Genomic DNA, 72,089 nt, shown 5'->3' on the forward strand with positions numbered 1-72,089 from the left:
CAAGTCTGGACATTTTAGTGAGCATGACTGCTCAAAACGCAGACCACGTCTGGCTACTCACAATTGCCATCTGATGTTTATAGTATTCACATTTCACATAAGAATGCATGCGGCAATTAATACAAAACCCGCTACGCTTTCATATTTCTAAAATAATTGAATCAAGAAAGCGATGAGATAAACAAATAACGTTGTATGCTAATAAACTAATTATTTACTTGATATGTTGTCGTCTATGAATTCGTTCTATCCTTGTAATAGGCTTTCTTACACAAAATTGTTTAATATAAGATTTGAATTGCCTCTCTGTCAGATTTAGTGCAGATTCTGGCAGTTTGTTTAAAATCTTGCAATTACCATAGAATGAATTATGACTTTGTGCAGGCGGCATTTAGCTAAAATCTCCTTATTTTTATTGCGTAAGTTTCTATTTGTACAGTCTTTAAGTTTTCTAAAACTCTCCAAATTCTTCGTGTATACATGATATTCTCATAAATGTATTGTGAAGTAACGGTGAGGATATATTTGAATCTTTAAAACACTGACGTAATGACTCTCTCGAACCCATACCATAAATACATAGAACGTATGGCTCTCTTTTTTGTAAAATAAATATAGTATTTATATCGGCTGCTTTACCCCACAGTAGTATACCATATGACATAATGCTATGGAAATAACTAAAGTATACAAGTTTAGCCGTCGCCACGTCTGTTAATTGCCTAATTCTTCTAATTGCATATGCAGCTGAACTGAGTCTATTGGCCAATTTTGAAATATGGGGCCCCATTGTAATCTTCTGAGTCCACTGTTATACCTAAAAACTGTATCATTAACAAAATTTACTATTTCATCATTAAGCAATAACTGTATTTATTGGTCTTACATTAGGAAGTGTAAATTTTATACACTTTGTTTTGCTGGAATTTAATAATAGGTTATTACATGTAAACCAATTTAATATAGCAGACATAGCACAATTTACATCGTCTAATTGATTAGTTTGACGTCCAATTCTTTCTCATTTTCTCCAATAGCTGAGGATGAAACCTACAAAATTATTCAATCTTTGAAGTCTAATGCGGTAGGCTGTGACGATGTGAACCGGAAAATGATCATCTCTATCCTTAGTTCCATTCTCCCTATTATAACTCATATCATTAATCACTCCTTCCTTACTGGTACATTTCCCCATCACTGGCGAAAATCATTCATTCTTCCTCTTCTAAAATACCTATACCTAATAAATTGAACGATTTTAGACCGATATCAATCCTGCCTTTCCTTTCCAAGGTCCTGAAGCAGCTGCATATAGGCAAGTTTCCTCCTTCATCATTAATAATAATCTACTTAGCACTTTCCAGTCTGGGTTTCGCCCTGGACATAGCACTTCTACTGCTCTTCTAAAAAATAACTGATGATATTCGGTCGGGTATGGAGGATAATATGGTCACCATTCTCGTTCTAATAGATTTTTCCAATGCGTTTAACATGGTAGACCATGACATCCTCCTATACATCTTGCTACACCAAAGGTTCTCATCCTCAGCTTTGGATTGGTTCTCATCCTACCTTCGGGACGACAACAAGCCATCAGAATTGATGGTAAATTATCTAACTGGTGTGATCTATCAACTGGCGTACCCCAAGGTGGGATTCTATCCCCATTATTGTTTTCCACTTTTATAAACTGTCTTTCTCCTATTCTTGGCTGTTCTTATCATTTTTACGCAGACGATTTGCAAATCTATGAGCATGTCTCTTACGATAATATAAATCAGGCTATATCAAAAATCAACAAAGATCTATGTAGCATTTACACATGGTCTTGTAACTTCGGTATACAAGTTAACCCTAAAAAATGTCAAGCTATAATCGTTGGTAGCCCAAAACAGTTGGCTAAAATTGATTTCCATACCATTACGCCTATCACGTTTGATAATTCTCTAATTGCTTTTAGTCAGACTGTTAAAAATCTTGGTCTTCATATAGATTCAACTCTGAGTTGGATTCCGCAAATTACGCATGTTAGTCGTAAGGTTGTGTCATCTCTGCGCTTCTTAAATCGATTCAGAAATTTTCTTCCTATTAAAACAAGGTCAGTCTAGTCCAAACTCTTATACTTCCCATCATTGATTATGCTGATGTGTGTTATCCCGATCTTAATGAAGATCTTCTCAATAAATTAGAACGTCTTGTAAATAATGCAATTCGGTTCATCTTCAGCCTACGTAAGTATGACCACATTTCCTCATACCGCTCCAAACTCAAATGGCTTCCAATTCGTCAGCGCAGACAGCAACGGTTACTCTGTTCTCTCTTTTCTATTCTCTTTGATCCCTCTTCCCCTGAATACTTGAAATGCAAATTTCAGTATCTCAGGGACGCCCATGACCGTAACCTGCGCTCTAAAAATTCCCTCGTCCTAGCTACGTCCCTCTATAAAAGTAGTTTCATGTCTGACTCTTTTATTTTGCAAGCCTCGCGTCTCTGGAACTCACTGCCTGAAGACATTCGTACACTTCCTACAAAATATAGTTTTAAAAAAAGTGTTAATGCTTACCTTTTAAATAGTCTAACATAGAACTGCAAAATGATCATCATCATCATTATCTTATTTATATTTTATTTTTTTATTTTATTTATTTATTTAATTCAGGCTACATGGCCCATATTATAAATACCTTATAGACTAACATACATAAGAAATAATAATCAAATATGTAAAATAAAATTGTCTCTATGGTCACGGCACTGACGACGGCAATCTGCCACGGTAGCGCCGATAGACCACCCCATTCGGCCAGTAGTCCTCCTTCATGAAGGTGGGCAGCATATTGGTGGGGACCAGGGCCACGAACGCTTTGAAGCTCGCGTTGTGGCTCGATTCCAACTGCGTCACCCTCAATGTCAGGTTGCTTTTAGTCCGGATGTAGTCAACAATGTCCTGTTCCTTAGTACCGTAGTGTAGGCGGGATAGGTAACATTGCCGTGGTCGGTGTTGCGGCACGTAACAAGAAGTTATATATGTCAGTGCTGTGCCACAATGTTTTCGATTGACCCTCTTTGTGCGCCTCTTCTTTTGTACCGTGACAAAACCATCATCGTCACGGTCAGCAGACTTTGTACACATAGGGGTCATTTTCAGAGTCACTTTAGGCTCATTCCGCTGAGTAGTTGGTTTTTTAGCGGCGACGGTGGCAAAATCCTGGCGCTTTAATAGCACCGCGGACTTTGCTGGTGCTGCTTCCACTTGCAGCGGTGCGGGCGCTCGCGGTGTGCGGGCAGGGGCGCGGGACGAGGAACGACGTCGGCTCTATATCACCGCATCGGTCGTAGGTGAAAACGCTGACTCGATAGTCGCGGCGGACTCATCGAGGCATGCTCCACGACGCGTGTTTACATTTCTAGCGTCATCAGATGACCTAGATAATTTTCGTGAATCACGCAAACTATCTACTTCCTTGCGCAACTCAATAATGGTTCCCCGGACACGTTTAATCGTAGCGTCACATCGGCCAGGCTCTTTTTCAAGGAGACGATGTCCTTGAGCAGGCAAGTAACGTCGACGTGGTCGAAAGTGACGGGAGGAAGCTTGTTAATATCCTTCGCCACAAAAGTCGGCACGTCATCAGGATCGGTCACCTTCAGCAGCGCTGAATGATATCTTCTAGACTTTTATGAGTGCCGTCGCGTCTGCGAGACACCATCTGTTCGCTCTTGTTGAGAGACTCATAGAGCAGGACCTTCGCCTTCGCGATGTCGTCCTGGCTGAAGTTGGACGTACATATCTGTACTGCACTAATTTCATCCATTACGTCCAGTTTTTGCTGCAGGAACGCGAGGAGCTCGTTAACCACAAGTTTATCACACATGGCCTTAGCAAACTAGCATTCAATGGCTTGCGCCGCGCCGATTAATCCGTATATATTTAATTAAAATAATACGTGCACATCTGAACGCGCGTACTGTCAGACTCGATGTGTAGTATGTTTATAATATATATATAAATATGTATGTATGTATGCTCATAATTTGTTTGTATGTAGTATATTATCACGTATATGTATGATCTTATATCTATTTAATATAATATAATTACATTTAATTTATTGAAACTAAACCGCCTTCGAGTATCTCTGCACTCCCTAAGGTTGGCTGGTAGACAATGCTATTAGCATTAAGCCCGCCTATTGTACAAAATCAATAAAGTTCATCAATAAATAAAAATAAATAAATTAACAGATCAACTTTAATATATATTAGATACAACACTACAATATATTTAAAATAACAGTTACACATTAAATTGTGCTTTTCAAGATAGAGAAGAGAAGAAGATATCAACGAGTAAATATTCAAAATTACTAAATTACATCGTCGCCTAACCGCTTGTCACCGACCAGTGCAACCCGTGGTTCACTACAACTACCGCACCCGCCGCAACCGCCGCTGCCGCCACTGCTGCCGCTGCTACGGCCCGGCCGCATACCGTTGGAAAGGTACAAAGTTCGCTTGTCTAACTCAACGAAGTACAGAGAAATAAATAAAATTAATAATACCTGCGCTGGCTGCAATAACAAAATTTTAGATAAAAACTACGTTTTGTGCTGTTCTAGGTGTAAAAAGGTATATGATTTAAGCTGTATAAATATTTCTGTAGAACAGTATCACGGATTGTCAAAATCATACAAGGACGAATGGCAATGTTTTTCTTGTGTTTGCGTGCGGCCAAAAACCGACAACACGCTAACTCCAGTGCGTTCAACTCAAACCACAGTTTCCACTAACAGTAAAAACTGCAATAACGTAAACACCGCGGGGTGGCAAGTCGCAAGTGACAAAACAAAAAGTCAGAAACACAATTGAAGAGACTGAAACAAATAAGGAGTCATTACTTATAACAGAACTGCGTCAGCTCAGACAGGAAATGACGGAGGTCAAACGGCAAAATATCGAAATAAAAAACCAAGTATCTTCTATATTGGCTGAACTGTCAGATAATAAAACTACAGAAATAGAAAATAAACTACAGAACGCGGAACTAGAAATTCACAGCCTTAAACTAACGGTTAGTAATTTAGAACAACATCTCGCGTTACGAAAGCAAGACAATGTAAAGAATGAAGTGGAAATAGTCGGCACAGAGGAGACGGAAAACAAAAATATTCATCATTTAGTATTGACCACTGCACAGAAAATAGGGCTAAAACTGGAAGATATTGACATCGATGATGTAATTCGTGTGGGTACCAAAAAAGCAAAGAACGCAACAGATGTATCAAAATTTTCTCGTCCAATCGTTGTGAAGCTGTTACGGAAATCTAAAAGGGACGAAGTAATAAGAGCTGGAAAATCTCGTAAAAATTTGACGTCAGAAAATATTACAAATGGAAATCCTACTAAAATATACTTTAATGAAAGACTAACCAAACACAACCGACAGTTATTTCGTGAGGCAAGACTACGAACGCGATAAAATGGTTTTCGTTATTGTTAGTCTCGTAATGGCGGTATTTTTGTCAGGAAAAATGACGGAAAACCTGCTGTTCGAATTTTATCTGTTTCAGATATTGATGAGAAAATTGGTAGCCCGACAGAATAGAATAGAATAGAAATAGTCTTTATTCAAATAAACTCATTACAAGCACTTTTGAATAGTCAAATTTTAATTCTACCACTTATTTGGAATGCAGATTCAACACAAGAACAGAACAAGAAGAATTTATATAGATATTTAAGAATTTATATAAGAAAAATAAGGTTAGAAAATAAAATGGTTGTTGAAAGCTGTGGCTATGTCTGTAGGTTTTGTCAATACTTTATTACTAGTCTTTAAAACATTTATATTTGTAGTAACACAGTTTCTACACGTGCAACCGTCCACTTTCTAGAATCCTTATCGCACGGCACGTGTAACGCAGCTGCGCGACCTTCCAGCCGTCGTTACCTGCAGCTGCGCTTAAAAGCGACACGTGTAAAATGGTATATAGGGCCCGAATATTGTTACAATAAAAACACACTTCTATTCTGTCCGTCGAGTCTATCATTGAAGCTCCCAAATTCTAACCCCAAAGGAGCGTGTACACACACGTCCTTAAATATTACTATCACATGTCATGTTGTGGATTTCATTTGTTATAATAGTCCAAGATGGTTTGCATTTATTTTTACTCCTGTTAATGAATTTAATGTTTGCGTTTCTTTTGAGATTATATATACGTTTTTTTAATACATTGGAGTATGCTTTATACTTAGTTTTATTTTCTAATGTCTTATCTTTGTAATATTTATATCTCAGTGATCTTTTTGCCCTACTGCTAAGCCTTATGCCTTTACTAATCCTCAGATCAGTTGATCTTTAGCTTATTAAATGTATTAATTTTAATTTTTAATTTTGGGAAACACAATTTATAAAATTCCTTATCGATTCATGAAACCTATGAAACGCTACATTTAAGTTGGACTCTACGTAAATATCAGACCAGGAAAGGTTTTTCAGACACTCAAGAAATTTTTAGAATATTTTCTTCTCTATAGTCCCTTTTATAAATGTAATAAGATGCAGGTTTCAGAGGCTTGACCCGGACCGGAAAGCTTAACAATTGGGCAGTTTCGTGGTCAGATAAGTGAAGTGGTAACACTTTTGCAGTTGCACTTTCTATATTACTTAGTATATGATCTATACAGGAATCTTTCTAGTGGGCTAATTAATATGAAGTTTCAGATTGTAATTTTGAGCTAGATCTTTTAGGTAATTTGATGCTGTTCCATGTTTTAATGTATTTATATTAAAGTCTCCTACCACAACAATTTTTAGCTTCCCGTTATATTTTTTTGATATTTGATGTAGTAAGCAATCAAGTTTATTTAAAAATGTACAGGGGTTAGATAAAGGTGTCCGCAGCATTCGAAGATTTTTTGTACTGAATGCTTTTTTATAAATGGCAATTCTTTAACCAGAATACAAGTCCCACCTCTTTGCCTATCTCTACAGAAATTAGTAACCATATTGTAGTTATGAAGTTTTAGATAACTATCGTTTCCCTTTTTTAAAAATGTTTGTGTTAAACATATTATATCCGGTTCATTGCACGTATCTTGTAGGTCGTGTAACGTTATTTCTAATAATTCTCTTTTAGAAAAAAACTAGCAATATTTCGATGAAGTATATTTATATATATCTCTGTTTCATGTTTAGTCTCGAAAAAATGTTGTCGGATTTACTACTGGGAAGTAGTAAGGAATTGTTCCCTTTTTGTGTTTCAGTTTTTTGAATGAATATCAGAACATGAATCATCGTTTTCTTCAGTTTTACGGGCAAAATAATAGGGGATTGTTCCTTTCTTCCACGGTTGTATTTTTGACTTGGCACTTGCCCGATTCAATGTTATAAGTTTCTTTAATTCTTTGTGATTACAATAAATTCGGTCATAATCAATACAGTCAATAGTATAATTAATGGATTTACAGATGACAGTTAAATCTTTGGAACAGCATTTTGTAAAATAACAGTTAATATACTTGTCACATATTTTTTGGATACTATTATTTAGCATATTTATATTCATTGACTTGTTTTTTAAAACATTTAGTACTAAGACAGAACAGTTTAATTTGTTTAGTATCATTTCAAGTTCCTCCAAAGTATGTCTAGGATTTGTATCATTTTCTCCAATACATATTACTATCTTGTTGTCTTTATGTACCTTTACATCGCGGCAACTATTTAATACTTCGAAAGTACTACTTTGTATAGCCTGATACTTCATATTTTTGATATACTGTATTTTGTCGAGAATGTATTAAAGCTGAAGCTAATCCAGAGCATTGTTGTGTACTGTAAGTGTATATATATTTAGAGTTGGTATTTTGTTTGTTTCGAAGTGATGTATTTTCGAGTGAAAACGTTGTCTTATTATTATTAATTCTATTGTCAGGCTTATGCAACTTCAACTCAAGTATTCTAATTTGTTTATTTAGATCCTTAATACACTCATTAGATCGCGATAGTTCTTGTTCGAGTCTTGTTATCTTATTTTCGAGATTCATACATTCTTTAAAATTGGCTTTGGGTGTGCTGAAATTATTATCTGGAGGGGTCTTCGTTGGTGCGTTTGTGCATCGTAAAATGTTGTACTTATTTTTTTTATTTGAGTTAGTAATGCTTTTATTTAATGGTGAATGACATAGGTTTTTTAAAATATCTATTTCTTTTGTTAATTTTGATACTAGTTAGTTAGTTAGTCATTTGAATTCGCTATTTTCTATTATTATGTTTTCTAATTCATTTTGCGTGCTCTGAAGATTAGATGTAAGTTGACTAATTTCTTCCTTGAATTCTAGTGTTGTTAATTTGCTACCAACAGTACATTCTAAACTTTTTGATAACTTTTCGGGGATAAAAATAAGTCGTTTAAGTTATCAGTATCGGTAAGTATATGTGAATCCAAATTTTGAGACATGAGTGTATCTATACTATGTATGGATGTGATAGACATTTGAGATACAGTTTCTTCGGGTTTTATGTCTTTAGTATTTACTGTATTATTTGTTTTTTTTTCTTAATGTTACGTTAGATTGATCGATTGAGAATGCATTTTTACAAATTTTCTGTTTTTGTATACATAATAGACACTTCCAATTTTTTCGCTTCTCATATCCATTATAAAGAATCGCTTTTCTGAGACACCTGCGCAGTTATATTCGTATCTATTTTTACAAGAAGAACATACTATAGTCTCTTTTATATCAATTTTACATTTGCATGTTGCTACTGCCATCTTACGGCCGCTTTTGGAAACTTTTCGGATCGGATTTCGTATCCATTGTCTCAACACCAATGTGTACTGTGCACGTATGAATTTAAATATTGTAGTCTTTTTATTCACACACTTTAGTCTACACTGTTTCTAAATATTATTCCGTAACAGGATAAACACAAAAAATGCTGTACTAGTAGGATTTAATCTTGCAATCAATTTTTGACCAGTATACTAAAAATTGTAAGTATAGCTACTAGGCCAATTTTGTATTCATAAAAACCTTTGAAATTAGCGATGTATAGTTTCACTGGATTCTTAATGTTCGTTATGCGTTTTGAATTATTTTGTTTGCACCCTCACCAAACATTAAAGATGCACATACCAAATTTTATTGTTATTTAATCAATTTATTGATTGTCCTTTACTTGCAATTAACACGAATACAGGTTTTTTCTACACTGATAATTATTTATATTGAAATTCTGTCTTGTAATTGTTATATATCCCATATCATAGTTAATTCACTTTATCACTTTTTATTATTATTTAACACTTTTTCTTCTGTATAACATATATATCCTAATAGTCACAATGATATTTATATATTTAATCAATTTTCGACAGGATTTACACACTTTTTAAATTTTTTGGAACCAATAGTACGGAGAGCTAATGTTTACGTGACGGTGGCGTCCTCACTCCTCCAAAAAAGGTGACGCTGAAGAACCTACAAATTATCGTCCAATATGTATTTTGCCTGTACTTTCTAAAATTATGGAAACAATATTAAAGAAACATATGGTGCAGTATTTTGAGGAAAATAATCTCTTCACTCTTCAGACAAACAATATGGTCGACAGATATAGCAATTACTAACACCATGGAATTTATACTGGAATCTTTTGATAAATCTATGAAATGCGGTAGCATTTTTTGTGACCTCACTAAAGCCTTTGACTATTTGAGACATGACATATTATTTGATAAATTAGATTACTATGGACTTAGACATAATGCTATTAAAATAATGAAATCATATTTAAGTAACAGAAAACAGATAGTATCGTTAAATGACAATACAGTATCAGAAATGCAGAACATTAGTATTGGTATTCCTCAAGGTTCCATCCTTGGACCTATTCTTTTTCTTTTTCGTTTACATATATATGTAAACGATCTGCCAGCTAATTTACCAGAAGAGACATTTGTAACTTTATTTGCAGATGATACGTATGTAGGAATAAGAAATACAAATAAAACGGAACTAGATAGAATGATGACTAACACCGTAGAAACGCTGCATGATTGGTTTCAATCAAATGGTATTGTATTAAATGCCGCTAAAAGTATTTTAATGTAATACTCCACCAGACGTAAGAAGCAAAATTCTGTCTATTCTGACAACACATATAGTCAAAGTACCACATTTTTAGGATACACTATAGATAGTACAGTAAGTCATGCATCACATATCGAAAGATTATGTAATAAATTAGCATCAGCCAATTATGCTTTGAGTAAACCGAAGCAAGTGTTATCAAAAAAAGTACTGAAAACTGTGCACTTCGCATATTTTCAGTCTTCATTGTCGTATGATATTACAGTATGGTATTACAAGTCTCACAACAAAAGTCCTGAGACAACAAAAAAGAGATATCAGATTTATATGCGGAATCCATAGACGCACCTCTGTGATACCGTATTTCATTGAACAACGTACAATGACAGTTACATAATTTTTCATATAGTATTCGTTGTTAGACATAAACGAAAAGAGCAAAACACTGCGTAAAAAGGCGGATAACCATAATTACATGACACGAAATGGACATAAATTAGAATTACCAAGATTACGACTTGCAAAAACAATAAAACAAGGTATTTACTTAAAAATAAAAATGTACAATAAACTATCAAATAAAACAATGCAATTAACATCAACAGAATTTAAGAACAAAATAAAATCATATTTCGAGCAACATCCTTTTTACAATGTGACGGAATATCTGAATTCCAATGTACAATTATGACATTTTCCATTAAGTGACTTTTATTACTATGTTATATATTATTTAATTTATTATTTTGAATATTTAAAATTGTAATTGTGACATAATTATCTTAAAAATGTAATTACTATTGACATGCTGTTGTGTAACGAGATTTGTTACATTTGTGAATAAAGCAATATGAAATATGAAATAAATACTCACTGTTGCTAAATATGTTATCCAAACAAGTAGCAGACGTGGCTGTGATACGAGTGGGTTCGTGGAAGACATTGAAATAAACTCATTAATTTAGTTTTGTGGTGTTATGTGATAAAATGTCAACATTGAAATCACCACACACTATAATTTTTTTGTTAATATTAAATACTCTTTTTAAAATATCCTCCATTACCTCTTCAAATAAATTATAATCACTATTTGGAGGTCTATGTACACACATAACTATATAATTTTCTAGTTCCACACAGGAAATTTCAACACAACACTCAACGGAAAGATTGCCAATATCACTACGTTCTTTTACTCACCATCAACATCTTTTACTTACATCAACATCATATTGCTCACTTTGAGCCAATGTTCAGTTAAACATAGAACATCTGTACTGCATTATGACGACATGTCATATTAGAAATTAAATTATTAATATAATATATGAACTTATTTTATTCAATAGTCAGAGAACGACAGTAAGGAAATGCACATAAAATTATTTTACCTCATGCCCAGCTCAGCAATATTAAGCAAAGAGTTTACAAGTTTAATGACATGACTTTTTTTTACATATAAACAGTTGCCTAGAGCAATGACTAATGTGGTTAACTTATCATACATACCATTAACCACCTTATTTAAAATATTAGGCAATGAAGCACCAGGAAGACAGTTATTTATGACATGTTGAGATAGACTTTCTGATAATGAACGGCCCAGACCCTTACCACATTCATCTGAATAAATAATTCAATTAAATAATTCAATAATTCAATTCAATTTACATTAAATTATGATAATAAATTAATAACAACAACAAAAGATGTAGTTAATATTTTTGAAGATTTTTTTGCTAATATTCCGATTGATATTACATCTCTGGACTCATCTCAATCTCGAGCAAAAAAATTACTAGAGACTAATATCGGTTGTTGTTCTTTAAGATTTAAATTTTCACATGTTAGCCCCTTTCATATCATAAAAATATTCAAAGAGCTAAATTTAAAAAATACGGAAAACCTTTGGGGCATGTCTGTAAAAGTAGTTAGTTCTTTCATAGATATTGTTGCTCCATATCTAGCCACTATTTTTAATAAATGTATTGATAAAGACGTTTTTCTACATTTAATGAAATTTAGCAAATTAATCCCACTATTTAAATCAGGAGATAAATTTGAGCCAGGGAACTATAGACCTATATCTATTTCGCCACTTCTAAGTAAGGTGTTTGAAAAGATAATGTTAAATCAAATGTTACAACACTTCAGGGTTAACGGACCGCCGGCAAGTCTACCACTGACGCAGGTGTAGCGCTAATGACACATATTTTCGAATCTTGGGAGAAGTCACAGGATGCACTCGGAGTTTTTTGTGACCTATCAAAGGCATTTGATTGTGTGGATCATAAAACGCTTTTGTACAAGCTCGAACATTATGGTATAAGAGATAATGATCTAAAATTAATGAGAACTTATTTAGAGGATAGGGTCCAAACTGTAGATATTGACGGTGTAAAATCTAAGGGAGCTAATATTAAGATGGGCGTTCCAATCTTAGGCCCCTTTCTCTTTTTAATCTACATAAATGACCTTCCCTTTATGGTAGAGAAAATTGCAGATATAGTGCTGTTTGCGGATGATACTTCGTTAGTGTTTAAAATTGGACGTCAAAGTAATCAATTAGACGATGTAAATTGTGCTATGTCTGCAATATTAAATTGATTTACATATAATAACCTATTATTACATTCCAGCAAAACAAAGTGTATAAAATTTACACTTCCTAATGTAAGACTAATAAATACACAGTTATTGCTTAATGACGAAATAGTAAATTTTGTTAATGATACAGTTTTTTTAGGTATAACAGTGGATTCGAAATTACAATGGGGGCCCCATATTTCAAAATTGGCCAGTAGACTCAGTTCTGCTGCATATGCAATGAGAAGAATTAGGTAATTAATAGACGTGGCGACGGCTAAACTTGCATATTTTAGTTATTTCCATAGCATAATGTCATATGGCATACTGCTGTGGGGTAAAGCAGTCGATATAAATACTATATTTATATTACAAAAGAGAGCCATACGTTGTATTTATGGTAAAAGACTCAAATAAAAACTTTAAAGACTCAAATATTGAGGATATTTGACCGTTACTTCACAATACATTTATGAAAATATTATGTATACACGGAAGAACTTAGAGAGTTTTAAAAAACTCAAAGACTGTACAAGTAGAAACTTACGCAATATAAATAAGCTTATTTTACCTAAATGCCGTCTGCACAAAATCAGTAATTCATTCTATTGTAATTGCATAAGATTTTATAATAAACTGCCAGAATCTGCATTAAATCTGACAGAGAGGCAATTCAAATCTTATATTAAACAATTTTTATGTAAGAAAGCCTATTACAGGATAGACGAATTCATAGATGACAACATATCAAGTAAATAATTAGTTTATTAGCATACAACGTTATAATTTTATTTTCTCATTGCTTTCTTGATTTAATTGATTGATTTTAGAAATATGAAAGCGTAGCGGTTTTTGTATTAATTGCCGCATGCATTCTTATGTAAAATGTGAATACTATAACTATCAGATGGCAATTGTGAGTAGCTTTGACGTGGTCTAGTGTTTTGAGTAGTCATGCTCACTAAAATGTCCAGACTTGTGGCGGCGTGGTGGGCCGGGTCATTGGGCTCCCTAAAATATGGTCGAGCGCAGTGATGGCTGGCTCATCCGTCATACTCGTGAATGGGTGCTGCTTGTAGGGACTGGTCTGCTCTAATCACTATGACTGATTTCCTCTTATTAATTGTTTAACCAGTTGGTTATGTATTCAATATCTTTTCTTTTTGAGTATTTAATTGAATTAGTGCTAATTGATAGATAGATAGATAGATAGAATATACTTTATTTGCAACGTACAGTAAAGAAGAAGCACAAACAATATAACAAAAGACACATGTATCGTTACAATAAGGCGGCCTTATTGCTAAAAGCAATCTTTTCAAGGCAACCTTAGGGAAACGGATTGAAACATCGAACAGGTAGGTAAAATGACATGAACAGGAGAAAACTAAAAGGTAACAAATATATAATGATAATAAAGAAAAATAATAATAAATATTATATGAATTAAAATTTCTTTTTTTTTTTTTTTTTTTTTCGTGGGTAGCTGTGAAACGCATAAGACCAAATATTAACACCTCTTCAATGAAAATTAATTTAATTATATAATTTTGACATTTTTACTATAATTATTGTATGAAATTATAACTTCAGTGTTTATTTACCTGTAGAACTATTTTCTCCTTTCTTTATTCACCAAACAATAATATATTTTACTAACTATGGAGTCACTACACAACACCATGGCGCAGATGATGGAACATTTTAACAAAAAAATGATGGAGTTCCAGACCGACTTGCAGAAGGCAAAGTCAGAGCCCGCAAGTATTTCTTCACTGGAGTCAAACTTCAAAACATTCCAGTCCTTTACTATCTCTGCACTCACTACTCTACAGCAACAAGTTGAGTTAGTGACTCAAAAACAGGATCACTTAGAGATGCACTCCCGCCAGAAGATTCTATTACTGCATGGTATTCCGGAGTCTCAAAGAGAATCTGTGCCTCAGGTGGTATCTAAGGTGATTGCGGACAGGCTCGAGATCGATGGCTTTTCTACTGACCAAATCCGCCGATGTCGCCGTCTAGGACAGTCATTAAAAGATAAACCACGGCCAATAATCGTCAAATTCCATGACTTGGATGTAAGAAATGAGGTGTGGCATTCAAAGACGAAACTGAAGAGTAGTGGAATAACAATGTCGGAGTTTCTAACTGCGTCTCGACATAGCGCATTTATGTCGGCTAGACAGCATTTTGGCGTAAAAAAATGCTGGACACATAATGGCTTTATTGTCATTATTACTGACGATGGTTCGAGGCATCGGGTCAGCTGTATTGCTGAGGTTAATAAGCTGATCGATTCGTCGCCGTCGGTTACACAAGCCTCACCAGTCGCCACCAGCTCTAAACAACCGGCCGCCGGTAATTCTCGCTCAAAGCGTGCTAAAAAGTGATTGTAAACAGTGTTTGTGTATATTCCCATTTAGACGTAACCATGCCGCTTAGGCGCGTAATCACCACAGCACTTCTAAATATAGCTTTTAATGTAGATTTTTAATATTTTTACCCACTTTTATTTTGTTTTATATTAACTTTTGTTTTCTGTTATGTCAATTAATTTTAGTTTTATATCTGTCATAAAAAGTCATTCTTTTTATTGTTATTGTTTTAAATGTCACTCATTTAATGAATGACACCTAACTTAGCTGTCAAATGTCAGTACAGTAGAGTTGCGATGTTTACGTTCCGTTATCGTCTCTTTTTTTTTTTTTTTTTTTGTCAATGTTTTGATATATTGTTGTACTCCATTAATTTCTCTTCTTTTTTATTTTTATGTAAAATTTATTACAATTTACTAGCAGGTAGATAATTTTGTTGTTGTTTTAGGACTTTGGATAGGATATTAATTATAGTTAAGTTTTAAATCATTAGCATATTTACATACTATTTTATATAATTATTGTATATTTATATATATTATTTACATGTCGAGACGAAACTCTCTTTGTTCCAATGCAACTTCCTCCAATTCTAGTTATGATTCTACATTCAGTGAGATTATTCCTTTGAACGAAATTCTAGATATAAATTTTGATAACACAAATAAAAATTTTAATGTATTGCATATTAACGCACAAAGCATTCCAGCGCATTATCCGGATTTGCTTACATCTTTTGATGTAAAAAATGTGCATGCCGTACTCATATCGGAATCCTGGTTAAAACCGTGTCTTCCATCTAGTTTATATGTACTACCTGGTTTCACTCTTATCCGTAATGATCGAACAGTGGGAGGTGGTGGAGGAGTTGCCATTTATCTACGTTCCCATATTCCCTATAAAATTGTCAGTACGTCTACTATTTCCTACCCCTCTAATGAGCCAGAATTTCTTTTCATTGAAATTTACCTATCCCATTCTAATTTACTTCTAGGTGTTTTTTACAGTCCCAATTCATCAATTGACTATTTCGCTCTTCTTGAAAATACTCTAGAAAACCTTATTCCTTCTCACAATCACACTATTCTCATGGGTGATTTTAATACCTGTCTGTTAAAAAATGATCACCGCGCCCAACGCCTCAGATCTCTTGCCACATCCTGCAATCTCAATATTCTTCCTCTCCAGCCTACTCATTTTTTCCCTAACTCCAATCCTTCTCTGTTAGACCTTTTATTTGTATCCTCTCTTGAACATGTTGTCAGGCATGGTCAGTGCCCTGCTGACGCTTTTTCTTACCATAACCTAATCTATGTCTCATACAAAATCCGCCCTCCTAAAAACAAACGGAAAGTTATAATGCGGCGTAGTTTTGATACCATTGATATGGAGAAATTGCGTGTAGATGCTGCCTCTTTGGACTGGTTGGCGATTTCGGAACTTAGCACAGTCGATGAACAATTACACCTTTTTAACTCTTTCCTTTTAAAATTGTACGATCGTCATGCTCCTGTTCGTCCTGTGCGGGTCAAACACCTTCCTGCGCCTTGGCTTACGGAAGATATAAAGGTTCTTCCGGCGAGAAAATGTAGGGCTAAGGCTAAGTTTCGAGCCAATCCTGACAAATTCCATGACATGTATGTTCGAGCTCGAAATATCTGCAATAAGGCGTGTAGGGATGCTCAACGTCGCCACTTTCACACCTCCGTAGAAAATGGAGACCCTGCTAAGGTCTGGAGATTTCTCAAATCTTTGGGAGTTGGAAAAAATCAAAATTCTAGTAATAACAATATAGACATCGAAAGTCTCAATAAACATTTCTGCTCTTCCGTTGGTTTTGACTACAACGACAAAGTAAATACTTTAAACATTCTCTCTGCTATTCCAACCCCTAATATTCCCACATTTTCTTTCAATCAATTCTCCGATTGTGATGTTAAGAAAAATATATTAGCTATTACGTCGAATGCCACAGGGAATGATAGCGTTAGTCGCAAAATGATCATCCCAGTCCTTGAATTCATCCTTCCTACTATTACTTTCATACTCAATAACTCCATATCCTCTAGTGTCTTCCCTTCCTTGTGGAAAGATGCTCACATAATCCCTATAGCAAAAAAGAGGACTCCTTCAACCTCCTCAGACTATCGCCCTATTTCTATACTCCCATTTCTGTCTAAAGTCTTAGAGCGCCTAGTGCACTGTCAATTATTTGAATTCCTTTCAGAAAATAACATTCTCAACCCTCTCCAATCTGGTTTCCGTCCGGGTCATAGCACGACTACCGCTCTCATCAAAATCACCGATGACATTCGACGTGGCATGGACAAGTCGCAGTTGACGGTGTTAACGTTACTGGACTTCAGTAATGCATTTAACACCGTTGACTTTGATGTCTTGCTCGGTTTAATACGTTCTCTTAACATATCTCCAACGGTAATTGAGTGGTTTCGTACTTACCTGTATGGGCGCCGGCAGCGAATCTGTATAGAGGATAAGTATTCGTCCTGGTGCTATACAACTGCTGGCGTGCCTCAGGGTGGCGTATTATCTCCTCTTCTTTTCGCATTGTTTATCAATTCAATCACTCTTAATCTTCGTTCATCCTACCACCTTTATGCAGATGATCTCCAAATTTACTCACTGACTGACTTAAATAATGTAACCGACGCCATTCGAGACATTAATATGGACCTGTCTCGTATACTTGACTGGAGTAAAGCTTATGGCCTTGCAATTAATCCAGCAAAAACGCAATGTGTCATAATTGGAAGCCCTTCTTACATCTCCAAATTAAAATCACAACATCTTCCTCCTGTTACCTTTAATAACTATAACATCGAATATAGTGTTTGCGTTAAAAACTTAGGTATATATTTTGATGAAACACTGTCTTGGTGTCATCAATTATCGCAGTTGAGCAGAAAAATATTTGCGTCAATTGGAGGTCTCAATCGGCTGCGAAATTTCCTGCCATTGGATACCAAGATTACGCTAGCACATACATTACTACTTCCTATCCTAGATTATGCCGATTCTTGCTATACTAATCTCACTGAAGAACAGCTAAACAAACTTGAGCGACTTCAAAATATGTGTATAAGGTTTATATTTGGTCTCCGCAAATATGACCATGTTTCTCAGTTTCGCAATAAACTCAAGTGGCTTCCTATCCGTTCTCGCAGGAATTGGCACATACTGTCCCTCCTTTATTCTATTCTTTTCAATCCTTCCACTCCTGATTACTTAAAACAGAGCTTCGTGTTTCATAACGATTCGCAAGACCGAGAGTTGCGCAGTACGAGACGTCTTTGTTTGGTAACCCCTCCTCATTCTACTAACTTCTTTTCCCAATCCTTCACTGTCCAGGCTATCCGTCTTTGGAACTCCTTGCCACTTTCTATCAGATCTGCCCAATCCCAGTCCATTTTTAAAAAACTAGTAAAATCTCACTTTCTCTCCAATTAAAAATCTTTCTGTAATGTCCTGTTCTGTTAGACATGTAATTAATTATATATTCTATTTATGTATATGTATTCTATTAATGTATATGTATTCTATTTATATGTATATATATATATATGTATATTAATGGTATTTGTATGTATGTATATTTAGTATTCATATATTATCTAACTTTTTATAGTGCGCCACCTACCTTCCCCTTACTCAATGCTTCTATCTCCCTGGTTGTCTGTAAGAGATTGCTTTAAGCGATAAGGCCGCCTTTTGTTTGCATATCCTTCTTTTTTTTTTATTTCCTTTTTGTAATTATTTGTTTCTTTTATGCACAATAAAGAGTTTTATTATTATTATTATTATTATTATTATTATTAAAATTTATGTACACAATAATATTCATATATTAAACTAGATACACTTACATAAACTACATACATATTATAAACTACATACATAATTTTAAAGTTAAATAGAATAAACTAAATATAAATTAAAATGCCATACTAACTGAAATTTAAATATTGAGGAGGAAGTCTTTTACTTGTCGTTTAAAAATATGAATGGACTTTGCAGTTCTGATAAATACAGGTAACGAGTTTATTCAGTAACAGAGGCTTCAAAATCCCTTTTGTATATTTTTACATGTATTTTATTGGAAAAAGATATGCGTAGTAATTTACAGATTAAGTTTTGTTACAGATTAAATTTTGTTACAGATATGAACACAATGCAGAGTAGACATAAGTTTTTTTTTTTTTTTTTATGTTTCTGGAAGCAGGCGTAGACATACCCCCGGCCTTGGAAGCTCCGACTTCCAACAATTGTACATTTAATATGTTAGTTAGTTATCTTCTGGCTGCAGTGGTAAAGGGCATATCTTAGAAAATGCTCTTCTTGTTACCCCAGCTGCTGTGTAGATATCTGCCACCCGGGAGACACCGTCAGCACCCGGATATACTTGTTTGATTCGTCCCAATCTCCATTTAAGAGGCGGTAAATTGTCGTCCTTTAAAATGACTAAAGCATCCAGTTTAATGTCCTTCTGTTGCGTCTTCCACTTAGTCCGTTGTTGAAGTTCGGACACATATTCTCGAGACCAGCGCTGCCAGAATTGTTGACGTAGCTGCTCAATGTAATGGTAGCGAGATAGTCTTGAGGTAGAGACGTCCAGTAAACTCTCGACTGGCGGAGCAGTTAATGGTCGGCCAATAAGGAAATGGCCAGGCGTGAGAGGGTTTAAATCTGTAGGATTTGAGGATAACGGTGACATTGGACGGGAATTGAGCACGGATTCGACTTGTGTTAAAATTGTGCTAAGTTCCTCGTATGTTAACTTAGCATAACCCACAATACGTCTGAGATGATGTTTACATGATCTTACGCCGCTTTCCCGAAGACCTCCAAAGTGGGAGGAATAAGGGGGGATAAACTGAAACTGTATACCTTCATTTGCGGCAAATTCCAATAACTGTTTACCTTTATTAACAAAAAAGGAAGAAAATTCCTTTGCTGCTCCTACGAAATTTTTACCATTATCGGAATAAATACAATTAGGTTTACCTCGTCTACTAATAAAGCGTTTAAGAGTCAAAATATAATCTTCAGTAGATAGACTGGTGACAAGTTCTAGATGAACTGCCCGAGTAACAAAACAAACGAAAAGAGCTACATAACATTTTGTCAAACGAGCACCTCTGCCCTTTCGATTTAACATCATAATTGGCCCAGCATAATCAACACCCGTTCGTATAAAAGGAAATCCAGAATCCAATCGTTCGGACGGCAAGTTTCCCATAATTGGGGTTAAAGTTTTACCTTTCATTCGCGTACAAATAATACACTCACGCACTATTTTCCTAGTAAGATTTCTGGCACATAATAACCACCACTTTTCTCGAATGTGAGCCAAAAGAAGTTGTGAACCTGCATGTAATAAACGTTTATGATTATACCTAACCAATAACATTGAAAAATGGTGTTTGTTACACAAAAGTATAGGATGTTTCTTGTCATAATCGAAAGTAGTTGCGTTACCTAGTCTACCACCAACGCGTATTATGTTTTGAGCATCTAAGAATACATTCAAACCGGATATACGATTCATCTCCTTGCCGTTGGATTTAATTGGTAAATTACTTAACAATCGTTCGTATAATTCTGGAAACGATTGCATCTGGGCGAATTTAGCTAAAATGAGTTCCGACGCATTCAATTCGTCTACGGATAGACAATCAAGCTGATCAATTGACTTATCACTGCGGTGGATACGGTTACGTGTGTTGTTCAGAAAACGTAATACATATGCCCAAGTACGTCTTAACTTATTGAAAGATGAATAATTTTCAAATTGAACAAAAACTTCTGAACGAACACAAATAAAATTAGATGCGTCTTGAGACCTTAACTCTGGTAAAACGTTTATGTAAGATTTTTCGTTACCGACACTTTTTACATGATCCTGAATGTTGAAATGAGGATTTCGTAGATAAGGCGGACCGGTCCACCACAGATCACAACTAGCCAACATGTCGAGATTTAGCCCTCTCGATAATAGGTCAGCTGGATTGTCTCCACTAGCAACATGGAACCAGATAGAGTCATTCGTAAGTTCGTTTATTTCTGTGACCCGATTTTGTACGAACGGTTTCAGTAAATGCGGTGACATCTGGACCCAACTGATGACAATAGTAGAGTCGGTCCAGAAGAAGACCCGGTTGAAAGTTAGCCGTAAAGATTCGATCACCTTTTTGTAAAGTTTTGCACCTACTAGTGCGCCACAGAGCTCTAACTTTGGTATGGTAATCGACTTTAATGGTGCAACCTTGCTTTTTGCACACAATAATTTTACAGTGACATCAGAATTGTCACTGTAAGTGCGGATATAGGCATACGCTCCATACGCACTCTGTGACGCATCCGTGAAAACGTGCAGTTCCACATGCTGCAAATCATCTCCTATTACATGACGAGGAATTTTTAAATCGTTTAAATGATTAAATGTAGCTAGAAAATTGTTCCATGTTACGGCTATTTCAGGTGACACTTTTTTTTTTTTTTTTAACGTGTGGAAAAATCTTCAAAAGACCATCACCCCGCCGGAGGGATGGCGAGGTGGTGTGTGGGACTTGTACCCACTAAAAAACCACACGGTGTACCTACGAGCGCCTATGCCGGAGCCAGGGGATTCGCAAGTGCATTCTACCCCAGCTCCGACGGCGACGGCCCGCCCTGTAGATGTTGTAGGGCAGGCCCCATCTCGTTTTGTGGTTAGGGCGACCTATTTCGCCCTACTCCATTGTGGAGGCGTGTGGGTACACGCGCACACCTCCGGGGCCTTTGGATTGGGGGGACTGCCTCCCTCAAGGCAGTCACCCCGGCCCCAGTGGGGGTAGAGGGGGGCGGAGTTGGATACGCCCCCACCTCTAGGCCTGGCTCTTCTGCGGCGGAGGGAAGCGGGACGATCTGACTCCCGCTCTCTTTCCGCCGTCTCCTTCCGCGAGATAACTTCCTCGCAGAAGGAGCTCACCGCCAGCCACGATCTCTCGCTACTGATCATCCTCCGAACTAAATTCGGCAGCGAGAGATCGTCCCCCACTATTCGTGTGAGGACACGGCGCTCACTCTCAAACGCTGGACATATTTCCAGCGTGTGTTGCGCCGTGTCCTCAAACCTCCGCACTCGTGGCAGCCGGTCGTCGGCTCCTTCCTCGCCACATGACACAGATACCGCCCGAAGCAACCGTGCCCGGACAATATCTGTGTCATGCGGTACGTCAGTGTATTTCAGGTGACACTGGAGTATCCCAATCCAACTTACTAAGCCACAATTTTTGCAATAACATTTTTGATATAATAGCGGCAGGGGACAATAATCCTAACGGATCATAGATTTGCGAAATGGTAGACAACATTACTCGTTTAGTCAATTTTGTCAACAATGTATAGTCTATTTTTGTCGCGTAATATAATTCATCACTATCATTATGCCAACCAATACCTAAAGTTTTATTTTGCGTATGTTCCCCTACAAATAGGTTGTCTGGTGCACTACAATTGACGTCAGAGTTGAACGTCCATTTTCGTAGTAGAAAACGACCTGACTCTAAAATTTTTGACGTTTTCTCACAAATTTCCAAAAGGGATTGATAATTATCATGGCCCGTAATTAAATCGTCTACAAAGATATCCTCAGTGATGACGCGAGCGATCTCGTCATCCCTACATTCAAATGCTAACTGACGTATACACCGCATACTAAGGTACGGTGCTGATGCCGTTCCGTACGTTACAGTATTAAGTTGATATATTTTCAACGGATCAATTGGTTTGTCCCTCCAAAGAATGAGTTGCAGGGTCCGTTGATCAGACTGAATCATCACCTGTCTAAACATTTTTTCTACATCGGCACAAGCTACATATTTGTATTGATGAAAACGAATAAGAATAGAAAAGATATCGTTTTGGAGAGCTGGGGCGGGTAATTGTATATCGTTGAGTGATTTGTCTGATGAACTGGCAGCACTAGCATTGAATACGACTCGCAGTTTTGTAGTAGAGCTATTTTCTCTAAAAACACCGTGATGAGGTAAGAAGTAGTTAGGATAATCAACGCTATCTATGCGATTCATATGACCCAACATTTCGTACTCACTCATAAATTGACAGTACATACGTTTATATTCTGGTGAACGTTCCAGTTTACGTTCCAAAGAAAAAACCTACTCCTAGCCAGTGTCAGTGAATCACCTAAAGACTCGGGCGGTTCCTTCAGGGGTATACGGACAAAAAATCTACCGGCAGCATCACGTTTAGTCGTTTTACAAAATAATTCTTCGCACGTTTGTTCATCACGAGTTAGAGGAGTATTATGCGATGACTGTGGTACATTCTCAATCTCCCAAAATCGTTTAAGTTGGTCGTCTAAAGATTGTGTAAAATTGCATTGAACTTCATTTGGAGCAGAAACCAACCCTTTGGAGTATATCGGGCCAGATATCAACCAACCAAATTTAGAGTTCTGTAAAAATGGTCCGTTTACTAATCGAATTCTATTATCGTCCAATATTTCCCAGAAGAGATCCGCGCCTATCAATAATTCGATTTCAGAAGAGGAGTGAAAGGCTGGATCTGCTAACTGTATATTATTGGGTATACGTATATGATCGGTGTCAATACTTGTCGTGGGCAAACTGGATGTTATGCGCTGCAGGACAAAACATTGAACCTTTTTTGTATAATCGCTTAATTTTGAACGTATAATTATATGACATGACTGATTACAGTGTGACACTGACTGTGCAACGCCTGAAATTCGAAGAGTGGACTGTATACAAGACGCATTAATTCGTTTCCTTAAATTATCTGATATGAAACTGTGTTGACTACCACTGTCCAGCAAAGTTCTTGCTGTATGAACTCGTTTAAAATCGTGATCTACTATTTCCACTAGCGCTGTGCACAATAATACCGTTTGTAATGAATTTTCGTTACTAATTCTATTCACAGCGTGATAGGAATCTATGGACATGGAGTGCAATGCAGTCGATGAGCCAGCATTGACACTGCCTTGTCCTGAAGGGATACCTGATTTAATAGACTGATTGACATTAGTCATGTTATTATGATGTTCTGTGGGTGTACATTCATTATGCATACTAACATCATTATTATTATTAGTTTTTAAATGGAGTAATGTATTGTGTTTGCGTGCACACGACTTACATGGTCCGAACAAGCACTCTGTATTTGAGTGTCCAGGTCGTAAACAATTATTACATAACTGCTTTTCACTAACTAACTTCATTCTGTCTTGAATAGACAAATTTAAAAATTGGAAACATGAATAAAGTTGATGATTACCATTACACAATGGACAAGATAAGCGTTTATTATGGTTGGAATTAGAGGATTTGCCTTTAAATGCAGTTGACACAAAGCTATGAACCGACTGAACATTATTTTTATGCTGTGTATTCTTATTTTCATTTATATTAACCATAGATCTACTCTGTACCTTTGAGTGACTTGAAGATATCATATCTAACATGTCTGCTTTACCACGGAGGAATGACAACAGATCTTCTAATTTTAATTTCCTGGAAGAATCACAAAGCAGTGTCCCTTTATGCCTCTCCCAGTCGCGCTCTGTGGAAGTATCCAATTTTGTAACAATTAGATAAATTATTATGGTGTCCCATGAGTCTGTGGGCTCATCCAATGAATTTAATGCTCGCAGATTACGTAACACAGTGTCAATTAATTTCCTAATTTGTGTGTGTGATTCTTGTTTCAAAGGAGGAATTGAAAATAAAGATTTTAAATGATTATGTACCAGAAGTCTTGGATTATGATATCTGGACTGTAATAGATCCCATGCATGCTTATAATTATTAGATGTAAATTCTAAAGCGCTTATTACTTGCAATGCACTATTACTTAGCGAAGATTTTAAGTAATGGAACTTCTGGATGTCGTTTAGATCTGAACGCTCATGTATCATAGTGACATAGGAGTTTTTATACTCGAGCCAAGTATCAAATGACAATCCATCGAAGGATGGGAGCCTAAAGTCTGGAAGTTTCACTTGAGCCCTAGAAATATGACTACTGTTTGATCTATTAGTATTGTCACCAGTCTCGCCACACTCTATTATACCTTCTGAAGTAGCCATAATATCAAAATACAATAATTCAAATGATTCAACATATTCAGAATTGTTTACTACTTCTGACTCTTGACTTAGTAACTCTATTTGACTTTCAATATCATTACAGTTTTTGTATAGATCCATAGCAGCTTTCATCCTAAAACGGATCTCTTTTATTTATGTTCAGATGCACTACTAATTTGAAATGAGTCTAAGTACTTTCTAAACTGAGTCAATCTGCCTTTCAAGTTATCTCGTTGCTTTTTTAGATCTGTTAGTGCAATAGATAGTTTTCGTGTTGGAGAAACTGAAGGTACTGACAGTTTATCATCACCACCCATTCTGAAGGTCTGTGTAGGTATAACTATGATGGGGCGTGTGTCGGGCAACCTCCAAGTATGGGCCATCCATTGGGAGGCTTCCCCATCCTCGTGGATACGTCCGCGGGGAACGGTGGCCGAGCAATGGTTTGGTTCTGGTGCGCCCTGGGCGGGATAGTAGTCGTTCCTTCGGGATATTGCTACTATGTCGGCCGATAGTCCGGCGAGTAGGAGTAGGCACCTCTTTTGTCTTTTCTGTTTTCGTCTTTGTCTTTTCTTCTTCGTCTCTTTTCTGTAACTCTGTTTTCTTTTCTTTTTTTTCTTCTTTGCCTACTGACAAGTCAGGTCCGGTGGGTGCTTAACTGCGCAGCCGGACAGTACTTCGGTGCAACTGGCTTCAAACCGTAAACCTGCACTGGGTGTCGGTGATCACGTCTATCGGCCCAGTGTAGGAGCGGGGGCTCTTGGCTTAATTGCCCGGGGCCGCGAGGAGTCAACCTCTATAAAAAACCTCTTGTCTAAGCTCGGTGCCTGGCGAGGGACAGGTCGTCACGCGGAGCACGCTGCTGGGAATTCCTTTCAGTTAGCGTGTTCCCCGGGGCGGCCGGGTCGGAGGAGTAACTCCGGCCGCAAGGGCACCAACCTTTGGGCACCAGCCGCACCCAAAGTGTATTAGGCCGCAGTCGGTAGCAGGGGGCAACGCCGGCTGTGCAACCTTTCCCCCACACTCGTGGGAACAAATATGGATGCTAAAAACAAAAAAACCGATGTTGGGTCCGTGAAGGACGGTGAGATGGTAGTGTCCGCGAAGGACGGAGTTCAGAAGGGGTCCGAGAAGGACGGTGGAAAGAAGGTGGTGAGACCAGATGCTCTCCTTAGGAGATGCTCTGTGATACTGGAACGCGGAGAACCCAGAAAATCAGGGGATATGTCGTGGAGTACAGAGAGCCTCCCAACGGCCGGTACCAGTCGCCAGGTTAGTGCGGCGGACCTGGAATACTGGTCGATGTCGGAGGTCTCCAGTGTCGATGGAGACACAATTCCGAGGAGGACACGATCCAGAGTTGTTCAGGGGATCGACTGCGGGTCTTCGCGGTCGAGCTCATGCACAACCCTGAGAGACCTGGAAGAGATGGAGTTTGAAGAGCCTGCGCCCTCTGGGCGTAAGAGACGCCTTTCAGAGGCAGAGACAAGCGGTAGAACATCCAACGCTAAGAGCCGGAATACCGGCACGAAGCTGAAGGCGCCCGCAAAAAAGACCGGATTGGACGAATTCAGATACGAATTCTACGAAGGGGGCAAAACATCAGCTGGCAAAACAAAAGCCGGCCCCCCGAAGACGGCGGCAAGGAGGAAAGATGTCGCCCTACTGGACCCTCCTACCTCGGCAGCCGGGGAGGCGGTCCGGAGGGTTAGGTTGGCCGTCCTGGAACATACGGAGGACATGGAGGACATCATCCGGAGGTCAGCGAACCTGAAGGGCACCTTCACCAAGGCCCTGAAGGACAGACTGGAGGGAATAACGAAGGAGGTGGCCACCCTTGAGGGTGATCTATTCCCAACTTCAGTCTCGCCCTCTTAGTAAGGAATCTCCGGCTGGAGAAACAAGTGGAGGACCTGCGCAGGGAGGTCGCCGAGCTCCGCGCTGCGAAAGCGGCTGCACCGGCTGCTCCATCCCAGGAGGCGGAAAGTGGAACCAATTTGGGTTCCTTCAGGGCGCAGATAATGCGGGACGTTGGAGGGACCGTTCGGTCCATGATGGGGTCTATGATGGGGAACTTCATGGAGCAGGTGAAGACCATGATTGCCAAGTCCTCCCCATCAGAAGAAGTCCAGGCCACAACAACGGCCCAACCCCCGGCACCCACATCTGCCGAGGTGGCTTCCCAGCCTGCCGCACAGAACGAGGGCGGTCGGGGTTCTGCTCCCCAGGCCAAGAAAGGCAAGGGTAAGGGGAAGAAAGCGCCCAAGGCTGCGCAAGGGGGACAACCACCGACGGTTAATCCCCCGGCTACCCCATCAACACAACCGGAGGCGGGTTGCTCCTCGTGGGCAACGGTAGTGAGGGGAAACCGGGGCAAACTGACTGTGGTCCCCGAAAGCCAGAAGACGGTCACCGCCACACAGGCGGCAAAGGAGAAGGCGAAGCCGGCGCCCAAGAAGAAGGCGACCCCGCCGCTCCCCTCGAAGTTGCGACTGCCCCGCTCAGCGGCGGTGGTCATAACCATCGGGGACGCGGCGGAAAAGGAGGGCGTCACCTACGCCAACGTCCTGACGGAGGCAAAGGAGAGGATCGACCTCCGCCCCTCGGCATAGAGGATATGCGGCTTCGGCCTGCAATAACCGGGGGCGGATTCTGGAGATCTCCGGCGCCTCCAGCGCGGAAAAGGCTGACGCCCTCGCGTCCAAACTCCGGGCCCTTATCCCGGAGGATGTGGCGAAGGTCTCCAGGCCCTCAAAAACCGCCGAAATGCGGGTCATGGGCCTGGATGACTCACTTACGCCGGAGGATGTCGCCGCCGCCATTGCGCGTGATGGCGAGTGCGTGGCCGGGGACGTCAAGGTCGGGCCCATCAGAAGGAGCAGCCCCAAAGCCTTGGGGTCTTGCTGGGTCCGCGGCCCTATGGCGGCCGTAAAAAAGGTCACGGCGGAGGGTCACATGCGGCTAGGATGGGTGTCCGCGAAGGTGGAGCTGCTGCGGCAACGTCCGCTGCGGTGCTTCCGATGCCTACAAAGTGGGCATGTCAGGGCGCAATGCACACAGGAGGAAGACCGCAGCGGGCTTTGTTACCGATGCGGAGAGGCGGGCCACAAAGTCGCAGCGTGCGCCGCAGCCCCCAGATGCGCAGTATGTGCGTCCCAGGGGCGGCCGGCGGACCATTGGGTGGGGAGCAAGAAGTGCACCCCGCCCAAAAGGAAGGGAGGAAACGGCCCGCCTCACAGGTCCCAGGCCGTAGGAGTGGAGCAGAGGAGGGGATGGACACCTCCCCTCCCAGCGAACAAGGAGGCAGGAGCGGCCCAAGCCGCTCCTAGATCGCTACCGGGCCGGGGTGACGACCGCGGGGGCGGTCCCACCCCAACACACTAGGCCCGAAGAAGTCGCGCGCATGTCCCCGCGCGCCTTCCCCAGGGAGGACAGGGGAAGTGGTGGGTTCCATAGGGAACCCGCAGAGATGGGGCCCGCTGTAGAGTGGGCCACCGCCGTCGGAGTTGCGGTGGACTGTAATATGATCCCGCGACTCCGGCATATGGCGTTGGGTGAGGGACATCTTGGAGTTTTTAGTGAGTAGGAGTCTCACAGTACCCGCGGGCTTCCCCCGGGGCCGGCGGGTCTCCATGAGGGATTTTCTCCAAGTCAAAAAAAAAAAAAAAAAAAAGGTATAACTATGATACTTACAGATTAACTACGCAACGCGAGCAGTACACAACGTTTTAGAAAATGAATACGTGTCACGACAAACTGAAATCCAAAAAATACAATATTTTAACACAAATCGTTTAGTAAGGATTAGGAAATAGGATTGAAGACCTGACCATTTAACTGATTCTTATGGATTCCTCTTGATTATATATGATTTTTACGAATTCCTCTTATTTGATAAGGTGCCGGTATTGGATTATTCCTGCACTATGGAGTCTTCGTATAAACGTGTTGGTATTTGCTTCACCATGAATCTTCGTATATTTGTAATTATTTAGTCGTATTCGGCTCGATGTGACCATATATTCAGTAACAGAGGCTTCAAAATCCCTTTTGTATATTTTTACATGTATTTTATTGGAAAAAGATATGCGTAGTAATTTACAGATTAAGTTTTGTTACAGATATGAACACAATACAGAGTAGACCTAGGTTTTTTTTTTTTATGTTTCTGGAAGCAGGCGTAGACAAGTTCCATAACTTGATACCAGTTACAGTATAGGAATTGTGATAGAATTCAGTGGAATGCGAAGGAGTGGAAAGCAAGAGATTTTCGGAAGAACGTAATAACAAAGAATGAGTAAAAGAGGAAAACATGAAACGTTCTTTGAGATAGGAAGGAGCTTTGGGATTAAAAAGGATGTTGTAAAGGAATGTAAGGGTATGCATATCTCTTCGCTGTCGAATAGTAAGCCACTTAAGTTGGGTACGATATTGCGATACATGATCAAATTTGCGCAGGCCGAAAATAAATCGGATACATAGGTTTTGAAGACGCTCTAATTTATTGAGTAAATCGGAATTTAGGTCTGGATAGGAGACATCAGCATAGTCTAGGATAGGGAAAAGGAGTGAGTTTGCAAGGGCAATCTTAGTGGCCGTGGGGAGGAAGTTTTTGAGACGACGGAGTGATGCAGAGGCTGCAAACATCTTCCTGCTAACCTCCGTTACTTGATATTTCCAAGATAGTGTTGAATCAAAAAAAACACCAAGATTTTTAACTGACTCGCTAAAAGGAATACAGACGCTATCAAATATTATAGAAGGCAAGTCAATGTAATCCAGTCTAGATGTATACGCAGGGCTACCTATAATAATTGTTTTGGTCTTCTCAGGGTTCACTTGAAGACCATAACATTTGCTCCAATCCAAGATCCGTTTCAAATCATTATTTGTCTGATTAATAGCGTCTGCAAGATTCTCAAGAGTAGCCTGTGAGTATATTTGTACATCATCTGCATACATGTGGTAGAAAGAAGAAATTTTGAGGGTAATCGAGCTGATGAAGATTGTAAATAAGAGAGGAGACAACACACCACCCTGCGGAACGCCAGCGATACTGTTACACCACGACGAAGTGGATAGATCAATTTTAACACGCTGCCGACGCCCATACAGGTAATTATGAAACCAATCGAGTACCGCTGGAGATATGTTAAGAGAACTTAGAACTCCTAAAAGAATGTCAAAATCGACGGTATTGAAGGCGTTACTAAAATCTAGTAGCGTTAATACAGTAAGCTGTCGATTTTCCATACCCGATCGAATGTCATCGGAAATCTTGACCAACACAGTAGCCGTACTATGACCAGGGCGGAAACCGGATTGGAAGGTATTATGGAGACAGTTTGTAGTAAGAAATGAACTTAATTGCCAATGAACTAATCGTTCCAATACTTTTGACAAGAAAGGAAGAATCGAGATGGGGCGATAGTCGCTGAAGGAAGAAGGATTGGCTTTTTTAGGTAAAGGAATTATATGAGCCTCTTTCCAGCATTGGGGAATGGAACTAAAAGATATGGAAAAATTAAGGATATTGGTTATGATAGGAACAAGAATGTCTAATAAGGGAATGATCATTTTACGGCTAATGCCATCAGCTCCGATAGCATTGGAGGTAATCGATAGTATACTTCTCTTAACATCACAGACAGTGAAACGATTAAAAACAAAAGGATTGTAACTAGGAGTGGATTTAGAAGAAAGACAATTTAGTGTATTAGTTTTGACCAAGTTGTCAAGACTAGAAGAAGAGGCGAAGTGATTGTTGATCATGTCAAGATCGAGATTTGCGGAATAATCTTTATTACGAGATTTACCAACTCCCATAGAATTAAGAAATTTCCAAAGTTTAGTTTGGTCTTCATTTTCAATAGAATTATGAATATGGTGTCGCCGTGCGTCTCTACACATCATGTTGCAGTGATTTCTTAGACGGTGATATCTGTCTCGTCGACGGGTATCTGTGGGGTTAGCCTTAAAATTAGCTTTGGCTCTAATTTTTTTTTTCTCGTATGAGACGAATATCATCAGTAAGCCAAGGAGCAGGAAGATGCTTAATTTTAACTCGACGTACTGGTGCATGGACGTCAAAGATCTGTGTAAGGAGAGAGTTAAAGATATCCACTTTATCGTCTATTGTTACGGCCTGATCTATTACAGACCAGTCTATCTTTTTGGCATCCTCACGAAGCCCATCGACATTCAAGCCTCCAAAATTGCGTTGCAAAAGGATTTTGGGTTTAGGTTTAGGAGGTCGGATTTTATACGAAAGGTATATAAGATCGTGATAGGAAAAGGCATCTGCGCTAATTTGACCATGTTTCGCTACATGGCCGGGAGAAGTAACCATAATAAGATCCAGAAGGGACGGGGAGCAATTAGGAAAATAATGTGTAGCATTTAGAGGAAGTATGGACATGTTGACTGACTTAATAACATTCTGAAGGTGTCGTGCTCGAAAATCAGCTTTCAATAGGCAGGTATTAAAATCTCCCATAATAATATTGTGGCTATAGGACGTACTAAGATTTTCCAGTAGGTTTTCAAAGGATGGAAAGTAGTTAATCGAGAGATTAGGGCAGTAATAAACGCCCAGAAGAACCTTGCTGTTACAAAGAGTAATCTCAAGAAAGAGATGCTCAGCTGAGTTCGGAGGAGGAGGTTGTGGGGATTTGCTAATGATGGTGTAAGGAATGTGACTGCGGAGATAAATAGCAACACCACCATGCGAAGTAGAAATGCGGTCATTTCGTAATAAATGGAAATCAGGAAGAGAATATGAGGTAGATGGTAACGAAGGATGAAGAAAGGATTCAGAGACAAGGATAGCATGAATGTTTTTATTGTTACCAAATGTAAGAAGCATGTCAGAATAGTGGGCTGGAATGCTTTGAGCATTGATGTGTACTGCATTGAAATTATTTGAAAAATCATAAAATTCTGTAACAAGGGTATCAGTAAGGGAACCATAGGTAGCACTCTGAAAACTATTATCGCTAGTCGAACTTTCAAACGACAAGTAATCATCACTGACATCATTATCTACAGTTTCTGGCATCATGTAAAATAATCAATAATATATAAATATATACCAATATTTATTAATATAAATAATAATAAATAAATATCAATAAAGTGTATATCTCTATATAGTATAATATAATATATAATTCAATAGTAATAAATCAGTCAGTCGAGGTCGTCCGCTGGTCCTTACGGACCGCCGGGTGCGGGCCTCGAGCATAAGCTCTTTGCCCGGGCGTACTGCTGGGGTGTGCCACCCCAGCGTCGTTCGTTTACCGGCCGGCCTGCCGGCCGGCCAGCCAGCTGCTTCCCAGCAGCCGGCTGAGGGAGTCGTGTGGGAGGACTATTTAAGTCGCTCGCCGAGCCGGCTTAACGCCGCCACGTCACGTAAATGACGTGATCACTCGGTGGAGAGTAGGTCGCGCGGGAGCGCGCGAGTGGCGTCCGGTGGGCGCGCGTGGAGAGGGGCGAGGTCGCGCAGGTGCGCTTCGCGCCCGCTGTCCGCGCGCGAGAACATCGCGCGCGTCAACCGGACGACGAACTGCTCCACCGATGGGACCTTGAGGTCGCGGGCGATCACGTCATTACGGACGTACCGTCCGGCATTTGTGCACAGACGGAGGGCGGCGTTCTGTTGGACCTGCAGTCTCCGCCGCTGTGAGGCCGAGCACAGTGCGTACCATGCGGGGGCGGCATATGTGAGCCGCGAACGAATGTAGGTCTTATAAATGCCTACCTTCGTCCGCAGCTGCAGCCTGGATTGCAAGACCGGTCGCAGCATAGCGCGCGCGGCCTTGGCTTGGGTAACGGCCCGGTCCACCTGCGGCGTCATACGCAGCGACCGGTCGATTTCCACCCCTAGGTAACGCACTGTGCGTTCCCACTGGATGGGCTGGCCTCTCAATAGGAGGGGCGGCGGATATTTGCCCCCGGGGCGGGTAAGCAGCGCCACCGTTTTACCCACGTTAACGGTGGTACGCCACTTATCCAGCCACTCGGGGAGCAGGTCCAACAGCCGCTGCATTTTGCGAGCGGCTGCGTAGGCTCGGCGAGACGACGTGAGGAAGGCACTGTCGTCGGCAAATAGAGCGAGGACGACATCCCTCTCTCCCTCTCGGAGCTCATCCCTCAAGGTGGGGATGTCGTCTGTGTACGTCGCGTAGAGCGCTGGCGAGATGCAGCTGCCCTGCGGGACTCCGGCGGCGATTGGGCGTGTGGTAGAGTCACAGTTCTCGACCGAAACGTAAAAGCTCCGGCCCGAGAGGAAAGCGTCCACTACTCGCACGTATGCTGACGGCGTGTTGGTGTCGAGCAATTTCGACACCAAACCGTCGTGCCACACACGGTCGAACGCCTTCTCTATATCGAGAAATACGCCGACCGTGTAGTGGCCGCGGTTGTGCTCGACAGCCATGTGGTGGAGCACGCGCGTCAGCTGCAAAGTCGTCGAGTGTCCGCCTCTGAAACCGAACTGTTCGTCGCGAGGCGACAGGGTCGGTTTCAAGCGGCGGAGCAGAAGGCGCTCGAACGACTTTGCTACGTGCGAGAGCAGAGTGATGGGCCGGTAGCTTGCCGGCAGACGTTTGTCCTTGCCGGCTTTCGGGAGGACTATGACTCTACCCAACTTCCAGCTGTTGGGGAAGTGGCCGGTCCGGAGTATGCCGTTGTAGAGCCTCACTAGACATACTAGGGCTCTACGGGGCAGCTGTGCGAGCGCTGCGGTGCTGATCCCGTCCGCTCCGGGCGCTTTGCGCTTCGGCAGGCGGCTGACGAGCCGCCTTACCTCGCCGGGCGAAACGAAGCTCACCTCGTTTACGTCCGGCGACGGAGCGGTACGGAACTCGCATACGCGACGTACGACTCGCTCGTGGTGCTCGACGACAGTGCGTGGTGCGTCGGCGGCGACGGGATTGGCCGTAAATTGCCCCTCCAGGTGCTGTGCCAGGATTTCTGCCCGGTCCTGAGCTGCGTAACAACGTCTGCCCGTCTCGTCTAGCAACGGGCAGACGGGGGGTCGTGCGTTGGTGAGCTGTCGGTTGAGTGCGTGCAGGGTGGTGGCGTGTTCGTCCGCCCGGGAGATGACGGCCTCCCAGGAGGAGCCACGCCAGTCCCGCATCCCTTCCGACAGCTCCGCAGCCAGGCAGTTGAGCTCACGCTTGACCCGCGGGCAGCGGGTGCGAGCCCATAGGCGGCGGAGATCTCTCTTTCGCGCCAGTTTTTCGCGCAGATGGTATGGCAGCTCCTCTCAACGGCGAGAAGCCACGTTTACGGTGGTAGTGGCCGCCTCAGTGGCGGAGCGAATTCGCTCCGTCATGAAGACGGAGGCGGCCTCTATGTCCTCGGGCGTTGATAGGTCGCCGTCGAGGTGCAAGTGCTCCAGTTCTGCGCGAAAAACGCGCCAATCCATCCGCCGCCTCGACGGTCTCGTCGATGTGGTGGTGGTGGAGAGGTCAAGCGTGGCTAGGACAGGGAGGTGCTGCGTATCGAGGTCGTACAGCACCTCCAATGTCACCGGGCAGGGCACAGCCTGTACCAGGGCTATATCCAGAACGTCTGGGTTGTGTCTCGGGTTCGTGGGTACGTGGGTGGGATGTGCAGGGCCCAACACCTCGTACCCGTGGATTTGGGAATCCTGGAGGAGCCTTCGACCTACCCGCGAAACAAGACGGGAACCCCAAGCCGTGTGTTTCGCGTTGAGGTCGCCCATTAGCAGGGTAGGGCTCCTCCCATCCAGTACGTTCCGGATATCGGAGGGGCAAAATTCAGGCACCGGGGGCGATACGTTGCCAGGACCTTCAGTTCCGCGCCGTCGACATTGATGCGCACGCCTATGGTGCGCATGACGCGGAACTCGGGGCGCTCTAATTCCACGTGTACTACGTCGCGGCGGACTAGTACCGCTGTGCCGCGGTACCCTTTGCCCGCCGGTGACCTTTCGTCGCGTCTGTACACGTGATAATTAGGCACCCTCAACGTCTCCTTTTCTGTCAGCTTCGTTTCACCCAGGAGTATAATGTGTACGTCCTGGGTGTGAGCTAGGAGACGGAGGTCCTGGATCTTGTCTCTCACTCCCCCGGGGTTCCAATACACGATGCGTAGCTCGCTACTGGCCATTCGTGTATTGGTTTATTTTGGCCAATCCTTTTGTCGCCGCCGACTTTATGTCCACGCCGGCTGCGAGCGCGAGCAGCAGCTCCGTCAACAGGCTAATAAGCATATCTAATGCACTGTTGACGGGCGCTTGTGTGTTGGGCGCGGGCGCAAGCACTCTACGTGCCGGTCGCGTCACAGAGGGTGCAGGGGGCGCATTTCGCGCGTCCACCGCTTGCGAAACGGCGGCTGCTGTCGGCACTGTTTGTGCCGGTAGCGCCGCCTGGCGGCGGCGCGGCGCAGCTCGCGGGCCCCTTGTTTGTACCGTGGATGCGGGTGGGGCGGAAGGCGCTTTGTCCGCCTCCGGGATGCGGTGGGAAGGGACCGGCGTCGATGCCAATACTGGCGCATCCCCGGTCCTCTTCTTACCACGCCTACGGCGGCGACGCTTCTTGGTGCCGGCTCCGACGCCGCGTTGTGTCGGTTCATTTGCCGGCGCCATTAGGTTGGCGTCTGTGGCTTCCTCGACCGTAATAACGGGAGGGGGGGCCTGGGCGACAAATGTGCGCGGTTTCGCGGAGGGCTTGCCGCGCCGCTGTTGCGCCCTAGGCACAATTGTATTCGTCTGGGGGAGAGGGGGGCGGGGTTTGATACCCCTCTGCCTGGCCTCTCTTTTGTAGACCGCACACTTGCGGTCATTGGCAGTGTGCGGCTTGGCACAGTTGGCGCAGGTCGGTTTGTGGTCCCGCGGGCGGTCGCAGTCCGCTGCCAGGTGGTCACCCGCGCAGCGGACGCATTTGAGTGGACGGTGGCAATTTGTCGAGGCGTGCCCGAACGCCTGGCATCGGTGGCATTGCGCGAGCACCGATGCCGGCTTCCACGCCTCGATGACCACACCTCGCATGCAGAGGAGCTCTGTGACGGCATATAGCCGAGCGAGCTCCTCTTTCGCCATGGGGTCCAGCTGTGCGTGGAATATGCATCCGGGGCGGCCGCGGCGCGCCGGAATGCCGCGCACCAAACGCACGCCGAACCCCCTGTGCTTCAGGGCCTCCACTATGCTGTCGATTGGGGTGTCCGCTGGGAGGCCCCTTATGGCTACCTTGGTCGGTAGCTCCGAGGCCAGGCTGTAGTAGTACCAGCTTATGGTGGGATCCCTCTCGCTAGCCTCCACCAGGTACTTTTGTATAGCACGGTATTCCGCATCCGACTTAGGGAGAAATCGGAATCCCGTGCTGAAGGGGCGGGCGTTGGGTGCCTCGCCCAGGACTCTCGCCAGATTCGCAAAGTGGCGGGTCCAGTTCGGCAACCTCTCAGCCACTATAGGCGGATATTTAGCCGCCGCAGTGGCTGGCCCTTCGCTTCCCGAGGGTTGGGGGGGGCTGGCACGACCGGTGCTGCCGCCGGAGTGGCGGTTGAGGACGACGGTCCTGCTGCTATCGCCGCAAACGACGGAGGTGTCCTCGTCCTTGGTGAGGGGACGGGCGGCGGGACTGACTCCATTGTCGGGTCACTAGCAATGCCCGCGTATGACGTTACGTCAAAGTCACCCCGGTTCAAGGTGAACGAGCGGGGTGAGGCGCGGGGCGAGGCGCGGGGTGTGGGGACAGGGGACTGCGGTGACGAGTAGGCGTCGCCGTAGTAGCACCCGTCTGTCTCTTCTTCCCCGCTTCCAGATGAGGGAGAAGATGAGCGCGGGGGCAGCAGCGGCGATCGTCGCATTGCACCTGTCTGGGGGAGGGGCTGGTTGCTCCTGTCCACCAGACGGAACTGGGGCCTCGGAGGCGACCTCTCTAGGTCGATGTCGGCCGGGGGGGACTCCTCCATGTCCCTCCTCTTGTCACCTCGAGCCGGCGACGACGGCGACGGCGGCGTGCGCCTTTTCGAGGGGCCAGGTTGTGCTCCCGTTACCCCCCCGCCTTGTTCCCGGTCGGCGGCATCATTGCCGCTTCCCGCGAGGGCAGGGGGGGTACCTTTGGTTCCCGGGCGAGCGTGGAATGTCCCCAACTCGGTGGTGGGGACGAGCTTGGTCGGGTCCGTGAGGTCCCGACGCACTACTGTGCGTGGGTTACCCCTATCGGGGGGTTTCCTAGGAGCTTTTCCCCGTTGGGACATGCTCTTGGGTCTACTCCTGCGTTGGGGACACGACACGACCTGAAAAATCCAGGCCGCGCCCTAACCAATCTAACGCAGGTGCACTTGTCCTCCCCGTGAGGCGGCACCTGCGGGATTGGAGAGGGTGGTGTGGGGGTTGGAACCCCACTGCGAACCTTCTAAGAAGGTGGGTTGTGGCCCTGAAGGGCAGCAGTCACTTTGGTGACAATCGCAGTTGGATTGCAGCGACGAATTTGCACCAACAAATTCGGTCTGCAATCTTAGCGCGTTCTCTCGCTAGACAAAGTACACTTTGTGTAGCTGGATTACGCACTGTATCGCTCTCAACAATTTGCGCAAGTGGGCACCAGTTGCGGGGCTCACTCTGGAGACTCGACGGCGAACCGGAATCTCACAGAGGATCACACGACCAACGGTAAACTCAACAAGCAACAAATTGGAAAGCGACGACGAATTTTAGTAATAAATTACCAATATAAACTGTATTACAAAACAAGCGTTACCCGCCAGAAGCCTTGAGAGATTATGGAAAAACAATAACATATAAACATTTCATTACTTACTAAACAAAAGAAATACATAAATACACAACACCGCACTTTTAAAACCGTATAGCTGTATATTGACAGTACATTTGCTTGCATACAAATAAATTAAGATTCTAATGACTGACAGAAGACTGAGAACAAAAGACGTCATTATTGACTATGGACATTACATTTGACACAACATAAAACAAAAAAGAAACAATTTAAATAAGGTTATCTGTGATCTGTGATCTGTTATCTATGAACATAGTGTTCATGAGTTATACAAAGATTTGCAAAATAATATTAATTTTATTCCTAATAAATGTCAATGTTTTATGCAAACACCTACAGTGTTTTGAAGACTCTAATTAATACATGTACTTGTAAAATTACCTACGATTGGATATACGAAATGCGGGTGCGTGATTAATAATTTTAGCTACTAACAACAAATCATAAAACAGTACAGTACATAATCATGTACAGAAATATGATTATCTCTTTAATCTCTTTAATTATAATTATTATTGTATTAGTGTTCCGCTTTTACTTGCTAAGTTGACTTATTATGGTGTTGATCCACAATCGATTGGGTGGTTTTTTTTATATTTAAATACATTTTTCCACAGACATATTCGTCCGTGCCTTTTTTAATTTACTTTAATATTATAATATTTATTTAATTTCCATTTTTGTACAACTCCAGCCGAGATGTTACAATTTGCCTAACAGTGACACCGAGGCAGACCTTATCCGTCTGGCCCAGAACCACCGCTGGCCGGCCGGGTGAGTTGACAACATGCAGTGTCACCCATCTTTATTTGGAGGATTAGATTTATCAATATGCATATACAATTATATAAATCTTACACTACTACTAATTTCACAGTTTTAATTACATTGTGCAATGTAATAATTCATAATGTAACAATACACATTATGAATTCTTACACTGTGTTCGCGCGCTTAAGTTACGGCAAAAATGTAACACGTTGTTGCGGGTGGAAGAATAATAAATGTCACTCACTACTAACTCGACCATTTTACACAAGTGATTCTTGCTCTGTACAATATTATTATATTAAATGTCTAAATAAGTAAAACATCGAGTTTCACTAAAGAAATTCCAATCTTGTGCTAAAACAAGAAAATTGGCGACCGTGACAGGACAAAAAACCTGTGGATTAACGAAAAATATTGGATATTTACATAATTGGTGAACACGCCACCAGTACGAAAAATCATACAAATTGAAGAAATGGTGGATATATGGGAACCAAATACCATTTGAATTCAGTAAAGCAGTGAAGGTCAAGGATACATCCAAAGTGTCACGCCGGATGCAGCATTAATTAAGCTGGATTTTGCTGGATTTTGAAAAAGATAAGTGCCGTTCCATTGTTCCCTTGTAAAACTAAATTAACATCCAAAATACTTTCCAATCCTATAATATATCTATCCAAATCTCATTATATTACAAAGTTAAGCTTACTACTTGTGCATTTATTAAGTATTTCAAGCATTTTATTTAAATTGCGTAGTATTTGTACTGAAGTGTAGGCAGATATTTATTTTGTTAATTGTTAAGAAATATTCATTTTATTTTTAGTAAAAATACATATAATTGCAATAAATATAGATTACGGTGTATAAATATCACCATTTGGGTGTCAATATAATAGTTATTATCCTATTTTCATGAAAATACGCCGAACAATTCCAGACGCTGCGCGGTGTGTTACGAGGTGCTTACGTCGTCTTGGCTGACGGCTGACCAGCTGAGCTGTGAGTGCAGCGGCCGGTTTGCGACCCGGCGGTTTTCGTCGAAACGAGGAGTATAAGATACGTAGAAATTTTATACACTTCCAAATAACGTCCTATTTGTTGATACGTCTATATATGTTTTAAAACATACGTAACAAATAATACATTTCTGTATTACATATTCAGTACTGTATTATATACAGTATTACGCATTACAATATTATATTAAATAGAACTTATTCATAATTAATCATGTCAACTGAACCAATAGTTACGAAATCCTCTTTGAAGGAATTGCTTATAAAACGTAGTTCCATCAAAGGGCAAATAACAAAATTCAAAAACTATTTAGATAAATTTGGCAAACTTTCTGAAATATCTACATTAGAAATAGCGGAATTAACAGTACGACTTAGTAAGTTTGAGGCGTTATCAGCTAAATTTGACATTATGCAAACTCAGATTGAGATCATAAATTCCGAGAACATATCTTCGGAAATTGATGAACGTGACGACATTGAGCAGGATATTATTAAGAACATTGCTTTAGCTAAAACTTTTATTAAACAATATGATAATTTGGAAATTGATGATGTCAACCGACGTGAATCGGTATCCAATGTCGTTTGCGATCATCAGCAGCTGGGATTTCAGCTTCCTCAAATCCAAATTTTAAAGTACAGTGGTTCGTATTTCCGGTGGTTAGAATTCAAAGACACATTCCTAAATCTTGTTCACACTAATCTACGTATACCTGATATTCATAAATTTCATTATTTAATTTCATACCTAGAAGGTGACGCGGCTCGTATCATATCAAATCTAGAAGTGTGTTCAGCTAATTACAAGGAAGCTTGGAAGCTGCTTTGTGATAGGTACGATAATAAAAGAATTCTTATTAATCATCACTTAGATTCATTATTTAATATTCAACAGTTGCCTAAAGAATCTGAAAAATCACTACGTTTTTTGGTTGATCATGTCACTAAAAATTTACGCGCGCTCGCCAGTCTTGGCCAGCCTACTGATTACTGGGACATATTGATCATTTATATGCTAACATCTAAATTAGATACTACTACCATGATAAAATGGGAAGAATTTCGTAACAGTTTGGACGACGTACCAAACTTATTACAATTCAATAAATTTTTAATTGATCGTGCCGATATTTTATAATCCTTAAATCGTAATAAGGGTACAAACGACAATCAAACTTTCAATAATTCATCTAATTTTAGCAAACCACCATATGCACCATGTTCTTTCCAAGGTCAATTTTCTAAAAACAATAAGCGTAATAATTTTGAACGTGCACAGCATATTAATACTTATGTTAATATTACGGAAAATAAGCCTAATATTTTACGTTGCATAATCAGTGATGGAAATCATAAGATTTATGATTGTACAACTTTCAAATCAAAAAATATTCACGAAAGATTTTCTTATGTTACTAAATACAAATTATGTCCTAATTGTCTCAGACAAGGTCACGCTACCACTGAATGTAGAATGGGTCCTTGTCGAATGTGTACTCAAATGCACAATACCCTTTTACATAACTCTAATAATATTCATTCTCAATCCAATAGGAATGAATCTGTGGTAACTTTTTGTAAACAAACCCCAAGCCAAGTTCTTCTGTCTACAGCTTTGTTAGAAGTATATAATCCTGAAAACAGTAAAACGGAGTTAGTTCGAGCACTTTTGGATTGCGGTAGTCAGTCATCGTTTATCACAAAATCACTGCAACAAAAACTATCTCTTAAATGTAATTCATTAGATGCTATTAAAGTCATAGGAATAGGTAACAACTGTTCAAATAATGTTGTAGAATACTGTAACACTAAATTAAAATCAATTAATAGTGCTTACCAAGTGAATTTAAGATGTTACGTTCTTAATGAACTGACTGGTAGTCTCCCGAAGGCTCCTATTGACATAGAAAATATTAAAATACCAGAACATATTAAGCTAGCTGATCCAAATTTTTACTTACCTGGTCCTATAGAAGTGTTGATAGGCGCAGACATCTTTTGGGATATACTTGGCTGTGAGCAGCATGAATTGGGCTCGAATTTACCAAAATTACACAACTCTAAATTTGGATGGGTTGTTGCTGGTCCTTTGCATTCACCTATCATGAATAATAGTAATATTCAATGTAATAAGGCAATTATTTCAAATTGCAATATAGACGAAATGTTAATTAAATTCTGGGAACTAGAAGAATTGCCACGAAAGAATATTCTTAGTCCCAACGAAATAGCTTGCGAAAATCATTTTATAAACAATACAGTACGATTAAATACAGGCAGATTTTGTGTGAAATTGCCCCTAAAGGAATCCCCAGACTGCCTTGGTAACTCATACTATTTAGCAAAAAAAACGTCTACTAAATCTTGAAAAAAGATTCAGAAAAAATAAAACTCTAAAATTACAGTATATAGAATTTATTCGCGAGTACTCTGATTTAGGACACCTGTCTCAATCACCGGTATTCATTCCAAATTCGTCTCATTATTTTTTATGCCATCATGCTGTCTTCAAGGACGACAGCGAGTCTACTAAAGTTCGTGTCGTGTTTGATGGCTCCGCTCCTACAACCTCCGGATATTCTGTCAATGACATTTTGATGGTAGGTCCGAACCTTCAGAGCTCTCTTCTCTCCATTTTAATCCGATCGCGTCAGTACAAATTCATTTTGACAGGTGACATCGCTAAAATGTACCGCCAAATAGAAGTTCATCCTGAAAATCGCAATCTACAACTTATTTTGTGGAGAGAAGACGAGCATCAGCCTATCCGAACGCTGCAGCTGAGTACTATCACTTACGGTACTGCAAGTGCTAGTTACTTAAGCACCAAATGTCTTTGGCAGGTGGGAGAAGAGTGTGATGACGAATTAATTAAAACAATCATTCAAAATTATTTTTATGTCGACGACCTGATAACTGGTTGCGATGATGAATGTCAATTGAAATACATACAAAATTCAGTTTCTAAAGCATTGAAATCAGCCTGTTTTCCACTACGAAAATATAAAACTAATCTTAAAACATTATTTCAAAATTCAGATCAAATATATAGTATGGATAATGAGAATCTTACCTTCAGTGAAGCATCGAGCACTCTGGGTCTTGGTTGGGATCCTGCAACTGATGAATTTAATTTTCCTATCAAATTTCCATACCAAAATCATGAAGTAACTAAAAGATCTATATTATCTAATGCTTTCAAAATATTTGACCCCTTAGGCTTATTATCTCCGTGTATAATTCAACCCAAAATTCTTATGCAAAGGTTATGGTCTAAGGGTTTTGATTGGGATGAACCTGTGTCTCAAGATATTAAAAATACTTGGCACGAAATAGTAAGCAACTTTAATTCACTTTCTACTTTACGAATCCCAAGAAGGGTGCTCTGTGATTCTCCAAAAAATATTGAGTTGCACTCATTCAGCGATGCATCACAATCTGCATACGGTGCTTGTATTTATATTAGATCTCAGACTGAGGATGGTAGCTATACTGTTAATTTATTGTGTGCTAAAACGAAAGTAGCTCCCCTTAAACCTACGACCATACCTCGTTTAGAGTTGTGTGCTGCCTTACTTGCTTCAAAATTATCCAAGGAAGTTGTTGACTCCCTTAGGTATGTTCCTTCTCGTATAGTTCATTGGTGTGATTCTAGCATTGTGTTAGATTGGATAAATACTGAGCCTACAAAACTAAAAACATTTGTATCAAATAGAATAGGAGAAATTTTAGAATTAACTGTACCTAAATCTTGGAGATACGTACCTACAGATGTAAATCCTGCTGATATGATTTCCCGTGGCGTGAACGCGTCGCTTTTGTGTAGTATGGATTTGTGGTGGTCAGGTCCTACTTATCTGAAAAAAGAAGAATGTCAATGGCCTATACTAAATAAAATAAAACAAAATTACTTACCTGAAATTAAGGTAACCACAGTAGTAGTCCAGGAGGAATCATCATTCGATTTTAATAGGTATTCTTGTTTTAATAAACTGCAAAAAATAATAGCTTACATTCTACGTTTTTTACATAATATAAATATAAAAAATTAACAAAATAAATTTTCAGGGAATTTATCAGTGGACGAGTTGAATAATTCATTTAATAATATTTGTAGAATGTCTCAAAGGGAATCTTTTCCTCATGAATATAATAATTTGTTAAATAAAAAACCTATAAAATCGAAATCTAAAACTTTATCTTTATCGCCTTTTTTTGATAATGATAATAAATTAATTAGAGTGGGAGGTCGACTACACTCCTCAGATTATAATTACGAAAAACGACATCCGATATTACTCGATTCTTCAAATTACGTCACTAAACTGTTGTTCGAACGCGAACACTTGCGTAATTTGCATGCAGGCCCTCAATTATTGCTGGCAACTATCAGGCAGACAATTTGGCCTATCTGTGGCAGAAAATTAGCCAGACGCGTGTCAAAAAATTGTGTAGTTTGCACTCGTATCCGTGGTCAAACGCTTGTTCCTAAAATGGGAGATTTACCTAAAACTCGTGTGTCAGTAGATTTTCCTTTTAAATCTGTTGGAATAGATTACGCTGGTCCCTTCCTCGTCCTTGATCGCAAGGGACGTGGTGCTAAATTGGTAAAATGCTACTTATGTTTGTTTGTGTGTTTACGCTTTAAATGTATTCATCTTGAAGCAGTTTCTGATTTGACTAAAGAATCTTTTATTATGACACTTCGAAGATTTGTAGCTCGTCGTGGACGTCCATCGGAAATATTTTCTGACAACGGCCGAAATTTTGTTGCTGCTGCTAAAGATCTTTCTTATTTTTTGAAACAAAATAATAATTCTCTCTCTGAGTTTGCATCACAGGAGGGAATAAAATTCATTTTAATACCGGCTTATGCTCCTCATTTTGGAGGCCTATGGGAAGCTGGGGTAAAAGCGGCTAAGCATCACGTAAAGCGCGTTATGGGTAATACACATTTATCGTTTGAAGAACTATTAACTTTGTTCGCACAAGTGGAGGCTATACTAAACAGTCGTCCATTGTACCCTATGTAATCCTCTCCTGACGACTTTCACTCCTTATCTCCTGGGCACTTTTTAATCGGCAGACCTTTAAATGCACTGCCGGCACCGGCATTAGAAGACAGCAAAATAAATCCAATCCAGCGACACCTTCGTCTTGAGCAAATCCGACAACATTTTTGGAGAAGATGGCAATTGGAAAACATCTCTGAACTACAACAAAGAACGAAATGGAAGACCGATAAAACAAAACTCAATATTGGAGATCTGGTCTTGCTGAAAGAAAAGGATGCTCCGCCATTGTGCTGGCGTCTTGGACGGGTCTCTCGACTGTTCCCAGGCTCGGACAGTGTAGCACGGGTGGCAGACATCAATACTGCAAGAGGTTGCGTGCGTCGACCTCTGTTTGGCCTGTGCCCTTTGCCAACTTCTGAAGCTTCAAGTTGAAAGTCATGTCTTTCAAAGGAGGGAAGATGTTCGCGCGCTTAAGTTACGGCAAACTACACAACACTTTGTTGCGGGTGGAAGAATAATAAATGTCACTCACTACTAACTCGGCCATTTTACACAAGTGATTCTTGCTCTGTATAATTTTATTATATTAAATGTCTAAATAAGTAAAACATCGAGTTTCACTAAAGAAATTCCAATCTTGTGCTAAAACACACTGCATATACAATTACATGAAATCTTATTTTAACACTATTTTCAAAGTTCACTATTTGTTATAGTCCAGGTTTTGTTTAATTATTGATTGTTTAATTTCACAGTTCACTTTTTGTCGTAATTCGGCAAATTTTTTTTTTTTTCTCCTTTTTTTTTCTTTTTTTTTTATACTTTTAGCGAGCATGTTCCGGCCTTTCCAGTCCAAAGCGCCCCGACGATGCATCAGCTGTTCTGGTTTTCTTTGTGCTGATTATTTTAGCGCAATCAGCGCATCAACGATCGCCCTGTCTCTATTTTTAATCGCCATCTGCAGTGAGTACTCACGAATGTCCGAGTGAGTCGCGCCTTCGGCCTCTTGTATAAAACGAGCAACTGCGTCTTCTCGATTTCTCGTATAATATACGCAGTCGCCTGTGTGTCTGGTGATGGCTACCACGGCATGAGAGTAGCTGCCATGCACTTCCAAGGGTTTACTTCTAGTATTGATGATAATAACCCTCTCCGATGTCAGTCCCTGGGCCTCATGAATGAGATATGAAAATAGGTTATGCCTATCTATAAAGGGGAGTTGATTTACGTCGCCAATAAGCAGGACATCTTTTGCTTTGGCCATTTCTGCTGCTAGCACTATGGCCCCAAAGTGGTTCATAAGGGCTTCATCCACTAGGATGCGGGACACATTTGTATTGTCCCTTTTGCCGTTAACCAACAAAGAGGCCATTGTTCTCACCCTTTCTCCTGTGTTTTTCGTTGTCTTGGCTTCCAGCTTCCTGAGGACTCTGTGGACAGCGACCTACCATTCCATAGGCAAATACGTAACGCCTTCTCCGGTAAAGATAAAGAGTATGAAGGTTATTTGGCGGAGGAAGATACTGTATTTACGGAAGCGGAGCTTATTGGGGTATTGAATACACAAAACCCCAAAAAGGCACCGGGACCGGACGGATACACCTCTGACATATGCGGCGTGGCAATCCGTTACGATGTTAAGTTGTTTTTGGCGCTGGCGAACAGATGCCTAACGCTGGGACACTTCCCGAAGCTATGGAAAATAGCACATGTTGTCATACTCCGAAAACCGGGGAAAGAAGACTACACACAACCTAAGTCCTACAGGCCTATTGGATTGCTTTCAGTACTAGGAAAGACAGTTGAGAAGCTCATGGTGACGCGAATTCAGTGGCACACCATTCCGGCTCTTTGTAGAAACCAGTACGGCTTCATGCCCCAGCGCGGGACGGAGGACGCTCTCTACGATCTGGTGGGAGGAATCAACAGGCACCTGCAAAATGGCAGCTCAGTAATAGTGATCTCGCTGGATATAGAGGGGGCCTTCGATAACGCGTGGTGGCCAGCCTTAAAAATGCAATTAGTAGACAAGAAGTGTCCGCGGAACCTGTTCCAGATGGTGTGCTCCTACTTACAAGATAGAAGGGTAGTTGTCAACTACGCCGGGGCGACGAATGAGAGGGAGACGACGAAGGGTTGTGTTCAAGGATCTATAGGGGAACCGACTTTTTGGAATATCATACTTGACTCGTTGCTGCAGGCACTGGAGAACAAAGGGGTACAATGTCAGGCGTTCGCGGACGACGTGGCTCTGGTATTCGCCGGGGAGTCTATAGCGAAAATGGAGGAAAAGGCAAACGCAGCACTAGAAGTGGTGGTGAGATGGGGGAAAAGAAACAAACTTAGGTTTGCACATCAGAAGACCCAAGCGATGCTAATAACGAAAAAACGTAAGTACGTTCCCCCGTGCATTACCATGAATGGCTGCCAACTGAATCTGGTTAAACAGATGAAACTCCTGGGAGTTATCATAGATCACAAACTGACCTTCAATGCGCATGTGGCCGCAATATGTAAAAAAGCAGCGGACATATATAAACAACTAGCACGCGCGGCGAAGGTCACATGGGGACTTAACGGCGAAATCGTCAGGATTATCTACATGGCAGTCATTGAGCTGATCGTGACGTATGCAGCATGTGCATGGAGCCAAGCGGTCGATCTCCAAACTAACGATTGGGTGGTTCGAAAGTTACTTAACCGGTAGGTTTCAGTCGGTTAAACTCATTAAATCAAATGGCCATTGTCTAGTTTCGGAATCAAGACCTGTAAGTTACGGTGTTCCTCAGGGTTCCATTCTGGGCCCACTGCTTTTCTCAATATACTGCGCTGACCTTGTTAATGTTATAAAGCACTGTAGATACCATTGTTATGCTGATGATGTTCAGTTATATATATCTGAACATCCTGAAAATATATCTCAAGCAGCGACAATGATAAATGAAGATATGAATAGAATTGCAGAGTGGTCGAGTAGAAACTCCTTGTTACTGAATCCTGCTAAATCTAAGTGGATGGCTTTAGGAACGAAAAGTCAGATTCTTAATATTGTAGACAGATGTCCTGTATTGTCCATATCCGGTATCAATGTAGATCGTGTAGAAGAGGCTAAAAACTTGGGCATTATTTTTGATGAACAGTTAAGATTTGAAAAACATATCCTAAACATTGCAAGAAATTGTTTCTATCGTCTAAAAGTCTTATACAAAATTCGTCACTTGCTTTCTGTTGAAGTTCGTATAACAGTATGTGAATCTTTAGTGTTATCTAGATTGAATTATGGAGATTTAGTATATGGTCCACGTCTATTTCGCAAAACTCAGCGCCTAATACAACGCGTCCAAAATGCTTGTTGTCGGTTCTGTTTCAGTATTCCTCCTCGCAGTCATATCTCACCTTACTTAAATAGGATGTCGATACTTGATATGGAATCGCAGCGACATTTACATCTGACATGTTTGCTGTTCGGTCTAATAGAATTTAAAAGTCCGGAATATCTATACTGTAAGCTGAACTTTTCTACATTTGATAAGCGGTACCCATGTAGGTCTATTCGTCCACCTTTGTCGCTTCAACGTCAAAAAACTGTAGCTTTTACTGGCAGCTTTCGTTACCGGGCAACTAAATGTTGGAACAATATTCCACCACCCATCAGAAATATACATTTAAAAAACATATAAAAACACACCTATTACAGCAACAAAAACTAAGTTGTTCTGGTGACAGAGCGCAGTAATATTCTAATTGTTTTCCTTTCCATTAAGACATTTTTCACTCCTTCATGGCTATAATTATTATTTTTTTTACACATTTATTATATTCCTGTTCATAGTATTCATATATATCAAATTAAATTGTGGTATCTCGGTATTTATAAAGTTCTGGTACTCTAACTGTAATTCGTACTTTCCAAGTTCTTTTATTACTTATTTATTTCACATTATTTCGTTCAGTTCATTTTAGTTTATTAAAAAAAATATACAAGGTACATTATTCAACCTCGAGGACATAGCTGAAAATCAGTGTTTTGCTCTTTGAGTGATTCTCCACACTGAGCTATGTACCAATTTTGTATTGCTGTAGCACACACATGCAGGTTTACCCTTTATTGAATTGTTATATTGTAGGTACTTGTCATTTGATGTTGTAATTAAGCCTGTATGTGTGTACTAAGATACAAATAAAAACTATTATCTATCTATCTATCTATCTCTTCGTTGCTGTGGCCGCGCGTCTTGTCTTTGTCGTAGCCGGCAGTTGAGATTGAGATCGAGCCATGGCCAGTGCTGGCTTAGCCGGACGCTGGCTCCCACCAGGCGCAACCGATGTATCTGGACCAGCAAAGTTATTCAGGTCGGCAGGACTAGTAATCCGATGTCGCTTCCCATCCGGCGACATACAGTATATATCACCCTCTCTCGTCCAGCAACGTGAAATACCTAGCCGGGTGCGGGCGTCCATAAACAGCTTATGGCGAGATGCAGTCAGAAATTCAGATATTGTGGTACCACTGCCTTTAAAGTGTTTTTTGGCAAACCATACTCTATCTCTCTCTGCCACATCATGGAACTTGACCAGAAGGGGACGGGGTTTTTCACTAACTGACCGTCCAATACGCTGGCATCTGCTTATCCCTTCTGGACTCACCTGACATTGCCTCAAGCATCTCACAGCAGACTCAAGAGCAGCTTCATCCTTGTCTTCAGTTATGCCATGTAGCAGCAAAATTTTCCGACGGCTGCGCATCTCCAGTCTGTCAACATCTTTGGAAAGCTGATTCGTAAGAGACAGCTGACTATTAAGGGTCTCAATGACACCCATCCTGAATGTAAGGAACTCCGATGCAAGAGAATCCAGTGTAATGGACCCGGTGGCGGGCGAGGCACGGGCAGCAACCAATTCAGCTTCAAATTGTGTCATCCTTTGTGTCAGTTCCTGTATACACTTGTGCAAAGATTCCATTTTGAAATAAGTTTCACGAAAGTCAAGTTTACGAACACGAAATGTTTATAATAGTTTAGTGAAACGCTGGATAACGCTTACTGGTGGGTAACACACCTTATATATACATAATAATTTAAAATTACTCTAAATTTATTATTATATATAATTAATTTAAAATTTATCAACAAGAGATACGTCTTATTATTTTCCAAGTCTACCCACGAAAAAACTGGTGAAAGAATTGATGGTTTGTATTCACACACTTAAACTTAAAAATGTAAAGTAATAATAAAATTATTTAAAAGAGCAACACACAAGTTTCTTGCTCGTTCTTCTTGTGATGAGACAGCTTTCCGAACGAGCGGTAGATTAAAAAAAAATGTAATGACTATTCAAAAGTGCTTCAATGTAAGTTTATTTGAATAAATGATTTTCTATTCTATTCTATTCTAAAATTGTCCTTCGTACTGGTGCAACATTACAATTATCAGTTTTTAAAGACAAGTTAGAATTGAGTAAATTTGAACAAGGAGTGATTGACTCAGTCAAGACTAGGGTTCATTCCCGGGAAATCGTTGGATTTTGTTCCTGGGAAATCAAGCTCGAGAAAAGTCGAGAACTCGAGAAATCAAGTACCGATATAGAAATTAAATTGCTGTTTGTTTTGTTACGTGGCGGCGTAATAATTTAAGACATTATGGTTTTCTTTCATGTAATTTTTTTTATTTTATAGAAACTATTTTTATTACAAGTTTTAAGTAGATTTTTTTTAAATAACCAACCAAAAATGCTGCAATTATAAATATAAGTCTGAATAATATGAAGTCCTAACATATGAAATCGGTGTTTTGTATTTTTTTTTCAAAGTATAATATATTTATTTAATCTAAGTATGTACCATTGCTATTTATGTACTTTTGCCATCTTATGGGTATTTCATTGATCCCTTTACTAAAAAAACCATTTGGACGGGAATCAATAAAATCTTTGAAGGCACTTTGGACTTCCCTATCGGCTTTGAATTTTTTCCCAATCAGTTATGCAAATTTAAAAAAAAATGGTAATCTGTTGGAGCAAGGTCCGGGGAGTACGGTGGATGTCTTAAATATTACAATTGAATCTCTTCTAATTTGGTAACTGTCTGTTGTGCAGTGTGTGATCTAGCGTTGTCCTGAAGCAGCCTACAGCAATTGACCAGCCTCGGTTGTTTAGCAGCTAGCTTTTCCATATCAATTTCTGATAATACACATCTGACGTTATCGTCTGGCCAGATTTAAGTAAGCTGAAGTGAACAACAGCGGATTTATTCCACCAAACGCTCGCAAGTAACTTTTTTGAGTCAATTTTCGCTTGGGGAAGGATTTGGTTGGTTTGACAGGGTTCAGCCATTGCGATGAGCGTTTTCAATTTCATACAAGATCCACTTTTCATCACAGGTAATGATTAGATTTAAAATGCCTTCATTATTATGCCGCTGGACTAATGTAACGCAGCAGTCTACGCGCGTTTGTCGATTTGCTCCCCTCAATTCATGGGGACACCCCTTTCAAGCTTTTTCACTTTCCCAATTTGCTTCAAGTGAATTAAAACAGTTTTGTTGCTAACACCGCAGCCTGCATCTAACTCGGACGTGGTTTGCTTTGGATTCGCTTCCACAATAGCCTTCAATTCTTCATTATCAACCTTGGACTACGGCCGCCCACGGGGATTGTTTTGCAGGTCGAAATTTCCAGATAAAGCGTTAGAACCAAAAATGCATTGTGTTTTCTTTTGCGACACTACCGCCATACACATCATTAATCCTTCGATTCGTTTCTGCAGCACTGGTACCACGGCGGAACTCGTACACGTAAATGACGCGATATTTTAAGTTTTCCACGTTGCAAGGTGAGTGCCCCAAAGAAAAACCAAAGATGAAAAAGCCATATGGATTACTCATGCATTTGTTTTTCGAAAACCGTTTCGAAAAACAAATGCATGAGTGAATAGTCGTATAAATTTTAAATTGGAATTCCTAACCAAAGAGGAGATATTTGAGATCGAAGTGGCCAGTACGACAAAACGCTAATTTCATATGTAAAGACCTAAAATATTTCTGTATGTAAAAAAAATACAATTTGCATAAGCAAATTGTATTTTATATATTTAAAATTGTATTTATATATATACATATTATGAATAATCATAATATGTATACCGTTTTTAAATATACTCAATAAGTTTATTTTAATTTGATACTTTTATTTGAGAGGAAAACCACTGATTTTTTGACGTTATTGGAACCAAATAATATGAGAAAATGTAGGTAAATGTAAATTTCTCGGCAACCCGAGAAGACCCGAGAAATTAACCTCGAGAATTCTCGAGACCCGAGAAATTGAAAAGCTCGAGAAATCATGAACCCTAGTCAAGACTGATGTGATTGACTTATTGTTATTTCCTTTAGGGCTATATTGAAAAGATTTAGGAGATTCAGGTGTCTCACAACAACATTTCTCTGTCAATGAGGTGAACCGCTCCATGTTGTAATTTCCCAACTCTATTAATTTATTCAGTGATTTACTATAGTTATTAATTTCATGTTGAGCACACTCATATTTATTTGTTAAATTATATAATAAAGATTCTAACTCTTGAATTTTACTCTTTAATTTAATTTGTTCCAAATTTTTATCATCTAAATTTGTTTTACAATTTTGAAGTTCTTGTAACAGGTCTAATTTTTGTCTTCTAATATTTATAGATTTTAAACATTTAGTATGAGATCTCACTAACTTTTCTAACTTTTTAATAAATTTGTTTATTTTTATATATTTTTTTAATTTATTGATACTATTAAATTGACTAGTACAACTATTTAAGCTGGGTGTATTAGTTAAATCTATGGTCACCAACGGCTGAGATCTAAGGTGTTATTATAGCTACTCACCCGTTTGTGTTCTAACTTTTAAAATCACTAGTATCCTGACGACTTAGGCGTAATGCCGGTTGGTCAGGGAGAGAAACACCTCAATACCTACAATATTCACAATTACCTATCTCTTATTTGATTTTATAATAATATAAACACTCCAACTTTTTCGCTCCAAAACTCCCGCTGCCTACGTTCAATCATCCGTCATCTACTTGTCAATGTCACATAGATTACTTTGGCTCTGGCCTCTGACGTTCCGTTTCAGGTTACATGATTATTGACTTTACCATTTTTAATTAATGGTGCGTCACACGATAGTTAACAGTCGGCCATCCTGCAATAGTGTCTGGCCCAGACACATAGGTAACTTATGACCGTAGTCATGCTTATCAAAGGATATAGTGTCTACAGGATCATATAACAAATACTAAACTAAATAAACTAAAGATACACATTACTTTCATAACATTGTCAATCTAAAATGAATACTAACAGAGCTAAGTTTCGGCATGCATTAAGAAATGCACAAAATATAACATAACATATATTAATTTACATAATCCAAATCACCCAAAAACATAAACAACCTTTTAGAGTAACAAACAATTATTTTGCGGTGATTGACTTCTATGAGTCAGACTGTAACATATCACCATCACAATGTAAGTTTCCGATCTTATGAACATTGCATTTTTTTTTTACGGAAAACGTAAAAAATTTTAACGGAAAAATTTAACAAATCACATTACAAAAGGTAAACCTTAATTACCTACATATATAGAGAAAAAATATAAAGAGAAAGTAATATTCTCGTGACATAAAATTAGAAAGGATTTTATTCTGCCTGCCTTCACCTAACCAATAGAAAATAACAGGTCAATATTATTCAAGTAGTTCTAATACCCTCACACTATACTATTTTACTTCGACGATACTCTTGATTTACTAGAGAATTATTTTAATATAACATAATTCATTGAATATCAGTTATTTACTTAATAATACCATCAGCTCACTGGTCAAGTATTCTATTGCACCCTTTGAACCCTGTACATTTATGGGACTATAAATGATTGTAGATACTGATCTCAATTTTCTTTACAACACCAGTTTAACATAAACCAAAACCTACTGTTCCATATCAATGTGAAATAGAAATAATCTTTATTCAAATAAACTTAATATAAGCACTTTTGAATAGTCAAGTTTTTTTATTCTACCGCTCATTCGGAATGCAGATTTATCATAAGAAGAATAAGCAAGAAACCTGTGTGTTGCTCTTTTAAATAAATATTGATTTACTTATATTTAATTAACATCAAGGAATAGGTATGCGACAATCAACATAGAAACCGCTACGCACTTAATCTCTGTTTAATCAGATAACATTGTCAGCGCTATGAATTTCAAGTTAGATATTTTCTACAAAACATTATTATCATTAATAAATTCTTCAATTTTATAATAAGCTTTTTTTTTTACAAAGAAAATATTTTATGATACATTTGATTTTTTTCTGGCAAATTGATATTGGAAAGTTTCAGAAATGATACGTCGATGCAGCAGTACATTTAGTTTATTCCTTTCTTCAAATTACAATCCACATAAATTGCGTCGCTGTACATTCACGTCTGGTCGTCTCGGTCGCCTCGAACAAAGAGAGGGCAGCCCGCTCCCTCCTTGTTCCCGGCCTCCTTATCTCTATTCCTATTGGTGGCGGCATAATCGTGACGCCACCAACATCACGTGACTCACTATGGCTTTAAATGAATAAAATGTAAGTAACAAATTAGTCAACCGAGTGTTCTTTATGTATTGAAGCTAACAGCTCGGCCATCCTGTTCGAAGCGAGTCCCTTCGCGCCATTACGACCAGGCATGGTTATGATCAGCATAAATTGAACAACTATGTAATTTTTATTATTTACAACAATAACGCTAGCATACTCAAAACATCACTATACGAAAATTAATATAAACTGAAACATTTATAAACAATTATATAATAGCATAACAAAAGTATATTATTTTCCTTAATAATAATAACAACATTTTATTTGCACATATGGTTAATCAATAAGGTGTTACAACAGTTTTGGTATGATTCGTTTACATTATCTCATGAGGTGTGCCAATTTAATTGGTAAGTTCATACAACATCAGTTCAAATAAACAACTATTTCCCTTTTTATTATATGGTAATGATAATCTTTATTCACAAATATAAATAATAATTTACTATATTTAGCGCCGGCTTTCGAATTAGATAAACCTGTACCACAAACGCCAGTTCCCCCCTCCATCATACTATACACATTTTAAACAAATCTTAGTAAATCGTTAAATGTATATTATATTTATATTGATTTCTACAGATCTAAACATATAAAATACCTAATGTAAAATTTAAAATGATCATGTAACAAATAGAAATACAGAACCAATACGAATACCCCTGAACAGTCACAACAATTCGCTCGTCAAAAGAATTAGCAAGTAACCTGCGCTTTGCTCTTTCAAACAATTGTTCAGCACCACATATTTATGATCTTGTGCGAATACAAACCTTCAAATAGCAAGATTGTCATAATTAACATTTTAATTAGTTCGGTATACCTATTTTGTAGTTGTTTAACATCAAGTAACTGTCTCTTTAATACAGACATGAAAATTAGTTAACAGTTATCATGTAAATCGTCACATGTTTTCAAGATTCCTGAAATATATAATTGTGGTTTGTTTAAAATATACATAATAATAATAAAATATACAAAGATATCATTTTCGTATACATAGATGTGTACCCATGGAAAGTCAACGATTCATTCAATCCATTGTTAAGGAATTAACGTAATACTAATAGATCATTAGTCATCGGCACTAGGTTACATTGATCTGCACACGATTGATAAATTGTAAGAGTATGTGAAATTTTGTAGAAGATTAAATAACAAAACAAAACTAGAACCTAATAAAGTAATAAATCTATAACATTTTTTCATAAATACATAGTGATATTAGTGTAACTTATATTATGCAAAGTGGAGTCTATATACAAAAATGCATATATCAGACATTTGTGGGGTTCATGAACTTTAGAAATAATATATTAATGAAAGAGGTTAGAGCAATTTTAAAAGATACCAACATTCCATGGATACACCACCGTGAGGACACCTGGTCCACCGTGTGGCAGTGAGGGTTACTCCAATCAGTTAGGGACCCCTTTGCCGACGGATACGTCAACACCCTCAACGCTCGCGACTCTCTTCTTGCCCAACCAAATTAGGTAGGAACCTGCTAATGCAAGTTTACACATTCCAGTAGAGAACTCACTATAGTTCTATACAGGCCAAGATCTTTTGGAAGATCGTCGTGAGATTTCTGGTTTACTTCTCATTTTCACCATAACTATAGATTAAACGCATAGTCATATTTCATTAGTTCGATTATTAGTTCTTAATATTTATTTGTTCTTATTACATGTTTCACTCGTCTTTGTTTTCCATAATACAGGAATCTCTACCAGTATTATACATTTAGTTTCTTGAATAAATAATTTAATTGTATGGAAAAGGGAATTATTTAATGATTTAGGTTTTCTACACTAATTGAAAAAGTATATTTATAAATTTTTAAACAAAAGCATCAGAGAAAGGTCCTCAATAATATATCGAAAGTCTTTTGAAAATCTGCGAGATACAACTTAGTATTTATGTCATTTAAGATATTTATTCAAACTGAAGAATGTTTATGAATGGTAATTTCCTCAAAATTGGCAAAATAAAATTCCAGACTACTAACATCACGAACAGTGCAAAATATCGCAAATTTTTTTTTTTGTTGTACGGTAAAAGATAATGAATAGATTTCCATTTAAGGGATTATTTCTAAAAGGACTTAAACGTATAGCAGAATATAAGCAGCGTGTAAAAGTTGCTTTACTTAAATAACTATTTAAGTGGTGAGACCTAGTAACTTAGATAATATTCCTATTACAGCTTTTTGATAGTTATGAGCGTAGCTAGTCAATTTTAGTTTCGAGATATGACATTTCAATAAAAATATTTACGAAATCATACATTTAAGTCAGATTCAACAGATCGATATTACAATCGATTATTCATGTGCTTTGTTTAATTATTTCTGTAGTAATTAGAATGTGATAATAATTCATTTAATGATTTAAACGAGATCCAAAAAAATATTGAAAACTAATGGTAACCATTGATATCACGACGACCTCTTTACCAACATTAAAACAATTTATTACAATTATAGGTATCCCGTCTTTGTTTAAGAATGATCATATCATTATAAACCGCATACATTACACGTCACTCAAGTTCAGTATAACAGCTTAGGTATTACAAACCATTAATAGTCAATTTTCGGTTATTAACAGTTAACTGTAGGACAATTTCGCTGCTAAAAGATTGTCCTCCCAATCCAATTATTAATTACAAGATATTATTCAGTAACGTCTTCGTAACATACATACTGCAAGCGCTAAACAAATGCTACAGTGGACTTCTCTTGTTCAATTTGGTTAACACCCAATTTGTCGTAAAACCGTAACAAATAGATTTGTTTTTGTGATATTAACATAGAATAGGTTATCTATCTACTACACCCTTTATACTATCAGTACATACACCCCTTTAACCGGGGTTTGTATTATTAAAATATTGTCATTTATATTATAATATTACTTGTTAATGCATGTGCAATGACTAAGTATCTGGTGATACGTAACTTTTAAACGACGAGCTGGATTTGATGCCGTGGTTCCTTTCGCTACGCCTTCCTTCGGTTCACTTCGTAGCGCTGCCCAATGGTGATGTACTTCGCCGATACAAAATAGGACCATGAGTCTACACGATTACTCCTTTACTAGGACCCTGGCCCTCTCGCCTGGGCACTCCTTTGTAAAATCTAGGCCTCCCGCTTCGGCACTCCTGTGTCAACCCTGGCCTTCTCACCTTGGCACACCTGGGTTAACTCTGATCACATGGACCCTGTCCCTGTCACCTGGGCTCTCCTGGGTCATTATGGTATCCACCAACTACCTCATCGATTTGCTCGGATTTTCCAATGGACAATTCGTCTCGTTCCATCACTGAAACTTAAAAGTTTAATCCATTATACACTGTTTCGCATACAATACACACACACATATAACCACTTAAGTATGAACCAGTCTTACTCCTCGTTTTAGCAGTTCTACTATGCAGTTAAACATAATTTATTAAAAATCATAAGGGTTACATAGCAAAAGTTTATACAATATACCAGTACACAATATAACGGTCCAATTGAATATACCATAAGTATGTTTAAAATATATATTGCATAGTAATACATCAATTTTGATACAAACTGTAATTATGTTTGAGGAATTATTTCGCAAGTCCATATTCAAAGTGTACCAGCACTAAGATTGGACGTTCAATCGTTACACTCAATGGATTGATGCATTTTGTATTCGAAATATAAAACTATATAACAAAACTTCTATTGTTGCAGTTTATTCGCCGAATAGTCTAACACAAGGCTTTCGAGCTATGTATATCCAAACTCTATTCAATGCATAATGATGCCCCAATAACGGTCGATTCGTCTAAATTCCATCACTAATAAAGAAGGTCGTAACGCTCCCAGTAGCAGTGATCAGACTTCCGCACTCAACATACGTGGTCTCAGACATGCTCACAATAGCAAAATTACACACAAAATAATATATAGGCCTATTAAGTAATGAATCAAAAAGACTGTTATGTTGACAAATCACAGTCTATTTCGTACACAAATATTTTCTATTGCCGTTTAGTGTGTCAATAATTTATTTATTTATTTGCACACAAAATAAAATTACTACCATTACAAGAATTTTCCAAAAGCCTGCAATTAATATAATACTGGATTGTAGAACCATACCACAATATCAAATGTACATGGCAAAATATGTCAAATAATCAAATGTACATGGAAAATAAATAATATAGGAGTACTGCAATGCAATTAATAATTTTTGGTAGTTTGTGTTGTCTTTTACATAAAAGGCTCAAATTGAAACATTCTACATATACATATATTGTAGTCTGCAAATTGGCAATCCCAGATATATAAGTCTTTAATCAATGTCTGAACATTTTGAATTATATGTGTACCATACAATATTATAGCTTCATATCTGAATTATATTCAAGTGCACTAGGTATTGCGTGAGTAGTAAATGCAAATAAACTTTATCGGAAGAATGTTGCCGAATATGTTTGGTAGATGTAGTAATGACGCCAGTAAAACGATAACTGCACTTGATAATGTTGTCATGTGGTCCCGAAAGTTTAGCTTCTTCTCGAAAAGCACGGCCAAATAATTTGAGAGGCAATGACTCGCAAGAATCCTATCTTTAAGGGCATAGACATATTCGAATTTATATTTTATTAAATGTTTTAACAAATTATATTACCTATGGTAACTGTATAAAATTACGAACACATCAATGAGAAAGTGAATTAAATATTACGGAGGAATAATAATATGATGGTTCGGTTGATGGAATGAACAGTGTGTTAAAGCCAACATTACAATCGTTATCCATGCTAATCGCGTTTAACAGGCACTTATTATTTTTGTACCTTCAAATTTACAAACATAATTATTGCTTCTATTGATATTAACAAAATCCTTTGTGCCCATTACAAGACACCGCACTATATATTTCATATATTCAATTACCACAACCCGCATGTTGGCGGGCGAACTTTCCAGGGAGCCCTGGTATCGTGTCGGAACCGGCCATCGCCGCATCTTAGACTTTTTTTTTTTTTTATTATTATTTAATAACTTTTTATAATGTGTTAGAATTTGTACAGTTTTTACTACTAATAAATTCATCAACACTATAAAATTACTGTTCCAAAAGTAAAGAACGCAACCTGCCGTCATAAAGTTTCCCATTGTGTACTATCTTTAAGAGTTAAAAAGCCATACTGCTTAAAAACCCTCACCATGCTTCACAATATTAAAGGACGATTGTATAATGCTATAGGGTAGTCCATCTACGAGTATTTGCTGTATGTTTCTAGCGGTTTTCACCAATATCATTACTAAGAAAGCTCTTTTAAAAAAATATACTTTATTTTCAGACTGGTTCACTTGACCCAAAAGTATAAATTATGATTTAGAGTGCATAACTTTTTAGAATTGAGATTTACGGCACAACGCATTTGCATGCCATAGAATAGCCCTGGTAAGATGCAAACGTAACCATCCCTGTACGTCCATAAACTGATACTATATCATGCAATCACAAATAGCCAAATAATGAATTTAAAAAATTAAATTATAAAAATCATATTTGGAACGTCACGCATGGAACATTGTTATTATTTCGATGTTTTGATGTTATAATTTTTTTTTTTTTTTCACTTCTCGAATATTCCGTGGCGTCACTATTGAATTCAGTGTACAATAAATTCTAACCATTTTATTTCTTATGGAGAAAGAAAATAAAAATGATACTTGCATTTGTAGGCGTGGCAAGAATCCAATATAGATCTTGTTGATCCCACTTCTGAAACTATTGGGAAGTTTCAGAAATGATACGTCGATGCAGCAGTACATTTAGTTTATTCCTTTCTTCAAATTACACTCCACATAAATTGCGTCGCTGTACATTCACGTCTGGTCGTCTCGGTCGCCTCGAACAAAGAGAGGGCAGCCCGCTCCCTCCTTGTTCCCGGCCTCTTTATCTCTATTCCTATTGGTGGCGGCATAATCGTGACGCCACCAACATCACGTGACTCACTATGGCTTTAAATGAATGAAATGTAAGTAACAAATTAGTCCACCGAGTGTTCTTTATGTATTGAAGCTAACATTGAGTACAGACTCTGGGAGTTTGTTGTAAAACCTTGCGCAATTTCCATAAAACTAATTACTAACTTTCGGCAAACGAACGTGAGTTTAGTAAGTCTACTATTCACTTTATATTTAATCGATGGTATTCATAGGCACTTCGGCCATCCAACGTTATCGAAGGGCCTCTTTCGATATTATCATAACAGTTAACATCGGGTAATATAATAAAATTAAAATCATATACAATTTAGTTTGAGATAATTTACATACTTAAAATATGAAAGTTGCCACCGACAACTACACATTACATTTCAACATCATGAGTTCAGTCTTTGTTATATTTTTCCGCCTTAAGTTGTATCACTTATTTTTTCACACCAGGTACTAGTCAGCATCTCTGCAAACACGGCTGCCGAGCTAATTAGTGAAATACATGTTAAAACTAAACATTAAAAAAATGCCACCGCTTGCCCACTATGAGCTACGGTCTCAACAGATCTGGATTTTATTAGACTCAGCCACTGCTTGCCCGCATAAGGAGCTACGGCCTCAAACTGGTCAAATTCTCATTAGACTCAGCCACCGCTTGCCCACACAAGGAGCTACGGCCTCAAACTGGTCAGATTCTCATTAGACTCAGCCACAGCTGGCCGCCACAAGGAGCTACGGCCTCCAACTGAAACACATCAAATATTTAACAACTGGTCATTTTCTTAATGAGGCATTCACCGCTTGCGCAGGCAAGCAGTTACGGCCTCCAACTAGTCATATTCTTTATGGTACTATGCTATTTTTATTTCAGCCTCAAGTGCTCTACATTGCAACTCAACTATGGGGTTATATGCACTCCCATCAAATTTTACTATTACTTTTTATTCTATTACATTTCTTTAAGAACTGGATTAAGTGGTTCCATTTTACTATTTCTCCAACGCTTTAAAGCACTTTATAACATTTAATCATAAGTTAATTCAATTTAATTATGTACCAAATTCGAATTATATATCTGGTTGATATATATCTATCAATTTCTGAACGAACTTGCAATATATTACTACCACATACCTTACTCCTATTATTATCTACCAAATCTTGAGTAGCATCAACAAAAAGCGAGTCGTTGGGTGTACGTCGCATTTAGCACACCCGGATCCCCAATTTATCCGTGAACTAACGTATACGGAACCAATCATCTCATCAGTATATCATCCAATCTAAATCACCATCATTTACCTTAAAATCTATAAATCATATTCATAGTCATATGATACGAAGGGAGGGCATAGCAAGATGTATTTTGATACATTTTGCTCGACTTGGGTGGCCCGAACTGGCGTAGTACCTCCACCAAGCATAATACCACAGCCAAACAGTGCTGTACTTGCACTACACAACAGCACTGCGTTCCTTTGTTTTTTTTTTTTTATAACATAGGGGACAAACGAGCATGCGGCTCACCTGATGGTAAGTGATTACCGCCGCCCATGAGCACCCGCAACACCAGGGGAATTGCAAGTACGTTGTCGGCCTTTTAAAAAGGAATAAGCTTTTTCTCTTGAAGGTTTCAATATCGTATCGGTTCGGTAATACCATTGCTGGAAGGTGATTCCACAATGTGGTTGTGCGGGGCAAAAAGTTTCTAGAAAACCGTACTGTGGAAGACCGCCATTCATCCAGATGATCAGGATGGTATTTCAGTTTCTGGCGGGTGGTACGGTGTTGAAACTCAGCAGCTGGTATTAATCTGAACAATTCCTCAGAACACTCCCCGTGATATATGCGGTAGAAAATGCACAGAGATGCAATATCTCGCCGCAAAGCCAATGGGTCGAGTCTGTCACATAGACGTTGATTACCAATGATTCTGGCTGCTCGGTTCTGAATGCGGTCAAATGGAAGTAGCTGGTATTGTGGTGCTCCCGCCCAGAGATGAGAACAGTATTCCATATGCGGCCGGATCTGCGCCTTATATAATTGCAAGCGATGGGCCGCCGTGAAATACCGTCTCACTCTACTGAGCACACCAAGCTTTTGTGAGGCTATTTTAGCCTTGTCCTCCAAATAACCGCAAAACTGAACGTCACTGGATATATCAACGCCAAGGACCTCGAGATTTGGCTTCACATCAAGGAGAGTGTCTTGAAACCGATACAATAAACTTGATACGATAAATGGAATCTTTTTAGCGGTAAACGCGCAAACTTGTGTCTTCTTGGGGTTGAATTGAACACAATTTTTCAGACCCCAAACCGAAACTTGATGGAGTGAAGTTTCGATTTCAGACACAAGTTTGTTCCGGTACTCTATAAATTCTACCTGCGACATATTAGCATGGCCGCTGTACAAGGCATCTCCGGTACTGTCATCCGCATAGCAATGAATGTTGTTGATTTGTAACATGTCATTGATATGCAGAAGGAACAGAGTCGGAGATAGCACACAGCCTTGTGGAACATCAGCATTCACAGAGTGTGGGTCGGAGCAAGCACCATCGACAACGATCTTGATGCTCCGATCAGCGAGAAAGCTGGCGACCCATTTGCATAACTTCGCAGGCAACCCAAAGGATGGTAGCTTTGAAAGAAGAGCCTTGTGCCAAACCCGATCAAAGGCCTTCGCAATATCCAGACTAACAGATAGGGCCTCCCCCTTACTCTCAATAGCCTCTGCCCATCGATGTGTCAAATACACTAGAAGATCACCAGCCGACCGACCCTGGCGAAAGCCATACTGACGATCAGAAATCAACTGGTTCACTTCTAGGTATCGTAGGATTTGACGGTTGACAATCGACTCCATGATCTTTGAGAATAAGGAGGTGATGGCTATGGGCCTATAGTTAGCTGGATCTAAGCGGTCTCCCTTCTTAGGGATCGGATGAACCAAAGCCGTCTTCCAAAGTTTCGGGACTACACCTGTAGAGTAGCAGTACCGGAATAGAGGCGTTAGTACCGGAGCCAACTCAAGTGCACACGTCCTGAGCACAATAGCAGGAATACCGTCAGGCCCACTCGACTTGTGGATATCTAGGGAGAAAAGAGACTTACGTACCAGCTTTTGGGTAAATTTTACCTCTGGCATAGAAGTCTCACACCGCGAGATGACCGGCGGTGATTGCTCCCTATCATCCAGTTTCGAGTTGGATGCAAAAAGAGCCTGTGGTGAGTAAAGTGACCAGAGCCCCATGGGGATTGGTTGTGCTGGTATTGTAGGACCTGTGTGTTCAACAGTGCCGCGGGATTGCTTAGGCGCGACGTGGTGGCGCGGCGTTCAGGGAGACCCGGTGAAACGGCTAACCGCTGGCCGCCCGCAGGTTGTTGGGTTCCCGAACCCAGGGATTACGTAATCTCCGCCCTGGGAGGCTGAGCCAGCGCTTGCGCATAATCCCTGGTATAGTAGTCGTGCCGGAGGAGGAGACTGGAGTGGACCCGGCTGCTACACCAGTGGGGGGACCGGGGGCCCTTCCGGCCGCCGTGCCATCAAATCGCTCAACCTGTGCAATGCTGGGCTGTAATGACGCACCTTTTTGTCCTTTCTAATACCAGCGCAACCGTTCCCCTTTTAACCTTTAAAAAAAACACTCAAAAAAAATGACCAGAAGCATAGGAAGGAAGTTTAGTACATCAGCGGCATCCCAATCCACTTTCAATATGGATTTCTGTAACATCAGGGGACTTCACGGAAACATCAATGCGGTCCACCAACACCTTGAGACCGCCAAGCCGACCCTTTTATTCCTTACGGAGACCCAGATATCCTCTCCGGCTGATACTTCATACCTACTATACCCCGGGTATAAACTCGAGCACAAATTTGTACGTCGTGCCGGGGTATGTTTGTAAGTCCGGGGGAATATCTGCTGTCGCCGCCTTCTTGGTCTAGAAGACAAAGACCTGTCTGTTCTATGGGTACGTGTAGATCAGGGTGACCACACCGGCATCTATGCGTGCTTGTACAGGTCTCATAGCGGTGACGAAGATACGACTCGAGAAGGAGAGAACTGCTCACGAGTTTGCTCTGGCATATGGATTCTCTCAACTGGTGCCTTCTCCAACGAGAATACCAGATATTGAGACCCATACGAGCTCCTTACTTGACCTTCTGCTGGCTACACATCCGGACGGATATTCAGTGACCGTGGAGGCACCAATTGGTTCTTCAGATCACTGTCTTATCCGATCCCAGGTACCGTGCACAAGTCCTTTTTTTTTTTAACGTGTGGAAAATCTTCAAAAGACCGTCACCCCGCCGGAGGGAGGGCGGGGTGGTGTGTGAGATTTGTACTCACCAAAAATCACACGGTGTACCTACGAGCGCCTATGCCGGAGCCAGGGGATACACATGTGCATTTCCACCCCAGCTCCGACGGCGACGGCCCGCCCTGTAGATGTTGTAGGGCAGGCCCCATCTCGTTACGGTTAGGGCGACCTATTTCGCCCTACTCCATTGAGTAAAGTGTTTGAAAAAATTATGCTCAATCAAATGCTACAACACTTTAAAGTAAATAAACTGCTTCACAGTCGACAATTTGGTTTCACGGCCGGTAAATCAACTACTGATGCCGGTGTAGCTCTCATTAAATATATATTTGATTCTTGGGAGAGGTCTCAGGATGCAGTCGGTGTATTTTGCGATCTTTCAAAAGCATTTGATTGCGTTGAACATGAAACACTTTTGCTCAAACTTGAACATTACGGTATTAGATATGAAGCACAAAGCATGATGAAATCCTATCTAAATAATAGAATGCAAGTTGTCGAAATAAATGGTGTAAAGTCTGAAGGAACTAGTATTAAAATGGGTGTTCCTCAGGGCTCTATTTTAGGTCCTTTCTTATTTTTAGTTTACATAAATGATCTTCCTTATATGGTAGAAAAGATAGCTGACATAGTTCTGTTTGCTGATGATACTTCATTAGTATTCAAAGTCAATCGACATATTGATGATTTGGACGAAGTAAACGGTGCTCTTTCTTATGTTTTAAAATGGTTTACGGCTAATAATATGTTACTAAATGCAAATAAAACTAAATGTATCAAATTTACTCTCCCCAATGTAAGGCCGGTAGATTCAAAAATCATGTTGGACAATAAACCTATTAATTTTGTGGATGATACTGTATTTCTAGGTATCACATTAGATTCCAAGTTGCAATGGGGTGCCCATATTACTAAATTAGCGAGTCGACTTAGTTCTGCCGCTTATGCGGTAAGAAGAATTAGACAATTAACAGACGTGGCAACGGCTAAACTTGTGTACTTTAGCTATTTCCATAGCATTATGTCGTATGGTATTTTGTTATGGGGCAAATCAGCTGATATAAATACAATATTTATTTTACAAAAGAGGGCCATTCGCTCCATTTATAGCATGGGTTCCAGGGAGTCTTTGCGAGAGTGCTTTAAGGAATCAAATATCCTCACCGTTGCTTCTCAATATATTTATGAAAATATCATGTATGCCAGGAAGAATATAGACAGTTTCAAAAGAGTTAGTGATTGCACTAATAAAAGCTTACGTAACAATAACAAACTGATTTTACCTAAATGTCGTTTGGCTAAAGTTAGTAATTCGTTTTATGGCACTTGCGTAAGGTTTTACAATAAAATACCAGAGTCTGTTATAAATCTGCCAGAAAAAAGATTTAAATGTCAAATAAAACACTTCCTTTGCAAAAAAGCTTACTATAAAATTGAAGAATTCGTTAACGATAATAATGTTTTTGTAGAAAAATTTTAAATACATAGCACTGACAATATTATCTGATTACACTAATAATGAGTGCGTAGCGATTTCTATGTTGATTGTCGCATGCCTCTTACTTGTTACACTGTAATTATTTATATAAAAAAAACATCTATTAAAAAAGCAACACACAAGTTTCTTGCTCATTCTTCTTGTGATGAATCTGCATTCCGAATGAGTGGTAGAATCAAAATATGACTATTCAAAAGTGCTTGTAATGAGTTTATTTGAATAAAGATTATTTCTATTTCTATTTCTATTTCCATTCTGGAGGCGTGTGGGTACACGCGCACACCTCCGTTGCCTTTGGATTGGGGGGACTGCCTCCCTCAAGGCAGTCACCCCGGCCCCAGTGCGGGATAGAGGGGGGCGGAGTTGGATACGCCCCCACCTCTAATTCTGGCTCTTCTGCAGCGGAGGGAAGCGGGACGAGCTGACTCCCGCTCCCTTTCTGCCGCCTCCTTCCGCGAGATAACTTCCTCGCAGAAGGAGCGCACCGCCAGCCACGAACTCTCGCTACTGATCATCCTCCGAACTAAATTCGGCAGCGAGAGATCGTCCCCCACAATTCGTGTGAGGACACGGCGCTCACTCGCGAACGCTGGACGTTCGTCCAGCGTGTGTTGCGTCGTGTCCTCCACACCTCCGTACTCGTGGCAACCGGTCGTCGGCTCCTTCCTCGCCACATGACACAGATACCGCCCGAAGCATCCGTGCCCGGACAGTATCTGCGTCATGCGGTACGTCAGTGGCCATCGCCTATTCATCCACCTTTTGAGGATAGGACGAACAGCCTCGACGGTCCTCAGACCGGCCGATGGACTGGCCAGCCTTTCTCTCCACCTGATCCTGAGGATCCGCCGAAAGTCGGACCTCCGCGCTCTAATCTCGTGGCCAGCGGGTGCCTCCCCATGGAACGTCGCTCCGCGCGCCAGTGATACACTGACGCGTGGAGCTCCGCTACCAAGTCCCACGGAGGAGACCCCGCCAGCAGACCCGCCGCTTCCCCGGATATGGTGCGACCGTGCACAAGTCCTGCCACATCCCGACCTCCGTGTCAACGTCGCATGTGGCATTACAAGTCAGCAGATTGGGATAGATTGCGAGAATTCTACGCATCGTACCCATGGAAGCAGTACTGCTTTGCATCAGAAGACGTCGATATCTGTACAGCCGCCGTCACTGAAGACATACTTGCGGGTATGTAATACTTTATTCCAAACTTTCTTGTTGCTTCTGGGGCGAAAAAGCGACCGTGGTTTAATAGGTCTTGCAGACAAGCCAGACAGGCTAAACAAACTGCTTTTCAGGCTTGGACCACGGCTCGTTCTAACAATAACATTGGCGTATCTGATGCGAGGCGGAATTTAAATGCTGCAACCAGGTTTAGTCAGACGGTAATTGCTAGAGCCAAATTCGACTTCGTCAGCAAAATTGGAGAGCAACTTGCTCGACATCCTTCTGGAAGTTGTGCCTTTTGGTCGCTTGCCAAAGCTGCCGAAGGTAACTTTTGTCAGTCGTCCTTACCACCACTACGGAAGCAGGATGATAACTTGGCACTCAGTGCAAAAGAGAAGGCCGATTTGTTGTGCGCTCTTTTTGCCTCAAATTCGACTCTAGACACTAGGGACACCATACCTACTACCATCCCATGGTGTGGTAGCTCTATGCTGGAAATATCCGTAACGCAACGGAGAGTCCGGCGAGAGTTACTGTCTCTTGATGTCAACAAGTCGAATGGGCCAGACGGCATACCGGCATTGGTGTTAAAGAAGTGTGCTCCTGAGTTGTGTCCCGTACTCACGCGCCTCTTCGCGTTTTCAGACTCCTCTGGGCAATTTCCGCAATCATGGAAGACCACCCTTGTGCACCCTGTGCCAAAAAAGGGCGACAGATCAAACCCATCGAACTACAGGCCTATCGCTATTGCATCTCTACTCTCCAAGGTGATGGAGCGTGTAATTAATACACAGCTCCTTGGATACCTAGAAGATCACGATCTATTGAGCGATCGTCAATATGGTTTTCGCCATAATCGCTCAACTGGTGATCTTTTAGCGTATCTCACACACCGCTGGGCTCTTGCCATAGAGAGTAAAGGTGAGGCGTTGGCAGTCGGCCTTGACATAGCGAAGGCATTCGATCGGGTTTGCCATCAAGGTCTGCTATCGAAGTTGCCCTCGTACGGAATACCAGAGGGATTTTGCAAATGGGTCGCTAGTTTTTTGTCTGGCAGATAAATTAAAACCGTGGTAGACGGTGATTTTATTTATTTATTTTTATATAACTTTAATGCACACAGTACAAAAGTAACAGTACATTTGGCGGACTTAACACCATGCGGTATTTTCTACCAGTCAACCATAGGCAGTACAGAGAAAAATTGTTGGCGGTGCAAAAATAATCATAACAAAAAAAAAAAAAACAAGGCATAAAAAATGATATAATAATATTTATACTATTACATTTACAATAATACATAAATATAAACATATATATACATTTACATACATACATATACAAATAAGGAATATATAATATGATATACAAATACATACTCATACACAATACCTAAACACTATATGAATACATACCAAACAATCTGACAGTTAAACCACAGAGAATAAAAAGAAAAATATAAGGTAAAGAGAAACGAGAGAAAAAAAAATAATAATAATAAAAAAACAAACTTACGAATTTAGATAGTAGTCCCACAGTTTACGTTTAAAAGAAAATCTACTCGTGGCAGTCTTGATATTAAGGGGTAAGTCATTCCAAAGTTTCCACCTGAACGGCGAAGGAATAGTGGACGAAACCAGATAGATGAGCTGGGATATGAAGTAAGAATTTTCGAGTTGAGCGAATATTGGTGTTGTCCCCATGGAAATGAAATTTACTATTAATATAATCAGGAGAATTTGGATCGTATAGTACAGAATAGAGAGTACATAACATACGTACATTTCTACGGTAACGGATAGGTAGCCATTTAAGCTGTGAACGAAAAGAAGAAATATGATCAAACTTGCGGAGATTAAAAATGAAGCGGATAGAGTTATTGAGAAGACGATCCAATTTGTTTAAAAGGTCAACATTCATGTCAGAACAGCACACATCAGCATAATCAATAGTGGGAAGGACTAAGGATTGGACAAGGAGAATTTTTGTGCTAATGGGCAGGAAGTTTTTAAACCTATATAAGTTACGCAGCGTCAGCGCAACTTTACGACTAATCTCACTAACACAGTCATTCCAACCGAGAGAACTGTCCATCAGCAAACCAAGATTTTTTACCGATGAACTGTAAGGAATAGGTTGGTTGTTGAAGAGAACTGGAGGTAAAGTGCCATAATGAATTTTGCCAAGTTGTTGTTTGCTACCAAAGATTATCACCTGGCACTTGGTAGGATGAACCGATACTCCAAACTTGTTGGACCATTTGAGTATATGATCGAGATCACTGTTCAGTTGGTCGATGGCCTCATAAAGCTCAGAAGCCAAAGCTTGACAGTAAACCTGAAGATCGTCTACATACAAATGATAAGAGCATTTAAGATTAGTAGTGATAAAATCAATAAAGATGGAGAAAAGTAAGGGAGACAAAATACCGCCTTGAGGGACGCCAGCGACAAGCTCACACCAATCCGACTGTAAGCGACGCGTTCTGTGCCTTAAAAAACAAAATAATTAAAATGATGTTTGTCTATGTTATTGTCTCTGCGTGCGGTGTCGTAGTCGTTTTTAAAAAAAACTTATAACCGGCGCAACGGACGCCACGCAGTCTGCACCTAGATGCGATCGACACCACACGTCTTATCTCTAATTACCATTATAAAATTTATGTGTCGAAAATAAATCCAATTGTTTTAAAAGTCTTCGTTTTGCCATCACCGTGACCTACCATATTTTATACCATACATTTGGTCATTCGGCCGGATTTATGTACCGCACACCACCAGCGCACAAAATGGTAGGCACCCGAAGTACTGCACGCAATAAGGACTGCATGCAGACGGAGCAGCATCCTCGTTCTGAACAGTATCAAGATACGCCACGGCCGAGTAGTATGAAGCCTACAGAAGAGAAGACGGTGACCGTTATGAGCACAAATTCAAAAGCGGGTACTTGTAAAGAAAAAATTATTATTATTATTATTATTACTTTGCTGTGAAAGTGCAGAATTTCGTGGAAGCAACACGAGCCGTCGGCCGCCAGGAATATTTACAAGGTATAGATGCATTTACATTATTATTATCTAAGATGCCAACTGTTCTTGTATCTAAGTGGTCAGATTATAGTTACACACTGTTACTAGAAAGAAAGAAATCTAGATTAGAATTATTATCCGAATTTCTAACTCAAGAAGCAGTAAAGATTTCCACAACATCTAACTTATGCTTAATAAATGCACGCAGCGATAAATATAAAAATTATGATAATAATATAAGTAGCAGATCACATTCTGTTTTAGTACTGAATGATAAGTGTCAATACTGTCGTGTTTCAAGACACGATTTAACAAAATGTACGCAGTTTAAAAAAGCGCTAAGAAAAGATAGATGGCGATACATTAAGCGTAACAATCTTTGTTACAAGTGTTTATTGTCAAGTCATCAGCGCGAAACATGTCCGGCGCCCGCCTGCGATAAAGATGGCTGCGGCGGAGCGCACCACCCGCTTCTGCACTACCCCGTACCCACCGGGTGCAGGACTAGCAACGTCACCGCCGAACAAGTGAACGAATGTCCACCCGTGAGTGAAACTGTGACCCATATTAACGTAAATACATAATCAACAAGTGTTATTAAAAGTAGTGCCGGTAAAAATTCGTGGACCATACGGTGTTATTAATACCACCGCCTTACTTGATGACGGTTCAACTGTGTCGCTCATAACTACCGATCTCGCTAACCGCGCGGGACTGAGCGGCCCCAGCGACACATTACGTATGTGTGGTGCATGGAATAATTCTGTAAATTTATGTAACACTACTGTTGTAACCTTTGATATTTTCTCTGTAAATTCATATGATAATAATGATGTGTATACTGTAAAAGCTCGTACCATAAATAATTTAGATTTGCCTATACAAGATTTATCTACTGTTAATTACAACTTGTATAAAAATTTGCGTAAAATTAAAAATGAATTGTGTGTAAAAAAATTGAAACCTGAAATACTGTTAGGGCAGGATAATTATCATTTGTTAATTCCTTTGCAAACTAGTTTAGGTAATAAGAATGAACCCGTCGCTACACGCACTCCCTTAGGTTGGTGTATACATGGTTGTTTAGGTATACCGGAACATAAACAATCGTCCCACTCGACCCTCCTTATCTCTGAGTTACACAGCTTACCAGTCGACGAGAGCGAGCGCATGTTACGAGACATCCATGACGAGGTGCGACGGTCATTCACCATCGAGTCCATGGGAGTGTCAGGTAAGCCACGGAAGAATGCTGATGATATCCGTGCCCTGACAGTGATGGAGCAAACTGCTACACTCATCAACGGCAGGTGGGAGGTTGGGCTACCATGGAAAGATGAAAGCTGCAGGATGCCAAATAGCTTCCCTAACGCTGTACGCAGATTAAAAGGTATAGAAAAGAAAATTATGTTAAATACGGAATATGGTAACAGGTATGTCGAACGTGTTAATCATTTATTACAAAATTATTATGCCAGAGAGTTGGAAGACTGCAGTGTCTCGCCACGGACATGGTACTTACCACATTTTGGGGTAGACAACCCAAATAAAAAAAACTACGTCTGGTCTTCGATGCCGCAGCTGGCACAAATGGTTTGTCATTAAATGACTATCTACTGAAGGGGCCGGACCTACT

The 72,089-nt window shown here is 40.1% G+C and overlaps 6 protein-coding genes and 2 pseudogenes across 6 annotated transcripts in view; 7 read left to right on the forward strand and 1 right to left on the reverse strand.

Annotated features, from left to right (window-relative positions):
- Positions 1-4,930: 4,930 nt before the first annotated feature.
- Positions 4,931-5,479, forward strand: LOC131844932 (uncharacterized). The gene has a single exon (XM_059193930.1). It carries the CDS (start codon positions 4,931-4,933, stop codon positions 5,477-5,479), a length of 549 nt encoding a protein of 182 aa, XP_059049913.1.
- An 8,872-nt stretch (positions 5,480-14,351) lies between these two features.
- On the forward strand, positions 14,352-15,083 carry LOC131844933 (uncharacterized). Its single transcript, XM_059193931.1, has one exon. It carries the CDS (start codon positions 14,352-14,354, stop codon positions 15,081-15,083), a length of 732 nt encoding a protein of 243 aa, XP_059049914.1.
- A 4,288-nt stretch (positions 15,084-19,371) lies between these two features.
- On the reverse strand, positions 19,372-23,200 carry LOC131844935 (uncharacterized). The gene is made up of 3 exons (XM_059193932.1): positions 22,986-23,200; positions 20,497-21,328; positions 19,372-19,764 (listed from the first exon to the last, which is right to left on the reverse strand). The coding sequence occupies exons 1-3, from the start codon at positions 23,198-23,200 to the stop codon at positions 19,372-19,374; spliced, it is 1,440 nt and encodes a 479-aa protein (XP_059049915.1).
- A 4,766-nt stretch (positions 23,201-27,966) lies between these two features.
- LOC131844936 (uncharacterized) lies at positions 27,967-30,762 on the forward strand. The gene is made up of 2 exons (XM_059193933.1): positions 27,967-28,546; positions 30,692-30,762. The coding sequence occupies exons 1-2, from the start codon at positions 27,967-27,969 to the stop codon at positions 30,760-30,762; spliced, it is 651 nt and encodes a 216-aa protein (XP_059049916.1).
- A 9,212-nt stretch (positions 30,763-39,974) lies between these two features.
- On the forward strand, positions 39,975-40,901 carry LOC131844937 (uncharacterized). The gene has a single exon (XM_059193935.1). The coding sequence runs from the start codon at positions 39,975-39,977 to the stop codon at positions 40,899-40,901; it is 927 nt and encodes a 308-aa protein (XP_059049918.1).
- A 336-nt stretch (positions 40,902-41,237) lies between these two features.
- LOC131844938 (uncharacterized) lies at positions 41,238-45,214 on the forward strand (annotated as a pseudogene).
- Positions 45,215-70,428: 25,214 nt separating this feature from the next.
- Positions 70,429-72,058, forward strand: LOC131844939 (uncharacterized; annotated as a pseudogene).
- Positions 72,059-72,089, forward strand: part of LOC131844940 (uncharacterized) — a 2,036-nt gene continuing 2,005 nt past the window's right edge. Inside the window, exon 1 of the mRNA XM_059193936.1 lies at positions 72,059-72,089. This exon is cut by the window's right edge and continues 2,005 nt beyond it. The gene's annotated coding sequence lies outside the window, so the exon portion shown is untranslated.

The sequence above is a fragment of the Achroia grisella genome, unplaced genomic scaffold, assembly GCF_030625045.1.
Source record: "Achroia grisella isolate CSIRO2021 unplaced genomic scaffold, CSIRO_AGI_Agris_v1 utg4408, whole genome shotgun sequence".
NCBI lineage: Eukaryota > Metazoa > Arthropoda > Insecta > Lepidoptera > Pyralidae > Achroia > Achroia grisella.

Bases quoted from the DNA above. Each gene is read 5' to 3' on its own strand.
- LOC131844935 (XM_059193932.1), bottom strand. From the start codon at position 23,200: ATGTACTGTCAATTTATGAGTGAGTACGAAATGTTGGGTCATATGAAT. The intron at 21,329-22,985 runs TATCTTTTCTAT...AAAGTCGATTAC, and splicing joins GCCCCAGCTCTCCAAAACGA to CATACCAAAGTTAGAGCTCT. The intron at 19,765-20,496 runs ATGTTATTGGTT...ACAGATTTAAAC, and splicing joins GTAACAAACACCATTTTTCA to CCTCTCACGCCTGGCCATTT.
- LOC131844933 (XM_059193931.1), top strand. From the start codon at position 14,352: ATGGAGTCACTACACAACACCATGGCGCAGATGATGGAACATTTTAAC.
- LOC131844932 (XM_059193930.1), top strand. From the start codon at position 4,931: ATGACGGAGGTCAAACGGCAAAATATCGAAATAAAAAACCAAGTATCT.
- LOC131844937 (XM_059193935.1), top strand. From the start codon at position 39,975: ATGTCAACTGAACCAATAGTTACGAAATCCTCTTTGAAGGAATTGCTT.
- LOC131844936 (XM_059193933.1), top strand. From the start codon at position 27,967: ATGCGGGTCATGGGCCTGGATGACTCACTTACGCCGGAGGATGTCGCC. The intron at 28,547-30,691 runs GTGACGACCGCG...GCCTCTTTCCAG, and splicing joins TAGATCGCTACCGGGCCGGG to CATTGGGGAATGGAACTAAA.